This window comes from Acomys russatus, chromosome X (assembly GCF_903995435.1).
Source record: "Acomys russatus chromosome X, mAcoRus1.1, whole genome shotgun sequence".
In the NCBI taxonomy this organism is placed as follows: domain Eukaryota; kingdom Metazoa; phylum Chordata; class Mammalia; order Rodentia; family Muridae; genus Acomys; species Acomys russatus.
Genome location: NC_067169.1, coordinates 22,631,416 through 22,702,141, shown reverse-complemented (window position 1 = coordinate 22,702,141; position 70,726 = coordinate 22,631,416). Strand labels below are relative to the sequence as shown.

The window sequence follows — 70,726 nt, the reverse complement described above, 5'->3', positions numbered from 1 at the left end:
ATGGATGTAATCTGTCAGGACTGAAAGATGTGGAATCCTGCCCCCTAGTCAAAAGATGGGCACATGTCCCAAGCCAGCTCAATCTTTTTACATGTCCAAATTCTAGTGAGCATACAAACCACCTTGGAGTCTTATTATACCTTAGTTTCTGAGTCGGTGGGGCTTGAAAACCACATTCTTCAGTCTTTCCTTTCATTTTATAAACTCTATGATTGGGAGGAAAGGGAGGGGGCATTTTCTCTTTAAGGCGCATGCACGCACACGGGCCCGCGCGCGCGCGCGCACAAACACACACACACACACACACACACACACACACACTATGGGCATTTCCCCCTCCCTTTTCTCCCATACTCTCTCCTTACTTTGGTTTCAAGAAACATAAAACAATTCATCAGTTTTGATGAAAGATAATTCACTACTAGAATATAGGTGGCCAAGGGGCATAGCTCAGTGGCAAAGCTCTTGCCCATCATACCTGAGGTTCTGGGTTCAATGCCCAGTATGGTGTGTCTATGCATCTGTGCCCTTGAGTTCAGGCACTTGTGTGTCTGCCTATATCAAAATCAACACATAGCCAGGTTTAGTGGCTCACACCGGTACTCCAACTACATGGAAGGTGGCTGTAGAATTTCTGGGAGTTCAAGTCCTACTTGGTCTAGTAATCAGTTTCAAAACAGCCTGGGCTACAGAGAGAGACCCTGTCTCAAAAACAAAAACAAAAAAAACCCCAACCAAAAAAAAAAAAAGAAAAGAAAGAAAGAAAAAGAAAAGAAAAAGCAACAACAAAAGCCATGTGAGTAGTAGCACAGGACTGTAATTCCAGCACTCAGGAGGCAGAGGCAAGCAGATCTCTATGGGTTTGAGGCCAGCCTTGTCTACAAAGTGAGTCTAGAACATCCAGTGCCACACAGAGAAACCCTGTCTCAAACCCTCCACCCCTCAAAATGCAATGTAACTACCCCCTGGCAATGGACAAAGAGAAATTTTGTTGCTGTTGTTGTTCTTTTTTTTTTTTTTTTTTTTTTGCTTTTGTTTTGTTTTGTTTCCAAGACGTTTTCTCTGTGTATCCCTGGGCTTCATAGACTCCCGCTGGCAACCATACTACACAGCACAGATGAAGGATGTCACCCATGGGCCAGCCAGGTGCTCAGCTAGCCTGCTGTGGGAGTCACCCCAATATTCGAGTATGTGGTGGTCAGATGGGAGAGAAAGAGAAATGGAGCAGCTTCAGCGTTATGAAGAAAGAGGGAACTGGAAACTCTTATGGAGAGGAGTAGTCTGTTGGGAGTAGAGAGCCCCACAACCTGGGCCTGTGGTGAGGTCCTAGCCCAAGCTGTCACTGAGAGCCATGTCTGGATCCATGGCTACACAGTGGAGGGGATTGGTATCAATGTCCATGGCTCACAATACTACTGAAGAACATGGGGATGTCGCTGGTCTGGTCAGCGCAGCCACCAGAGACTGAGCGGATGCCCAGGGGCTGTGCGTAACTGGCCCTGCCCCTCACTAAATGCACCCAGGGGACGTGGTCAAATATGGGGCACCAGAGTTCGTGTGAAAGTTAGACCCCACTCTCCTTTGGTTTTTAATCAGAACTCTTTGTTTAGTGCTCACAGCAACCCTGTGATATTTGTGTGAATGTCGTAGAAAGGGAGAGATTGGTCCCTAGATATTGTTTAGCTGGGAAATGGCAGAGGTTTGCTTCATAGTGGTCATTTATATAGCACATACTGTCCTGGATGTTGTATATGGCTATATGGCTTATGCATAGCATAAGTGGGTCCAAGCCAGAGGCTATGTATGCTCTAGACTGAACCTAGGAAGCACTCAAAAGAGAAGTGCCCTGTTTTTTTTCTTTTTCGAGACAGGGTTTCTCTGTGTAGCCTTGGCTGTCCTAGAATTGTTTTGTAGATCAGGCTGGCCTCGAACTCACAAAGATCCACTTGCCTCTGCCTCCAAAGTGCTGGGATTAAAGGTGTGCACCACCACACCCTCAGCTTTGCTTTTTGAGATAGTGTCTCAATAAGTAACTCTTGCTGCTCTCGAGGTAAAGTGTGGTGGGAGCACCAGGTGGGCACTCAGATTATGAATTTTTATAGGGAAAAGAACGGTCTCGGAAAAAAAAATAAAGAAAGAAAGAAAGAAAAAGAAAAAAGAACTGTGATAAGTGAGGAGCATAGCCTTCACCTGGGAGTTTGCTCGGGCCTGTGTGTACTTTCTTCTAGACTCGGTTCAGGACTCAATCAGGAAAGACATGAAATCTGTGTCACCAAACCTTAGGATCTCCTTGAGGGCTCCCATTGAGAGTTTACAGGGCTCTGCTGGATGTTTAAGCCTTAGCTGTAGATGCCCCATTCACCATCTCACACTCTCAGACTCAGCTTCTTCATAGGCGAATTTATCTTCCAGCCAAGTCAACTTCTCACTGCTGTGATTGACTTCTAAGCCTTTGTTTTCAAACAAATGGACCATCTCCTCAAATGACAAGGCCACACTTCTTTGTCATTTCCTAGTCCTCTAGTTGACTTACTTGTCCTATTAAAAAAAATCTTGGCTGCAGAGACTGATGTACCAACCAAGGACCATGCATGAAGGGGACCTAAGACCTCCTGCTCAGATGTATCCCATATCCAGGTCAGTCTCCACATGGGTCCCCTAGTAAGGGGAGCAGGGGCTGTCCCTGCCATGGACTCTGTTGCCTGCTGTTTGATCACTTTTCCCTGGTGGTGTGCCTTACCAGGGCACAGAGGAAGAGGCAGGCAGTCCAGATGCAACTTGATAGGCTGGGGGTCACTTAGTGGGACAGGAGGGCTCCCCCTTTCTGAGGACTAGGGGAGGTAGAAAGGGAAGGAGGTGGGGGAAGAGAGGGAGGGTGAGATTAGGAGGAGATGAGGAGGGGCTATGATTGAGCTGTAAAGTGAGTAATTAAAAAAAATAAATTACACACACACAGACAGAGAGACAGAGACAGACAGAGAGAGAGAGACAGAGACAGACAGAGACAGCGAAAGAGAAATCTTGTTTAATTCACATGTCTTCCTGGAGAGGCTCACATGAAGGCTCCCAGACCGTGGGGTCATGGTGTTGGTGTTGGTGGTGACAGTGGCAATGCAAACCTTTAATCCAAGCATTTGGGAAGCAGAGTCAGGCAGATCTCTGAGTTCGAGGCCAGCCTGGTCTACTAGTGAGTTCAAGTTCAGGCTGGTGTACAGAGTGAGTTCCAGGACAGCCTGAGTTGCAAAGGGAAACCCTTCCCAGAAAAAGAAAAGACAGCTCCCAGGATGTGAGGGTGTTGTCGCCGCAACCACAAAGCACCAAACACTATTAACAATATGTGAGCTTGAAAAAGAACCAACATGCCAAACTGTACCCTGGGCCATATGTAAGAGTATAAAATCCTACACAGAGGACCTAGCTAACCTGTGCCTGAACTTGGTCATGCTGTTCAGATAGGAATTCATTGTGTAGACCAGACTGGCCTAAAAGCCAGGATTCTCATACCTCAGCTTCCAGTGCACTGGGGTTGCAGGGTTATGGCATCCTGCTGAGCATCATTACTTGTTTACTGGTTGGGTATTTGTGATGGTTAATATGACTGTCAACTTGATGAGATGTAGAATCTCCTAGGGGGCAAACCCTCTGGGGATGCCTGTGAGTGGGTTTCTAGATTTGGGTTACTTGAAGTAGGAAGACTCCGTTCTGTGGGCTGGAGTCCTAGACTGAATAAAAAGGAGAGGAAAGTGATACCAGCTCTCATATGCCTGTTTCCTAAGTGTGCATGCAGTATGACCAGCCACCTCCCACTCTTGTCACTGTGACTTCTTTGCCATGATGGATTATCCCTTCAAAATGTAGGCCAAAGGAGGAAAAAAAGGAAAGCTTTCCTCTTTGACGTTGTTTTTATTGAGCATTTTGTCATAGCAATGATAAAAGTAACCAATATGGAAACCTGGTACCAAGATGGGAACTATTGCTATGAGAAATTTGCCTGAGTTTGTTAACTTGTAGTCCACACGAAACAAACTAAAGTCAGCTGGGAACAGAGCCTCAGTTGAGAAAATACCTCCATCAGGTTGCTCAGCAGGCAATTTAAAATGACTTTTTCTTGACTAATTATTGATGTGGGAGGGCCCAGCTCACTGTGGACAATGCCACCCCTCGGCTAATGGCCCTGGATGCTATAAGAAATGAGCCTGAGCCACCACAAAAAGCAAGCCAGTAAAGCAGAGTTCCTCTATGGCAATGGTTTGCAATCTGTGGGTTGTGACCCCTTTGTGGATCAAATGACCCTTTCACACGGGTCACCTAAGACCATCTGCATATCAGATATTTACATGACGATTCATAACCATAGCAAAATCACAGTTGTGAAGCAGCCACAAAAATGCTTTTATGGTTGGGGCTCACCACAGCATGAACAACTATTAAGGGGTTGCAGCATTAGAAAAGTTGAGAACCATTGGTCTATGGCTTCTGCTTTAGTTTCTGCCTTGAGTTTCTGCCATGTCTTCTCTTCAAGATGGACTGGGACATGGAATCATAAGCCAAACAAATCCTTTCTCTCCTAAGTTGCCTTTGGTCATGGTCTTTATCATAGCAACAGAGAACACATGACTGTGGAGTTCTTAGACCTTTGGAACTGGTTTGTGAATGAGATATGAAAGAGTTTGGAATTTGGGCCTAGAAAAGCCCAGAGTGCTATGCGCAGAGTTCAATGGGACATTCTTATGGAAGTTTGAAGACAAGAATGCTGAGAAAAACTCAGTACAGGCCAAGCTCATGACGTTTCAAAGGGGAATAAGAATGCTCCCAGGGGCTGGGCATAGTAGGCACACCTTTAATCCCAGCACTCGGAGACAGAGGCAGGCGGATCGCTGGGAGTTCAAGGCCAGCCTGGTCTACAAAGCGAGTTCAGGACAGCCAAGGCTACACAGAGAAACCCTGTCTCACAAAACAAAACAAAAAAAGGGCTGGGCGGTGGTGGCTCACGCCTTTAATCCCAGCCCTCGGGAGGCAGAGACAGGCGAATCGCTGTGAGTTCGAGGCCAGCCTGGTCTACAAAGTTAGTCCAGGACTGCCAAGGCTACACAGGGAAACCCTATCTTGAAAACCAAACCAAACCAAACCAAAACAACAACAACAAAAACCAGGGGCCAGTCTTGTTTGAGCAAAGAATTTGGTTTCATCCTACATGTATCCTGAGAAATGGAGTGAAGCTGAGTTCCAAAGCAGTAGGCTTTTTTAGTGGAGGAGATCTGGACAGGAGTGTTTGAGCTGTGTCATTGTCACAGTCAGAGCAACAGGTGGAGCAAGAAGATAGAAAAATGTGATGTTTGGTGAGGAAAAGCGTAAGTTTAAAGGTGCAGACAGGATGGGCCCCGAGAAAGCATCTTGTAACTGCTAAAAAGATTAGCAAATGGTCAGCCTTGAAATTATGCACGCAAGTAATATTATATGGACTGAACAAGTTATATTTAGAAATACTTATGTACACACGCACACACAAATCTATGTACGCAATAACAACTAGTGAAGGAAAGAGGGCATGAATTTGAAGAAGACTGGAGAAGGGTATATGGGAGGGTTTCGTAGGAGAAAAGAGAAGGGATAAATATTGTAACTACACTATCATCTCAAAAATAAAAATTTAAGTTTAAAACAAAACAAAAATCTGAAGAAAAAAGAATGAGACCCCAAAGGGGTGGTAGACAAAAAGACAGACAGGACAAATATAGTTCTTCTGAAGTGTTGGAGTTCAGATCTCAGCACCCATGTCCCAGGTAGGTCAGAACCACTTGTCACTCAGACTGCATGGGATCTGACATACTCTTTTCTGTACTCCAGAGGCACCTGTACTCTTGTACCTGTGTGTGTGTGCCACACACACACACACACACACACACACACACACACACACACTCGCGCGCACGCGCACGCACACGGATGGAGAGGGAGGGAGAGAAAGAAAGAGAGAAACCTGCTTTGTCCTAGGATACTAAGAAAGATGCCCCGGAGCTCCATCTTGTGAAACTCTTGTGAAATTGAAATTGCAAATGCTGTCAAAGGGCTTCGCTGCTGGAAAACAAACACACAGGAACGTGTTGCCCAGGGTCAGCCTACAGGCTGCTGTAACTGTGGTCCAAGTGGGACAGGCTCTATCCCAAACTGGCAGCAGAACTTGGCACCTCCATCCATGTGGTACTTGTCGTTTTTATAGGCATGATATACACAAAGGTGAGGGAATATTGGAGGCTTGTTTCAAGGTTCCAGAAGACCACTGAGGCCAAGCAATGTAACTCAGAATTTCCTTCAAGGGGGCCCTGAGTGGCCACTGTATAAAGTGGCAAAGGTAAAGCCTAGGTTTCTATGGAGACTATGAAATATTGGAGATGCCAGGGCTGTGGAACATCTGTTGAGGAAACCCGCAGGCACGGAGTAGAGCTGGCTCAAAAGAAAGGCCACACATATGTGTGCTTCAGGCAGCAGGGCAGAACGTGCAGCGCTCCCAAAGCCCTTAGTAGACCAGATGCTTCCATCCCCAACATCAGATGCACACCAGATGCAGAGAAACTTGGTGTTTTCTCTGCTGGGTTTTGTCTTACTGTGGTTTGATATTTTCTTATTATACTCCCTTCCTATTTCTTCATTTTGGAAGGGGAAGTTTACTCTGTCATGAAAACACATGTTGAAAATATGTAACAGTGTGTACACCTGTGAATGCACATGTGTGTGTGTGTGTTTGTGTGCATGCTGGTACTCAGATGTCATCATTCAGTGTCCTTCCTTGGAAGCTACCTACTTTTCTTGAAACAAGGCTTCATACTGGTCTGAAACTCCCCAAGTAAAGTAGCCTAGCTACTTAGAGAGCCACCAAGGATCTGCCTCTCCAGAGCTGGGAGTACAAGCATAAACCACCACATTTGGGGTTTGGGTTTTCTTTTTCTTTTTTTACTTTTTGGTTTTTTGAGACAGGGTTTCTCTGTGTAGCCTGGGCTGTCCCGGACTCACTGGGATTAAAGGCCTGTGCTACTGCACCCGGCTTGTTTGTTTTTTTAGTGTGGGCTCTTGGGACCAAACCCAGGTCTTCTTGCTTGCAAGGCAAGCACTCTACTGTTAGGTTCCTCCTCTCTAGCCCATGCAAACTTTTTACTTTGTATGAGCTCACAATTAAGAGCCTGTCTGACTCTTAAAAGAGACCCTGTGCTTGCGCTTGTGAATACTCCCCAAACTGTTAAGGAATGGGGACTTCTGAAGTTGAATTGAATGCATTTTTGCATTAAGAGATGGCCATTGAGCATACAGGGAACAAAGAGTGGGAGGTCGTAGCCTAAAAACAATATGTTTGGAGCACTCGGGAGGCAGAGGCTTGAGGATCACGTGAGTTTGAGGCCAGCCTGGTCTACAAAGTGAGTCTGGGACAGCTAAGGCTACACAGAGAAACCCTGTTTTGAAACACCCTCCCCAATAATAAATGGATAAATGAAGCTGGGCAGTGTGTGAAGTGAGCCTAAGACAGGATGAAGCAGTAGCGAAAGGTGGGACCAAGTGAAGCTGCGGAGCACACTCCACACTTACACCACAGACAGACAAAATCCATCCCCTCCACCCACTTGTTTCCTCACAGGAGTCCAGCCTGTGTGTCAGAGCTTCCAATAGTTCAACAGTCTTATGTGGAATCCCCCAATTTTAAGAGTGAGCAGGCCATGCCGAGCAGGGGTGGCACACACCTTTAATCCCACCACTTGGGAGACAGAAGCAAGCAGATCTCTGTGAGTTCGAGGACAGCCTGGTCTACAAAGTGAGTCCAGGACAGCCAGGGTTACACAGAGAAAACATGTTTCAAGAAACCAAAATAATAATAATAATAATAAATAGAAAATAGGCACATTTAGGTAGGTATTATGACCCATGCCTATGAGCCCAGCACTTGCAAGGCCAAGGCAAGAGGAAAATGAGTTCCTACCATTCTGAGCAACATAGACCTTGTCTCAGACGAACAGGAACAAATAGACACATTCAGATAGGAATGTCGTTATCTCATCACTTAATCTATGATATTACTTCAAGGTAACTTCTTTTTTCTGTGACTTATCCCATAAAGAACTGTGCCACCTCATGTCAAAGACTACCCTCTCTGCTTCTGCATCCTTGAACTTCTGTCCCTCTCAAGTCTGCCTCTCAGGTGCAGGGATTACAGGGGTGTGCTGCTAGGCCAGGCTTCCATGTATCTCTCTCTCTTTCTTTCTTTCTTTCTTCTTCTTCTTCTTCTTCTTCTTCTTCTTCTTCTTCTTCTCTTCTATCTCGTCTTCTGCTTCGTCTTCTTTCTTCTTCTTCTTCCTTCTTCTCCTCTGCCTCCTTCTCTCCTTCTCCTCCTCCTTCTTCTCTTCTCCTTCTCCTTCTCCTCTCTTCTCCTTCTCCTTCTCCTTCTCCTTCTCCTTCTTCTTCTTCTTCTTCTTCTTCTTCTTCTTCTTCTTCTTCTTTATTTTGGTTTTTTGAGACAGGGTTTCTCTGTGTAGCCTTGGCTGTCCTGGACTCACTTTGTAGACCAGGCTGGCCTTGAACTCACAGCAATCCACCTGCCTCTGCCACCCGAGTGCTGGGATGTAAGGCATGCGCCACCACCACCTGGCTTCCATGTCTATTTCTTAATCTTTGAAGGATTTAGGTCCCTTAGTACTTTAGTGTCCTCTGCATCCCCAGTCTCTCCTTTTGGGCCCACCAGCACATGCTCTAGTGCTTCCCACAATTAAGACCCCAGCTGGTCATAGTGTAATCCCAGTCCTTGGAAGGTAGAGACAGGAAGATCAGGAGTTCAAAGTCATCCTCCACTACTTATCAACTTTGAGACCAGCCTGGGCAACATAAGACCATGTCTCGAGAAAAAAAAATTTAAAAGATGAAGAACCTCTCTGAATTGTGTGAATTCCTCTCACTACTGCCTGCTTTCATTCACAGCCAAAGTTCTCCAACTACAGGTTATGCCTTATTGCTTCTTCACCCTCCATTTCCTCTTTAACTGGCTCCAGTCTCATTTTGTATCACTCCACAGAAGCTGTTCTTGTCAAAGTCGCAAATGAATTCCTATCACCAAATATGACTGGCGCTCAGCTCTACTCGTGCTCTCAGTAGCAGGAGAAGATTGTAACTCAGCGCAGCCCTGGAGCCTGACCTCTTGCTCAGAGTTCTACTCAGAGCTGAAATCTGTGGTTTTAAAGGTTGTTTTATTTTATTTTATGTGTGTGAGTGTTTTGCTCACGTGTATGTATGTGCGCTGAGTAAGTGCCTGGTGCCAGTGGAGGCCAGAGGAGGGCACTGGACCCTCTGGAACTGGACTTACAGACAGCTGTGAGCTGCCATGTGGCTGCTGGGAACTGCTATCTACTGCTGGGTATGGGTTCGAGCCTGCCCTTAAAAGTGTGGTTTGTATACCCAGTGAGAAACCTAGTTTTTTTCCCTTTTGGAGCAGTTAACTGGAGATATCCTCTGGATTGGGGATGGGGCCTTGCATCTACTTCCCCTGTAAGCACTGGAACCCCATGTGGTTTAGACTCCTGCAGGCCCTGTGCATGCTGCCACGGTTTCTGTGATTTCATACGTGCATCGGTCCTACTGTGTTTAGAAGATCATTTCCTGTATGTCCCCCATCTCCTTTGGCTCTTACAATCTTTTCGCCTCCTCTTCTGCGGGGTTCTGGTGGGAGGTTCCATGAAGACTTCACATTTAAGACAATGTTGTGATGGCCTTGCTGGTGAATGCCTTAAGTCCCAACACTCTGGGAGGCAGATCGCTGTGAGTTCAAGGCCAGCCTGGTCTACAAAGCGAGTCCAGGACAGCCAAGGCTACACAGAGAAACCCTGCCTCGAAAAACAAATAAGCAAACAAACAAACAAAAAAAAAAACAAAACAAAACCTCCAAGTGATCCAATGACACTGTCCGCACACTGTCCAGTTGTGGGTCTCTGTGTTAGTTCCCACCTATTGTAAGAGGAAGCTTCTCCGATGACAGCTGAGAGAGGCACTGATCTCCCGGTATAGCAGAACGTCATTAAACCCATTTTACTGCTGTGTTCTTTTAGCAGGACAAACTCTTTCTTTCTTGAGTGTCCCTTTCTCTAAATGCTTTGCTTGTCATCCATCACAAGGATCATGTCATAACCATTGTGAAGCAACACGGGGTGCATCTCACAATGCTGGCTCATCCTGAAGCTCTTCCCTGCAGTGTGGACAGGGGTCTGCCTTTACCTGAGGTGGGACACAAGGCCTCAGGTTCCTGGAGGCAGTGCTGGGCTGTATTGCCCCGTGGGCTCTTTCTAACTACTTCCAGTTTGCACTTTTTTGTTTCATGGTAAAAATGTGGCCCCTAAGTACTTCAACTGCAACACATACGTCTTGGTAGGCTCTGTTTCTAGGATTCATTTCAGCGTGTTTTCCAATTTCCCTTTGCTTTTTGTTTGTTTTTTTCTTTGTCTGACCCATTCCTGCACAATGGAGTGTATACATTTACACAAATGTATGGATTTCACATGTTTCTTTCTCTTCCTAATTTTTAATTTTGCTTTGCATTCTTTCGATTTTTTTTTCTTTTCTTATCTGGGGAGCAAACTCCAGGATCTTAGCATGCTAGGCAAGGTAGATAGAACCTTGATCAGCCCTCAGTCCTATAAAACCTACTAAACTGGCCAGTGGCGGCGCACGAATTTAATCTCAGCTCTCAGGAGGCAGAGGTAGGTGGATCTCTGTGAGTTCGAGGCCAGCCTGGTGTAAAGAGTGAGTCCAGTACAGCCAGGGCTACACAGAGAAATCCTGTCTCAAAAACTATAAGAGATCCAGGTGTGGTGGCGCATGCCTTTAATCTTAGCAATCGGGAGGCAGAGGCAGGTGAATCCCTGTGAGTTCGAAGCCATCCTGGTCTACATAGTGAGTCCAGGGCAGCCAGGGATACACACAGAGAAACCCTGTCTTGAAAAACAAAAACAATAAACAAACAAGAAAACAATCACATGAAACAAAAAACCATACTAAACCCTGCAGTGTGGAGTACTATATGGTTTGTCTTGTGAACCTCAGGAAAATGTATATTCTCTGCTAAGTGTGGTGGTGCAAGTTTAGTCCTAAGCTTAGGAGGGTGAGAGAGATAGGAGTGTCAGCATGCCATACTGGTCACGACTACGCAGTGGAAAGTGAAGTGCCTAGAGAAAACAAAAGCTACATTTGTATGGAAGGTCCTACAAGGCCAAGACCGAACCTTGTGATTATGGAGAGTTAAATGTTACAAGTGAGACAAATCATCTTGACCTACTTTTAGTCCCTTTGAAAACCATTCCTGGGGGCTGGAGAGATGGCTCCATGGTTAATAGCACTGGCTGCTCTTCCAGAGGCCAGTGTTAAATCCCCAGCAACCACATGGATGATCGCAACTGTCTGAAACTCCAGTTTCAGAGAATCTGTCACCCTCACACATGCATGCAGTCAAAACACCAGTGTACATAAAATAAATTAATTTTTAATAAAAGAAAACCATTCCTTGTCTTCCCTGTGTCTGAACTAAAAGCCTTGTGACTACCAAAACCTTTAAAATACATACTCAGCAGTGAGCATCCACAAATTTAAAAGCTAAGAATGTCATCAGGTGTTTAAGAGCACTGGTTGCTCTTCCAGAGGTCCTGAGTTCAATTCCCAGCAACCACATGGTGGCTTACAAGCATCTATTATGAAATCTGGTGCCCTCTTCCTGCATGCAGGCACACACGCAGACAGAACACAGTATACATAATAAATAAATAAGTTTTTAAAAAAGATAGTATTTGAAACCTATGCAGGATTTTTCTCATCCCAATACCTGTGGTCCCTATCAATGATTTAGTAAATGCTTTTAAAAAACCTTTCTTTGTTCTATAACTACTAAAATATCATTTAATTGCCTCCACAAAGGAAAATATCTTTCTGGGCAACCTCAATCCTGTACATGGTCACTCATTTATGACTCAAGAATGACCTATCTCTTGTCTTTGATGTGGGAAAAGTGTTTTTGTGTCTACAATAGCAAGCTTTTGGAAGAAGGAAGAGGAGGAGAAGAGTGGAGGAAGAGGAGGAGGAGGAGGAGAAGGAGGAGGAAGAGGAGGAGGAGGAGGAGGAGGAGGAGGAGGAGGAGGTCAGTGGTGGCACACACCTTTAATCCCAGCACTTGGGAGGCAGAGGCAGGCAATTTTCTGAGGTTGAGGCCAGCCTGGTCTACAGAGTGAGTTTAAGGACAGCCAGGGCTATATAGAGAAACAATGTGTGTGTGTGAGAGAGATGGGGGGGAGGGAGGGAGAGGGAGAGGGAGAGGGAGAGGGAGAGGGAGAGGGAGAGGGAGAGGGAGAGGGAGAGAGAGAGAGAGAGAGAGAGAGAGAGAGAGAGAGAGAGAGAGAGAGAGAGAGAGAGAGACTGGCTCAGGGAGTAGAGCCAGCTGCCACAAGACTGAGAACCCACCTGGGTTCTATTGTGGGACCCATTTTTGTGAAAGGAGAGAACACATACACACACACACTATACTAGATAAATGAAAAACATGTCTATTTGTGTGTTCTCCTGTTAACATGTGCATTCTAGTTCTTTGACTGGGAGCTGGTCTCTTGCCTCAGCCCTTCCCCTCTGATAACATCTTCCTGCTCTAAGTTCATCTCCACCAGCTCTCCGGCGGTGGCGGGGAGCACATCTAAGCTACTGAACCCACTGCTATTTTCAGTGGCACTGAACTGACCAGAGTCGGTGACAAATGAGAACCTTGGCAGCTTGGCAGTCCCATATACCTTAACCTCATTTATCTGTAGCCAAAGCTTCCAGACCAGAGCCATTCAATGGCCTTTCATAAGGCAGCCAAGTCCAATGGGGGCTGAGCCATTGCCAGTTGGGGTGGCTGGCTCTGGTCAGGACACTTTGGGTCAGTGTTTGAGAACTTCATCATTGGTTGTGCTTTTCTGAAACAACAGCTGCTGTGTTAGTGTATGGGTCCTGATTGGGTTTGTTTTATCTGCCATTTAAAGAATTACAAAGCAGGGGTGGCTGAGGTGGTGCACGCCTATAATCCCAGCACTCTGGGAGGCAGAGGCAGGCAGATCTCTGTGAGTTCGAGGCCAGCCTGGTCTATAAATCGAGTCTAGGACAGCCAAGGCTACACAGAGAAACCCTGTCTCGAAAAACAAACAAACAAACAGAGCAGGAAAAAATCTCAAACTTAACAGGTAACAGTCAAGGAGTCCTCAGGTGCAGGAGACCAAACTAGCCTAGTGAAGACATTTTTTAGTAGGGGTGAGGAAACCCACATGACAGGAAGCACAGAGCAAACCAGATGTGGAAACTGAAGCCCAGCTTCTCCTTGATATCTTCTTCGTGTTGTTTAAGCCTCCCCCCTAACTTAGGGTTGGTCAGTTTGAAGAAAGACAGGATGGCTGATTGGCCCACCACTACTGTGCAGCATGTCCTGACCCTGTCACCAACTTGTTGAACCGGTCCATCAGCAGGGGACTTACTGGCAGGGGAAAAAAAAAAAAAAAAAAAAAAAAAAGCCCGCAAGGCCTTTAAGCGGTCAGGCTTTTGTCTCAGATCAGGAGAGTGAGGAGAAAGCCAGTCATGTTGGAAGGTGAAGAAGCAAGGTTCTGTCTTGGAAGTTCATCTTTAAAAAAATTAAAAAAAAAATGTACACTGGTGTTTGCTTGCATATTTATCTGTGTGAGGGTGTCAGACTCCCCGGCACTGGAGTTGTGAGCTGCCATGTGGGTGCTGGGAATTGAATCTGGGTCCTCTAGAAGAGCAGACAGTGAGTGCTCTTAATTGCTGAGCCATCTCCCCAGGCCTGGAAGCTCATCATCTTTATTACCGTGTATTAGAATCATTCTCTACCTGTCTGCCTATCAGGAAATTTGTCTAACTCCTAGTCACTCAGTTCTCTTTGTTCTGGGCTTTGCCTTCCCAGGAGCTATGGGACTCTTTTGCCCTTTGGTACCCTTTCTTGTTTTCTTTGCCTTGAAAAGTGAAAGAAGCCAAATCTTCTATTTCCTTGACCTTGTATGCCTCCTCTGACCTGTGTGCTCTCATGAACCAGCCTGTATCCATCTTAGGCTTAAAAGCCATCATATAGTAAAGACAAACTAGGTTCATTCTTGTTTCTGATGAAATCTCTGTATCTCAAGGATTGGGCTATGGCTTCACCTGTAACCTTAAATTAACTACAACCGGTTCTGTACTGTCTATTCCAGAAAACAACAACCATATCTTTGTTTCAAAAGTTGTTTATAGAGCCAGGCATGGGGGTGCACACCTTTAATCCTAGCACTTGGGAGGCAGAGGCAGGCAGATCGCTGGTTCGAGCTCAGCCTGGTCTACAGAGTGAGTTCCAGGACAGCCAAGGCTACACAGAGAAACCCTGTTTCAAAATACTCAGTTCTTCAGGCATGGTGGCAATTACCTTTATCTGCTAAGCGTCTCAAATGTAGGCCCTCAAATGTGGGGTCTCTCTCTCCCTCTCTGTCCCTCTTTCTTTTGGCCATGTTTCCTACGTTTCCAGGTTCTCCCTTAATTATTAGGATTTACTGCGGTAAGTGATTGCATCGATCACTGACAAAAATTTCGACTGTTCTGGTCTTGTTGCCAGGTCAGCAGAAAATGAGCCTGGGTTCTGAGAATCGGCTTTTGGCTAGTTTTGCCTGGCGAGGTCCACAGCGCGATTGGGCTTCCTGGGAGCCACGTGATTCAGACGGATGATGGCGGGCGCAGCTGAAGACGTGCGGGTGCTCTTCGGAGCTGGCGTCCGCGCGGCGCTGGAAGCTTGGCCTGCTTTACAGGTGAGTGAGGCCACGGCGGGGTTACAATTACATTTGGGACGAAATAGGAGCAGGCTAGGCGAGGCGCCAGGGCCATGGCTGGGCGGTGTAAGCGGCAGACCCCCAGGCTAGGGCAGCCACGCAACTCCGGTTTTCCATGCTGTCATGGTTGGCTTGGGCCTGTGTTCACAGATCGCAGTGGAGAATGGCTTTGGGGGCGTGCACAGCCAGGAGAAGGCCGAATGGCTCGGGGGTGCAGTGGAGGATTACTTCATCGCCAATGGTGAGTGAGTGGGAGATGAGGTTGTCTGTCGGGGTGTGGAGTGGCGGAGCCTTGTCCTAGAGAACCCGCGCTTTTCTCATGTGGAATGAATGGTGACTCTTTGGGACGAGAATCGTGCGTTTAGAGTGCTTTGCAGGCAATGATACTGAATAATGCCATAGTCCCGGAGAGCACATTTTGCCTTCCAGAGAGGCACTTTTCTTAGTTTCTAGAAGATTCGACTAACAGAACTCTGCAAGCCATATGTATCATGTGACTTAAAATTGCTGCATCAGGGGCTGGGGAGATGGCTCCGTGGGGGGAAAGGCCAACAGACATAACGATCCGAATTTGATAGCTGGGACCACATGGGAGGAGAGACCTGGCTCATTTAAGATGTCTTCTTGTTCCCCCTACACACGTAAACACAGTTTTAAAATCTGTTGGATGAGGGCTGTAGCCCAGTGGTAGAGCACTCCTGGCCGGCTCATGTTCCTAGACTCCAACCCTGGCACCACCCAACCTAAAAGCAGTGCCTCTGATGAAGTCAAAGGTAGCCAGGGCCTGTGATGCAGGACGTACTAGCAATAGCTCATGAAAGAACCAGAGGGCCTGGGAGGAGCATCGCATATGAGAACCAGAGGGCCTGGGAGGAGCATCGCATATGAGAACAAGAGGGCCAAGGAGGAGTTATCTCATGAAAGAACGAGAGGGCCTAGGAGGAGTTATCTCTTGAAAGAACAGAGGGCCTAGGAGGAGTTATCTCATGAAAGAACGAGAGGGCCTAGGAGGAGTTATCTCTTGAAAGAACAGAGGGCCTAGGAGGAGTACCGCATATGAGAACAAGAGGGCCTAGGAGGAGTTATCTCATGAAAGAACAGAAGGCCTAGGAGGAGTATCGCATAAGAGAACAAGAGGGCGTAGTAGCAGTCAGTATCTCATGCTGCTGTTTTTGTAAAATTCTCCATTGATATCCTAGTTTTGAGGATGGCATTAGACAGGGTCAAATCTCAGTATTTACAGCCCAGTGAGTGACTGCAGATAGGTAAATAAATAGTTAAAGTGATAAGTGCTATGATAAAGAGGTACTCAGAAATTCTTGTTATCTGAGCCTGAAGAGAAGCCTTTTTGGTTTTTTGAGACAGGGTTTCTCTGTGTGGCCTTGGCTGTTCTAGAACACCCCGCCCCCCTTTCTTGATTAGGTTGGCCTCAAACTCAGAGATCTGTCTCTGCCTCCCAAGTGCTGGGATTAAAGATGTGTGGCCCCACCACAGGCCAGCAAGGCACCTTCTTAAGAGTAGTGATTGGGGTGAGTCGCAAGGAATGAAAAAGGGGTGACCTAGGTAGAGATTATAAAGGACACACTCAAAGGAGTTGAGGAGATAAGTGTTATATTTTGAAAGGGTCCCTGCATTGTGGTAAGGGGATGGAAGAGTGATAGAAAATGCAGTGTGTGTGTGTGTGTGTGTGTGTGTGTGTGTGTGTGTGTGTGTACGTGTGTACACATGTACAGAGACACCGTGACGGAGCCACATTATCAGGCCTGGTGACTCATACCTGTAATCTTAGCACTGGGGAGGTAAAGGCAGGGGGTAGTCACCAGGAGGAATTCCAGGCTAGCCCTGTACTGCACAGTGAGTTTGATGCGAATGTATGAGGTGGTTGTTTTGATGTAGAAAATATGGTCTAACATAGGACAGTGCCAATGATCAGGTGAAAGAGAGTATTTGTCCGTAGAGGGGGTTTAGAAAAGAAACAGATTTATGTTGAGTGGCAGGGTAGATTAGGAGCCTTTCATTGGATAAAGGAAACTTGGAAGGATGAGCTGCTGGTTTGGGAGGCAGGATACGAGACCTGGCTTTGGATGTGGGGACTTGAGGCACATGTCTAACATCTGGATACATAATTAGCCTGAATGGAAGACAAATTTGGGGGCTATAAGATTTGAATGGCAGGTAAAGGTACAAGTGTGGAAGAGTTATGTCTGGGAAAAGGCATATAGGAAAAAGAAAGCTAGTCTTCCCCTCCCCCCCCACCCCCCAGAAGGGGTTTCTCTGTGTAGCCTTGGCTGTCCTGGACACACTTTGTAGACCAGGCTAGCCTCAAACTCACAATGATCTGCCTGCTCTGCCTCCTGAGTGCAGGGGATAAAGGCGTGCACCCCCCCCCCCCCCCCCCCCCCGGCGAAAGCTAGTCTTTCATTTAGAAAAGATAGCATGGGCCCATAAGATAACTGAGGTCCAGTGAACGGGGCTTAGCCAGAGCCGCAAAGTTTGAAGGTGGTATTAAGGTTATGTTTATTTCATTTTTAAAAGTAGTGCATCCAGGTGAGGGTGTGGCTCAGGGGCTATTTGCTTAGCATGTGCTAGACCCTGGGGTCCATCCCCAACACCAAAACAAACAAACAAACAAACAAACAAAAATCCCAATGAAGTTCCACATCTATTTCTTCTTACCCATTGCCCTTCTGTCTCTGGACTCCTGTGTTAGTGGATCCATAGTTGTGAAGGGGCTCTACTCTTCAATCCCTCAGCTTTGAAGTGTTGCAAATTAATCTTAGGGATTGCATCCCCCTTGTGCCAAGCATTGTGTTAAATAAGCCCTTCTAACAGACCCTCCTAGAAGCCTTGTTAGCCTCTCTCTAAATGAGAGATTGGAGGCTCTGAGAGCAGTAGCTTGTTCGAGGTCACTTTGAATTGAGGTTAGTTAGAATAGAGGGCGTTTTAGCAAATAGTCACTGGGCCTTTACTACCAACCAGATAGAGCAGGCAGGTTTTGGGAAATAGTGGACAAGGCAGATGAACTTGGTCTTTGGCTAAAGGCTCCTGTCCTTTCCTGTTTAGCTGACTTGGAGCTGGAAGAGGTGGAAGATTTCCTTGGGGAGCTGATGACCAATGAGTTTGATACAGTTGTGGAAGATGGAAGTCTGCCCCAGGTGAGCTCATGGGTACAGTGCCAGCCCCTGCCTGCTCTTTCTCCCTGCTGTCTGTCTGCCACGAGACTCTTGGTTGTGCCTGTTGTTTTCTTGAGGCATAGACAAGATTCCCTATTGCATTTTCAAACATTGCCTTTACTTCTCTTTTTAGATCATTCTCACCCAGGTATTTTCTCCACACCCCACAAGCTGGGCCACATCAAATCCCATCCCTATTCTGATTAATGTTCCTCACCTGGTGTGGTGAAGATTATCTTTCATTTGGATCTTCTGTCCCTTTTTTCTTTTCTTTCTTTCTTTCTTTCTTTTTTTTTTTTTTTTTTTTTTTGAGACAGTGTTTATTTTGTAGCCCAGGCAGCTTGAAATGTACTGTGTAGCCCAGGGTAGCCTCAAATTGATAGCAGCCTTCCGGCCTCAGCCTCCCAAGTAATGGGATTACAGGTCTGTACCACTCGGTCAATTCTAGTACCTTCTCTTCTAGGACGTCCTCATCCAAGGCTTTACACCCTCCCCCAAGCCCTTTGAATTGTGGTCACTTCCCTGAACTTTGTTGTTGCTTTATTTTTTGGTACAGGGTCTCGCTATGGTAGCTCTGGCTGGCCTGGAACTTGCTATGTAGGCCAAGCTGGCCTAGATCTCAGAGAGATCTGCTTGCCTCTGCCTCTTGAGTGCTAGGATTAAAGACATGCTCCACCACTCCCAGCTGTTGTTTGATTTTGACAATGTCTCACCAGGCTACCTCAAAGGCAAACTTCTTCCTCAGAGGTCTCCCCATCATATGCATCCACCCCTGTGCCCAGCTCCTCAGAACTTCTTAGGGAGAAAAGAGCACAGAAAATTCTACCCCCTTTCTACTCTGCTGTTTTTGTGGTAGATTTCTGAAAAGTGCAAGCTGGTTCGATGTTTCCTTGGTAGGTGAGCCAGCAGCTACGGACCATGTTCCAGCACTTCCAGAAGGGCAATGGGACTGCTCTGCAGGAGATGACAGCTCACATCAACCAAAAAAAGTGCAAAGTCACAGCTACCCCACTTAAGACCACCAAAGAGACCGTTGCGGATGATGTGGAGAGTGTGGAAGAAATGGAGGTGAAAGAGGTGCCTGTACATTGGGGTGGGGGGCTTCCCAAATATTAAGTTTCTGGAGAGTGGCTAGATTCTTGGGGAAGTGATGGTGCTTGTATGTGCTGGATGGTGGTGGTATTTTCAGGGAGGACAGCTCCCAAGGTCATGGGAAAGTTGGGAGCAGAGCCTGGGTAATGTACTTAGTTCTGTCTCTTATATTTTCCTTCCAGGTGACAGCTGCAAATGATGGGGCCACAATGGATGAGGTCTGCTCCCAGCCTCAACCCACTGGTCCAGACCCTCAGACTATTAAGGAAGAGGATATAGTCGAGGACGGTTGGACCATTGTCCGGAGAAAGAAATGAGCAGGGCAGTAAATGTTTTGGGCCCTTGTTAGGTGTTAAGAGAGACTTATATGGGCTGTTTTTTTTGGGGGGGGGCTGTACACCTCTGTCCTGGTAACCATATCCCTACCTTGTTCCCGTCCTTCCCTTCAGGGGAAGAAAAGCCCTAGAGTCTTTGGTTGTAGGGTTAATGGGACCCATTCCAACCCCTTGAATCTTCAGGTACCATATAAGAGATGAGAGCAGGTTTCCCAGCATAGTGCCTCCTAGTGCAGTGACTGTGAAGATGGCTGGTGAATGTGGATGTGCTTGTACTAGAAGCCAGACTTGTGGCAACTGGGCAGGTGGAAGGTTGGCTGGATTGGGAATAGTGAGATAAACATGCATTTGGAAGAGAATAGATAGCGGTGTGATGTGTCTCCCAGTGTCCCGCCGCAGCCCCCCACACAGCAACTCTTATCCTCCCCAGAGCTTGCATCCTCCTGGGAATGCTTCCCCTCTTGAGAGTTTGAAGGACTTAAGTAGTGAATTTGAGAATGTTGGGTTGTTCTAAGTCCAGGGATGAGGCTTAAGACCTTAATAACATAACACCTTCTCGTTTAATCCATGATTTAACCTTGGAATCAGGCTCTGAGAGCTGAGCTTCAGAGTTCGGCAAGAGAATAGTTTCTGCACCCTCCCATCTCCCTTAGTAGCCTGGGACTTTGGACAAGCAGACGGACGGACCATAGCAGTGCTCTGAAAGTTACTGTAAGCCTGAAATAAACTGTATTTTTCTTTAAAAAACAGTATCCATTGTCCTCCCCCCCTCCCATTCCCGTCCTGCCCAGTGGCCCTGCCATGGGTCTGGACGATAAAATACTGGATTGCTTTGGGGCTAGGTAGAAGCTATAAGCTGTGGGAAAGGCAAGAAGGGTCTAGTCACCACCCCATGTAAAGTCATACATGTGAAAACACTGGCTGAGGAGACAAGGGTGGGTTAGGGACCCAGGGTCACTAGCAGAGCTGGCACTTGAATCCAGGTCTCCTGCCTCTGGTGCTTTTGTAGGGAACTGGGTGGAAGTAGGATCTGTGGGATATTGGGAGGAAACAGCCTAATTCAAGTGAGTCTAGCAATTAGCTCCCCCCCTCCCTGGGGACAGGGATTTAAAAAATTAACACCAATGTAGGAATAGTTTTTTAAAAAGCCCACATTTTGTGAAAAGATGAATTAAAAAAACCCAAGACCCAGCATTCGGGATTGAAAGTGCCCTTGATGGGAATTCAAGTATTGACTGCATTGGGAGTGGGCTGGAGCCCCCAATTGAACATGGGCAGCTGGAGTGTGGGGCAGGAACTCCCAGTTCCCCCCAAACCCTCTAGGTCTTGTCTCGGGTGTGGGAGGCTTCAGGAGGTTCAGCAGTGGCTCCTGAGGCTGCCACTGGTGTCTCCTCTGTCTCCCTGTCCTCGGACAGTGTGGGCCCTGGGCAGAATGTGTCCCCACGGCCCGCCCTGCCGAGCACAGCCATCCAGCGCCGCTGGAGTTCTTCTGTCTCTGGGCTGAAGTACCAGCTTAGGTGGCTCTGTGTGATCTTGAAGACGTGCCTCCTGTCAGGCCGCTCCCCTGCCTCAGGAGGCCCCACCTCAAAGCCAATGAGGGGCAGGCTGCGCTGGGCTTTCACATCCTGGGGAAGAGGGACAGAGCTAATGTCATGTAGGGCTGGACAGTACCCTCTGCCCAGTCAAACAGCTTTGTTCTGTTGTTTCCTCTGCTTCACTGTAATGTTTCCTTGCCTTCACTGTAATGAACAGGAAGCTGTCTGAACTAGGATCAGAAGGCAGGCTGGTTTGCATCTGTCTCCTCCCATGCCCAAATCAACTGCCAGTCTTTACTGTTATAGATTCAGTTCTTTGGCGACTTCCTCTATCTGCACTGTCTTCTCTATTTAAAGTCAGACCTAGAGGTGCCTGTCTCCACTCCTGTTTTCTCCAGAAAGCCAGACTTCCCACCTCTTCCTCATTTCCCCCCCATACTGTGGCCTCTAAACTTGTCTCTACCTAGCCTGTCACATAAGGATGAGGGTTTTGATTTTCCCCTTTGATAGGCTCACCCTGTCCCCAAAGGACAAGGCATACACGGGAGGGGCAGCCTGGCTTTGTTAGATGGCTGGAAAAACCTGAAGGAGTGGGATGCACACCTGAGGGGCTCCATAGATGTACAGCACCAAGGGTTCATTCTCAGGAACCACAAACCATGCCTTGTGCCATCCTTTCCCACCCTTCTCCATGTAGTGCAGGAAGCTGCAGATGACGCTGTTCTCAGCAGCCACCGAGGCCTGTTTCTGTGATCAGAGACACAGGGTACATCAATGTTGAAGGAAGGCTTTGCTCTTTGCTCTTGGCTTAAACAGCCCCATAGTGTATGGATTACATTTCAAAGGTAGCAAAGCATGGGTAGCAGAAATGAGTTCGCCTTTGTCACTGAGGTAAGCAAAATTAGGCTCGATTGGTGCCTCTAACACCTACTGAAAGGAGTGCAGAGCTCAGTGGGGACAGTGGAATGCTGGCCAGGCATTCTTGAGTCTAAGTGGCATTCACAGCTCACCTTTTCATCTTTCATGATATGCTCATTGTCTGCTTTAAGAAAGCCCGTCTAACATTGTGATTAAGGGGATCAGTGGGTGGTTAACACCATCTGTCCCAGAACCCTAACAATAGATGAGAATGCAGGGCTTGGGAGAAGAGCACAGAGGGTATTTTTGAGACTTAAATTAGCATCAACAAGGCATTTAAAATAATTCCTGGTGCAAAGTAAGCTCCCTTACATTTGGGATACCTTGGTGTATTTAATCACCCCAAATGTGTGTATATTCATGGTCAGTATTAACAGTGGCAACCTCTGTGTAAAGGACTATGTCTTATTTTGTGTTGTTCTACTTATCCTATTTCTTAATTTGAAAGGGGGGGCGCACTTGGTTTGTTTAAAAACAAACAAAAATGAAAAACTCATATAGGCCAGCCTAGGCTATGCAGTGAGACCTTGTTTCAGATAAAACAAGACCTAGGCTGTGCAACCTAGCCAAATACTGTCTTTGGGTTTTAGTTTACTCATGTTAACTAAGGATAGGAGTATGGGTTGATTAGTTACTATGAGGGTTAAATGTATAAAGTTCTTTAATAAAAATGGCCCTTTTAATCTTTATACCTTGAGTCAAGCTTGGATCACCTGATTAGTGAGTGCACACAGCACCCTACTTTATTTTATTTTTTAATTTGGTTTTTCGAGACCAGGGTTTCTTTGTAGCCTTGGCTGTCTTCAAACTCACAGAGATCCACTTCCTGAGTGCTGGGATTAAAGACAGGTGCCGCTTTCTAATAGATGTGCAAACCTCAACCACACTGGGTCAGTAACTGGGGCACACTTCGGGGACTGCGGTTAGGAACCTAGCTCTTACCTCTAGGATGGATCTCCTGCGTTGGGGTGTATGCTGGCTACAGGCTGGACTGCTCCCAGGTGCTCCATGCAAGGCCACATAGCAATCAGTGCACACGCGGTTGGAACGGTTGTTGTCATAGATAAGGCGGGCCCGGAACTCAGAACATTTCCCACAAACCACCTGGGGCAACAAGTGGGCAAGAACAGCCTTCAGTGTATCGACTTCCATAGCCAACTTGAAGCCTCCTTCTTGGAGGATACCCCAACAGAAGTAGGCTGTCATCTGCCCCCCACCTTAGCTCTGCCCTTGCCTCCCAACACTCACATGCCCACAGGCCTTGCAGTGGTGCCTGCGTTTGGTGATGGAATTGAAGGGCTCCTGGCAGCGCATGCACATGGTGACTTCCTTTTCCCGGATAGGCGTAGGTGCCCTCTTCCCAAGATCCACGTTCTAGGGGGAGGGTTAGGTCCCAGGTCAGAGTCAGCTCAACCCAGTCCAGTCATCTCTCCTTGCCTCTGTTGTGAGGCTTGAATCACCATGGGGTTGCAGGGCACACATACAGAAAGTCTGGGGCTCTGCCCCTACCCCACTGTTATTGGAGGTAAGTCACTTCACTTTCCGGGGTACAGTCTCTGTAGCTGTACTAGCAGAAGTCTGCTTCTGAGGGCCTGTACTGCCTCTCTAATCCCTATTTTCTGGGAAAAGGGAAAGATCATACCAAGGGAATGTGGGGATGGAACTTCACGGGGACCGCAGTAGTAGGGCAGAGTAGGACTTACTGGAGAGTTAGGGGGAGTATCTTCATCATCCCTGTTTGCTGAGTTCAACAGTTTGAAAGTCTCCAGGGTCTGTTCATGCTTCAGGAGGGTGGAGTTAATGGCCTGGTGAATAGGTGAAAAAAACAAGAGGTCAGATCACTGCACAAAACACGTATCTCCACCCACACCACACCTTCCTATGCCTCAGCCTTCCTAGGCCCAACTCTGCCCCTGCTACGCATGACTGAGAAAATAACTCCCTAAACCCAGGTCTACAACTGGTAATTATAAATGTGGGAAGGGGAGTGGTGGCTGGAAAACCTCACAAGCTGGGTACAAGCTTTTATAAAGCTTGATTCCAAGGAGCTGGCTTTCTAAAAGAATGTTTCTTTCTGGCCTCGGGAGTTCATCTTGCTTATCTGTTGGGAGGCTGCTGTCCAGGCCCATTCTGTTTAGATAGTTTTGAGGGAAAGCATATCAGCCCCTAAGATACCTGTTAATACCCTTCCAGACCCCTACCACAAGGCATTGTGTGTTACCTGGACCCAGTCTTTCTTCTCCTCCTCAGTCCTTGTAGGAGAGAAAAGAAAGATGTTGGGTTAGGCAGGTCAACAAAAGGCAATTGGAATGGTACTTTAGAGTTACAGGACCTAGGTCTGACTCGGCTTCTTAAGATTATGTAACCTTGGACAAGTCATATAGCGGGTTTATCCAACAATGTCTTCCAGATCTCTGTACTAGGAACTTGGGCTTCAGAGAAGTCCCTGCCCTCAAGGAGCTCATGGTGTACTAGATGAGACAGACAGGAACAACCCAGGGGACTCAGTGCTGACTCTAGGTGAAACAAAGACGAGGGAGTCCAGAGAAGGAAGGGACCTGCCACAGCATGAGTCTGAGTGGGGCTTTTAAGAAAGGTTTCCAAAGGGAGGTGCTAGACCTCCGGCGAAGGGGTAAGGTGTAATGTATATGGAACATACATGAATCTATATGAGACTGCTTACATGTCAACTATGCAAGGAGAGGCAGTTTCTATTTTTCATTTCACGAAGGTGTTGCCTATCACTATGTTCTGAGCATCACTGAGCCCAGCATGATACCTGCTACAGTTCATGCTTTGACTTCCCTCTGCTCTGCTCTGCTCTGCTTCACAGCCTTGCATTCTCCAAGGTCTCTGCCCTGGTGCAACCTTGTCAACCACCCCCTAGGAATCAGACCCCTCACTCTCCGCTGTCTCCCATATGGACTCTTATTTTCTTTTTACATCTATATCTTAAACTTCAAGTAAATTTTCCTAATATGAAAATCCGACTGCATCATTAGTACCACGGTGTAAAAAAGAAGGGATGTGAAACAAGTTAGGATGTGAGTCACTATCTAGGGATGTGGGATGTAAGTTAGTAGCTGAGTGCTTACCTAGCATGCAAGGTCCTTTCTCTAGCACTGATGCGCGCGTGCGCACACACACGCACGCACACGCACACACACATACAAACACAAGTGTTCATTGGAATCAAAGGTCAAAAACTCACCTTTGGTACACTTAAAACCTATAAAGAATCTGCCAAAAAAAGAGTGTAGCACTGAAATAGGTACTAAACTCTAGTTAATGGGTTTCCATTAATGCCAGACTTTTGAAGGTAATGTATGGTAAGGCTTGCAACTTATTTTGAAATGTATTAAAAAGCCATTGAAAGGGCTCAGTGGCAAAGGGCATGTAATCTTGCAGGGTTCAGTTCCTAGCACCTACACTGAGTACCTCCTACCACCTGTATTTCCAATGCCTCTGATCTCTGTGGGAAACGGCTCTCACAAAACCAAACACAGACACACACTCATACACATAATTAAAAATAAATCTTTTTTAAAAAGTCATTGGATATTCTGTTTTCTCAGCACCATCTGCTGAAGAAGTCTTTTCTCCAATGTATGTTTTTAGCATCTATCAAAAATAAAGTGGCTAAGTAAAGCATGGAGGCACATCTGTAAAGCCAGCACTTAGGTGGAGACAGGATCAGGAGTTCAAGGCTGTCCACTGCTACATAAAACCCTGTCTCAAAAAGCCAAAGTGTAAATAAATTAATTGGATGTGGCTGTGTTTATTTCTAGGTCCTCTATTCCATCTATCTCCAAGTCTATTTTTGTGCCAGCATCATGTTACTTTATTATTATTGGCTCTGTAGTATAAGTTGAAATCAGGTATTATGATAACTTCAAATACTGACCCAGCTTCTAGGTATATAAATGAAAGACTAGTCAGCATACCACAAAGATTGCTTTGCCATCTGTTTGTTGCAGCACTTTTCACAATAGCCATTATGAAGTCAGTCCTGGGTTGTGTCAACTGACAATTAGATAAAGAAAAAAGTGTGTGTATGTGTGTGTGTTGGGGAGTTTTTATGAATTAAAAAAGAATAAAATCAGCTGGGCGTGGTGGTGCATGCCTTTAATCCCAGCACTCGAGAGGCAGGCAGATTGCTGTGAGTTTGAGTGCAGCCTGATCTAAGCTAGACCAGGACAGCCAAAGCTAATACAGAGAGACCCTGTCTCTCAAAACAAAACAAAACGAATAAAATTTCATTTGCCAGAAAATGAATGCAACTACAGATCATTAAGTGAAATAAGCCAGATGTAGAAAAACAAGTATCGTATTTTATCTCATTTGTCTAGATCTTACATATATACATAAAATTATTTTTATATATGACATCAAAGTAGAAGCAAGATTGTTGTATGGAAGGGAGGGGGAAAACAAAGGGAGGGTCTGGATGGAAAGTATGATCGAAGTACAGGATATACATACTTGTATGGAGAATGTCTTCCCAGGCATGGTGGCGCACCCCTTTAATCCCAGAACTCGGGAGGCGGAGGCAGAGGCAGGCGGATCTCTGAGTTCAAGGCTAGCCTGGTCTACAGATCAAGTCCAGGGCAGCCAGGGCTACACAGAGAAACCCTGTCTCAAAATCAAGCAAACAAACAAAAAAGTCTTTATGAAACCTATCACTATGTATAATGGACATATGCCCAAAACAAAAACAAACAAACAAAAAACAAAACAACAACAACAAAAAACCCTTAGCCATTGGATTGGTGGGTGGCTAAAAGGACAGATATGTAACAAACTAAATATAGCACCGTGTTAACCCATGAAGACTCTAAATGGTGAGTTTATTAGTGTTCTCTGTGACTCTTTTAACTTTTCTATATTTTGGAAAAGGTTCATAATAAAATGTGGTGGCAGGTATTGGGAAAATGGCCCAGTGGTTAAAGTGCTTGTTATGCAAGCATGAAGAGTTGAGTTCAAAAACCACTAGTATCCACAAAAAAGCTAGAAATTGTGGCAAACAGCTTTAAATCCAGTACTGAGAGTGGCTTATTCTGCCTATATTTATATAAAATGATTGCTTGTTTATTTTTTCAACGTGTAATTTCTTGGTAGTGAACAAGTGTGGTTTTGATTTTTAAGAATTACAGTAGACTTTGTGGCCATGTAAAGTGTATAGGGTGAAGTCCATATTTGTTAGGCCTATTTACTTGGGAGAGTAAGGTAAGAGGACCATTTGAACTCAGGAGTTCCAAGGATGGCCTGGGGGGAAAGTCCCCCCAAAAAACAAAAAAAGTTTTATCTAGTAAAATGTCTATGGCTATCCTGTGTGTAGAAGGGGAGAGATTCTGGCAATGGAAGCCAGTCCTTATGCATATTCAGCAAGGTCTGTGCTCCTATCCTCCACAGTTACTGGGTCTTAAATCAATGGTTCTAAGTCATGGTGCATATATCAAATCACCTGAGCTTTCTTGGGAATACATGGAGACCAATTAAATGGCAATCTTTGGGGATGGAACCCAGGCATTAGTTTTGTTTTTGTTCTTTTTGTTTGTTTGGTTGGTTTTTAGTTTTTCAAGATAGGGTTTCTCTGTGTAGCCTTGGTTGTCTTGAACTCACTTTGTAGACCAGGCTGGCCTTGAACTCACAGCAATCGCCTGCCTCTGCCTCCCGAGTGCTGGGATTAAAGGCATGCGCCACCACGCTTGGCTGGCATTAGTATTTTTTAAAAGATTTACTTGTGTATGTATATGAGTGTTCTGTCTTTTTGTACATCTGTATAACCGAAGAGAGCATCAGATCCTATTACAGATGGTTGTGAGCCACCATATAGTTGCTGGGAATTGAATTCAGGACCTCTAGAAGAGCAAGCCGTGGTCTTAACCACTGAGCAATCTCTTCAGCCCCTCATCAGCATTTAAAAAATTTTTTATTTATTCATTTATGTATGAGTGCTCTGCCTGCATGTGTGCCTGCATGCCAGAAGAGGGCACCAGATCACATTATAGATGGCTGTGAGCCACCATGTGGTTTCTGGGAGTTAGAACTCAGGACCTCTGGAAGAACAGACAGTGCTCTTAACCTCTGAGCCATCTCTCCAACCATTATCAGCATTTTTTAAGCTCTCAGATGATTCTACAAGTTGCCAAGATGAGAAACAGCTAAGCTATATTAAAGTATGGGTGCTTACTTTTTGAATATATATTTGAAATCAATCCCTTGCCCTCACTGTATTTTCCCAGACAAGGTCTCACATTGTATACTAATCTTGCCTTGAATTTCTGGCATTCCTCCACCTCAGCCTCTCAAATGGTGGGATTACAGGCAGAAGCCACCACACCAAGCTAAAATTTTTCATTAAAAATTTTTAGCTTGATCTAAAACGATCTTGTCCCCTAACCAGTTAAACTTGGTTATAAAACTATACTATCTCGTTTTATACATGTATAATAAAATAAAAGTATTTAAAAAAAGAAAATACATATGCATAATAAAATATCATACAACCTTAAAATTTTTTAAGCTGGGTGTGGTGGCACATGCCTTTAATCCCAGCACTTGGGAGGCAGAGGCAGGTGGATTGCTATGAGCCCAGGACAGCCAAGGCTACAGAGAAACTCTGTCTTGAAAAACAAAAACAATAAAAAACCAAAACCAAAAAATTTAAGTGGCTGGAGAGATATCTCAGCAGTTAAGAGCATTTGCTGTTCTTCTAGAGGAACCTGATTCAGTTCCCTGCACCCACCTGACAATCATATTTACCTCTAGTTCCAGGGTGTCTGACACCATCTTCCGGCCTCCTCAGGTACCTGACATGTACATATCACCAGACATATATGCAGGCTGAAGACCCATAAACAGTTAAACACTTTAAATAAATAATCAATTAATGAAAAACATAACTAATGGAGCTGGGTATGGTAGTGCACACTTTTAATCCTAGCACTGTGGAGGAAGAGGCAAGAGGATCTCTGTGAGTTTGAAGCCAGCCTATTCTGCATAAGCAAGTTCCAGGCCTGCCAAGTTTATGTAATAAGACCCTGCCTCAAGAAAAACAATGTACTTGGCTGGTGATGGCTCTTGAAAAGGATCCACATTCAGTTCCCAGCACCCATGTCCTGCAGTTCACAATTGCCTGTAACGTCAGCTCCAATGGACCTGGTGCTTCTTACACACTCCAAAGTCACCTGAACTCCTGAGCACATAGCCCTGCCCAGACACATGCATACACATAATTTAAAAATAATCAAAACAAACCTTTTAACAAGTTTTTAAAAAACCTGATAAAGTGGTTCACATCGGGAATCTGAGCACTAGGGAGACAAAGCCAGACGGATTATTTTGAGTTCAAGGCCAACCTGGGCTAATTAGAGGCAGTAAGTATGATTACAAAGTAATCTCACCATGTCATCCTATTGAGACTAGGAGGAAACCAAATACTGCTTGAGGGGCCCCTGTGTACCCAGCATTCTTCCAGTGCCCCTTACTCTACATAGATACAATGTCTCTGTGGCTTGTCTGTTTGCTAGATGGTCCTGTTTTCTGTCTTGCTGGGTGTGTTGCTCCTTTCTGCCTCAGGGGGGTTTTCTTGGTCTACTAGAACTTCAAGGCCCAACTTCTAGTTTTGTTTTTTTTTTTTTGTTTGTTTGTTTTGTTTTGTTTTGTTTTTTTCTGTAGCCCTGGCTGTTCTACAACTCACTTTGTAGACCAGGCTGTCCTTAAACTCAGAGACCCACCTGCTTCTGCCTCCCAAGTGTGAAGATTAAAGGTGTACACCACCACTGCTCGCCCCAACTACTAACTAGGTTCCTCTACCCTTCTCCCTTCTGCCTCCTCCGTGCAATCATTTATCAGTCACCTCTCATTTCCATGTAACCTATCAGAAAAGGGCCAGGGCCGGAACTGGCTCAGTGTATACGAGCATTGTCTGGTCTTCCAGAGGTCCTGAGTTCAATTCCCAGTAACCACATCTCATAACCATCTATACTGGAATCTGATGCCCTCTTCTGGCGCTCAGACACACATCAGATAGAACATTCATAAAATAAATAAAATCTTAAAAAGGGGGGGACACGTACTGATGTGCACTCACTTTCCAGCTCTGATCATGACCTTGTTACACACTTTCCCTTGGACTCACAGGAAGTAGTATGGTCCGTGGTTAGGAACCCAAGTGCCAAGCTGAGGAGGCCTAAGCTCCAATTTCAGCCCTGATCCCTGCTAGCTGGATCTAAAGGCGAAGTGCCTCAAGTTCTTCAGCTTTCAAATGGACTGATGGTGTACCCATGTGTGGTGATAGCCATTTGCAATGTTATTCATGATGGGGTTAAGTAATCTACTCTTCTCTGTATTCTGGAGCTTGTTCGTTCTCTAAAATGCTTTCCTGACCGAAGTACCACCTTTCCCCACACCATGCATCTGAATGTGTAGTCTTCACAATCACCCACATACACATAGCTGAGGATAGCTGAGAAGCAAGTCCACATCTTTTTTTTTTTTTTTTTTGAGACAGGATTTCTCTGTGTAGTAGCACTAACTGTTCCAGACTTGCTTTGTAGACTTGGCTGGCCTCGAACCCATAGAGATCCGCCTGCCTCTGCCTCTTGAGTGCTGGGATTAAAGGTGTGTGCCACCACTGCCTGACGCAAGTCCACATCTTTGGGGAAAGGTGTTCCCTCTTTCTCTGGAAAGATCTCTAGGCCTGGAATGCCTCAGCATATCTGAAAGTAAAAAATGAATTAGAGAGACGGCATAGGCAAGGACAGGTACCTGGCCTGGAGTTCCAGAGAGCGTTGCTTTCCCGACACCAGGAAGGTTCGAGGCATGTTGAGGTTGGAGCTCTCCTTTAGCTAAAAGGAGGAGGGAAGGATCATGGTGAGGCCTACAGAGCCCCACAGGGTCTTGCACATTTACACATACAGACTGGGATTAAAGTAAGCACATTCCTCCCAATACCAAGGCCCCACCCCACATTTCTGTTTCTCATTTTTATGGTGCTCACCTCCATGCCATCTACATCAATGCGTGCCCGCACGCTAAACTTCTGGCCAAGGAGCCGCAGCCTGGGCACGCAGTAAAGGAGGCGGTCGTTGAACTAGGAAGGAAAATATTTGGGATGCATGGGCAGGAGCTTGGTGTGCATGGTAAGTCACCCACATACAACTGCTAAGGCTCTAAGGCAATAAATGGAGGAAAGAGCTTTCATTGCTGGATGCAATGGTGGCGCACGCCTTTAATCTCAGCACTCGGGAGGCAGAGGCAGGCGGATCTCTGTGAGTTCGAGGCCAGCCTGGTCTACAAAGTGAGTCCAGGAGAGCCAGGGCTACACAGAGAAAGCCTGTCTCACACAAACATACAAAAGATATTTCAAGTTGGATACAACAATAATGAGGAAAAGAGCAAGGAAATGACAAGGAAATGTCATGGGAGTCACTTCCTAGTGGGTAACCTTGGCCAAGTCACACCTAAATTGTAGTTACATAATCTATAAAAGTGAAAAATATTTCTGGCTCACATAGTGAAAATACAATGAATGACTGGAGGAAAAGGCAGCTGGCTTGAGGTCTATTCTTGAATGGCTACCAAATCATCTATTAAGGCAGGGCGTGCCCACCCACAAGCCCACACCTGGCACTTACTAGTATGAGGTATCGATCTTGAGTGGTCCCATTCTTTGCTGACAGCTTAAGGATATGACCTTCTTTTATGAGCTCTTTGGTGGGACTGACAATGTCCTCCTCACCCCCTAGCAGCTCATAGACCTTCAGCAGCTTATGCATTCGTTCCTGGCAATGAGCAAAAGGTAAAGCCTGGAGTGGGCGGCAACACCTCCCCTTGACTGTCCTCATGTCACAAGCCTCCCCTCCCCCTCCCAGGATGGGCAGGGCTAGAAGGGCCACTTACCATTTTACGGATGGCAGCATTAGAGTGTTCTGCTGCTGTGGCTATCAGCTCCAAAGACTCTATGGCACAGAGGGGAAGTAAGATCAGGTAGGTGTTGAGTAGACAGGAAGCTCTGGGGACAGCTCTACTCCATGAATATCCCCTCCTGGTTTGCCTACACTGTCCCCTTCCTAGCAAACATCAGCCTCAAAAACTATTCATGGCCATATTGTTTTTAAACCAGAAGCCGTCTAGATTAACAACACAGAAATGTGGGATAGCTGGCAGCCAATAAAATGTAAGCTTGGCAAAATGATTGTGACCATTACGTACGTGGCAGGCAACACGGTCAGGTTTGGACAGTTGTTTCTGGCTACTGGGACTATGGATAGTTTTTGTTTTGTTTGCTTGTTTTTTGTTTGTTTGTTTTGAGACAGAATCTTGCTATATTCCCCTGGGTGATCTCAAACTTCTGGGCTCAAACCAATAGCAGAAGCAACAAAAGATTAAAAATAAAAAGGTCTGGGGATTCTGGAGAGATGGTTCAGTGGTTTATAACATGTATTATTCTAGCATAGGACTGGGGTTCAACTCCTAGTACCCACCCATACCAGGCAGCTTATAACTGTTTGTAACTCCAGCTCCAAGGGATACCCCTAACCTCAGGCACATGCACATACACAGACACATGTACATGTAAATAAATAATAATAAAAATTGAAAAGGTCTGGAGATGCAGCTCAGTTGGTGGAGTGTTTGCCTAGTGTGTGTAAGGTCCTGGGGTCCATCCCTAGCACCACATAAACTGGGCGTGGTGGTGCATGCCTATAATCCTAGCAGTCAGGAGCTAGAGATAGTAGGATCAGAAATTCAAGGTATGCAGCAAGTTTGAGGACAGGATAAGACACACCACACACACACACACACACACACACACACACACACACGAAAGACGACAATGATGATGATAAAGATAAGGTGGCTGCAGCAGCAACACAAAGAGGATTTCTGGGGAATGTGGCTTGGTGGTAAAGCACTTGCCTCGTATGCTAGAGGCCCTATGCTCAAGTCTAGTGCACCAGTAAGGGAATAAAGGAGGGGAGAAGGGAGAGATTCTATTGTTTGTCTTCCTAATTTCTGACTATAGCCACATGCTCTATGCACAAATACACATCCATTGCTGTAGTGTTTATTATAATATCAAACCTAAAACAACAATGGCCAACCACAAGAGCTCAGTTACATAATTAACGGTACACTCATATAATAGAATATTCAGTCTTTAACAATGATACCCATGTAGGGTTTTTAATAATGTGGGGAATGTTCAGGGTGTCTTAGGAAAAGGATACAAACTTAAACATACAAAATGATCTAATTCTTGCTAATATACCCATCTAAAAGGAATGTATGCCTAAACATTCGTCACGGGGCTCAGGTCACAGGTGGTTTCTTGGCCCCTTACTTCTGTCTTCTATTCTGTCGTTTCCACACTTCCTGCAGTGACCAGGTGTCATGATGGGAAAAAAATGAAGTGAATCTCCATAAGCCTCCACATCTTCAACAGCCCCTGCCTCTGCCTCCACTTCCAGTCTGGCTGCAGCTTCATGATCTTCACTCTACACCGTAGATACCCTACTCAGCATATATGCCTGTACTGGAGAAGCGCATGTCCACTCGGATGGCAAGTAAAGCCCTATTTCCTAAGATGTAAGTAAGCACACTTGGGTACTCAAGCAGATCTGTGGCCACTGCTCCAGCTCAGGTCTCCATATGCCTTTCAGGTGCTGGGCCTTTCTCCAACTCTTCTGCAACCCTGGCAGCCAGAAGGAGCTTTCTTGCACATGACTTACTATTTCCCTTCTGCTTAAATCTGTCAGTGTTTCACTCTATACCAGTACAGCAAAGACCCAGCCCTTTTGTCTAGCAGTCAAAGCCCTTGGTGACTGGCTTCAATTGACCGCTGTGGCTTCCTCCACATGCACCACCCTAAACATGTCCTGTCTTGTTTCATCTAGCCAGCAGCCATCCACTCTTCTGGATTCGGCTCACCACATCTTTCCTACGTTCCAAGGATGAGTTAGGACACTCACTGTCTTTGCTCTTTCTGTCTCACTAGTCATATTGTATGTCAACTACTCGCTGCATCTAAACCCCTCAGTATGCAAGAAGCTTCCTAGGACGGGCCCCCGTTTCCACCACCTTCCTTGGGGATTCAAAACAGATGATTACTATAATTTTTTTTTTTTTTTTTGGTTTTTTGAGACAAAACCAAACTAACTCAGAGAGGTGATTATCTACCTGAAAGGAGGCAGGTGCCATGAGAGCTGCTTTTTCTCCTATAGATACTACATCTTTCACACCCTGGTAGAGCCCAAAGGGACAAGAAGACTGGCAAGTTGGGGGCACATCAACTTAGGCCTGTATATAAGGCTGGGCTCAGACTGGAAGTTGTGTTTGCTGCCAGGGCCTGTCTAGTGATGTACTATGCAAGAAACAGATGGATACTTCTGGGAATCCCATGCATACAGGCTCTGTCTGAGAGTCTGCTGTGGGGATGGTGGTCTAAAGTTAGAAGCTTTAGCAGGGCCTGGGCTGTGCTTGGCAGCCTAGGATCTAGGACTGGACTTCAGTCTTGTGCTAAGTGTAGGTAAGCAGTCCCAAGAAGGCAGTTTGGGAACTGAGTCCAGGCTCTGGAGTTTAGTCTGGGAACTAAAAGCAGGTGAGTCAGTCAGCAGAACCAGAAGATGATTCAGTGGGGCTCAGCCTATAAATTTTACTTCGACACATAAAATATCGGGAGCTTGGCATAGCATCTTGGGCTGGGGAGCACAGTGGGCATATCTGTGCTGGCTCTCATTCAGAGGTCCTTAGTCAAAGCAGCTCAGAAAACCATCCTGCGAAGTTTATGTGGGTAGGGGTGGGGGTTCACCTCTGGAGTCAGTATAGAGAGTGCTTAGATGTGTTCTAGAGACTCAGAGAAGGAAACTGAAGTCAAGAAACTCAACCTGGTGGCTCATTCAGTATGGAAGACATTAGCCAAAGTCATCAAAAGCACCTAATGTTTATTGGGTCTTTGCCACATACCAGGTACTGAGCTCAAACTTTTCAGCCTCAAAACAATTCTCTGAGGTAGACACATTAGCATCCTAGTAAGCTTGTGAGAAAATGTAGCCTAAAGTTGGGCAGCTTTCTGGATAACACACAGTTTTATGATATATCGTTTGGTTTTGGGGGTTTAGGATTTTTTTTCTTATTATTTTGTTTTTTTCAAGACAAGGTTTCTCAGGCAGGCAGTGGTGGCGCACACCTTTAATTCCAGCACGCAGGAGGCAGAGGCAGGTGAATTGCTGTAAGTTCAAGGCCAGCCTGATCTACAAAGAGAGTCCAGGACAGCCAAGGCTACACAGAGAAACCCTGTCTTGAAAAACCAAAACCAAATCAAACCAAACCAAAAAACAAAACAAAACAAAAAACAGGGTTTCTCTCTGTAGCCCTGGCTACCCTAAAATTAACTATGTTGACCATGCTGGCCTCAAACTCAGAGATCTATCTACCTCTGCCTCCCAAGTGTTGGGACTAAAGGCATGTACCAGCACACCCCAGCTGGGTTTACGGATTTTTTTTTGAAGTACTGGAGATTTAACCTGGAACCTCCCACATGCTAGACAAGTGCTCTCCTGCTAAGTTACATGCCTGCCCCTACTTTTTTCCATATTAAGTTGCCCGGGTTGGCCTTGGATTTATCTTTTAGCCTAAGTAGTCGATCCTCCTGCCTTGGCCTCCAGAATAGCAAAGATTACAGACCTGTACCATCTGGTACCTAGGCTAGAAGGCACTTTCTTGAGGTTTAGGTTTTATGGCTTATTCTGGCACCTCAGGGGGCTCTTATTTCGAAGGAGAATGTGGTACTTAGTATGCAGCTCTCTGTTTGCAGAGCTTCATTACCAAACTTCCTAGAGGTCCAAACTGGGTAGCAAAGTGCCCTTATCTGGTGAGTTAAGAGTTTAGGAAGTGTGCCTAACACAGGACACAACTGTTTGCTTCCCATTCCTGTGACTTGCACACTTTCTGTTTTCGTCCTCCCTTTGGTCTGCTTTTTCATCTCTTTTGCTGATCCCACCTTCCTGAGCTTTTGCTGGGCCTCCTGCTTTTCCCTTCCATTTATATTCACTCCCTTTAGTAAATCTCACTTCCTCCACAGCTTTGAATATTAAACTGTGCATCAATGGCACTCAAATTCCTCCCTGGAATACTAGACTCACCTAAGTGTCTAAACTGGCAGCTCACTTTGAACAGCATATCTCAAGAGCTCTCATGATGTAGCCTAAATTGACCTCAAACTTACGATCCACCTGCCTCTGCCTCCCAGCTGCATCCCCACACTCAGTTTTTTGTTTTGTTATTTTAGGATTTTGTTTTGGGTTTTTTGAGACAGGGTTTCTCTGTGTAGCACTGGCTGTCCTAGACTCACCTAGGATTAAAGGTGTGCACCACCTCGCCCAGCTTAGGATTTATTTTTTTAATTGTGTGTGTGTAAGTGTCCATGGAGCCCAGAAGAGAGTTTCTGATTCCTCCAGAGCTAGAATTACAGGTAGTTGTGAGCTGCCTGGGTATGGGTGCTAAAAACTGAACTTGGATTCTCTGAAAAAGCAATATGTGCTATTAACCACAGATCAGATCTATCACTAGCACAAGAACTATTATTATTATTATTATTATTATTATGATGATGATGATGATGATGATGATGATGATGATGATGGTTTTTTGAGACAGGGTTTCTCTGTGTGGCCCTGGCTGTCTTGTACTCATTTTGGAGACCATGCTGGCCTCGAACTCACAGAGATCCACTTGCCTCTGCTTCCCAGAGTGCTGTGCTGGGATTTCAGGTGTGTGCCACCACACCCAGCTAAGAACCATCATTCTTGACTCTACCAATCTCCCCGTCCATGGAATCCTAGGCTTTTCGGTGCCGTATCCAAATAGAATACATCCTCATTGGAACCACTTCTCATCACTTCTACTGCTACTAGCCTCATCCACACAGATTTTTTTTTTTCACTTTATTGCATTACTGCAAAGCCCCCTTTTAAAGCTCTCCTGGCTGCCTCTCTTCCTTTTCAGCCAATCCTAACATGGCCTTCCCATGACTTTCCACTGCACTCCAAATGAACTGATCATCTCATCTTGGTCTCCAAAGCTTTGCTCCTCCAACCTCTTCTGTAACTAGCATTCTGCCTTCCCTTGTCCCACTGGCCCTCTTGTTGTCATAGAGATACACATACCTCTACCAGCTTGCCCGTCTCCCCCTGCTTTGGGGACTCTACTTTTGCTACTACAGCTGCCTGGAACATTCCCCTCCCATTGGCCCGTGGCAACTTTCTTGTTATTCAGGTTTTTGTCTAACCATCTTCCCTGCACAGTACTCATCCGTTGAAAGTAGACTGTCCAGTTGCTGTTACATCACTCTCTCTTACTTCTCCAAGTCACTCTTAGCATCCAGCAAATCCTTGCCTGTGGATTTGTCACATTAGTTTCCTGGCTCTCTAAAACTATAATACACACTCCCTGAGTCAGGGGCCTCATCGATCACTCAGCTCCCTATTCCTCCTAGTGCCTAGCACAATGCACATACACTTAACTTATATTAACAAGGAATAAATGAAAATGGGTTCAAGGATGAACAACTGGGCTAGACTCAAGAGCTCTACTGGGTCCTGACCCTGTACAGATGGGGTCAATAGGGAAGGAATCTAAACCAACTACTTTTCTAGTGAGTCAGTGAATGAAGATTCAGTCTGTGGAGGAGGTGTCTCAGCCTATAGATCCAAACCTGAGAGGCATAAAATGTGGGAACAAGTCTGAAACAATCTAGAAAAGCAACATGGGCTTTCTAACCACACTTGGAATTCTTTAAGGAGGTTTAATCGTGGGGATGGCCAGTGGGTCTGGAGTGGAGCTCTAAGTCTAGATGATGAAAACTTAGAAGTCTGACTATCGGGGGGGGGGGGCAGCTTTTACTGTGAACCCATAGAGAATCACTAACTGGGCTGGCCTGAAGGGTCCAAGCTAGGCGCTCAGCCTAGGGGCTCAGGCTCTGGAGATTTCAGCTCCCTTTCATTTTGCACTCCAATACAACTTTATCCAGACATGAATCTTGGGTTCAGCCTAAGAAAACATGGCCTCCTGAAGAGGACATACTAAGCATGCCCCTTAGACTGTAAAGTTCCAGCCAGAAGTTCCTAACTGGCAGAGTAATGAACTAGGAGGTTCATCCGGAAGTCTAACCACAGAGCCTCAATGCAGGCTCATTACTTTAGAGATCATATTCTGACATTTTAAGCACACAACGTTGGAAGACCAACCCTGTGAATGAAAGCTGGTGTCCTGCCACAGAAGTCGGATCTAGAGCTCCAAGTGTGGGGAAGTAGGGAGGGCCTAGGGGCACACACTCACTCTGGGCATCCTTGCTGTCCGGGGAGCCATGAGGCAGCTTTAACAGATAGTCCTTGAGAAGTAGCTCATAGCGGGGGATACGCTGCACGGGCTCCAGCATGTGGTGCTGCAAGGTCAGGTTGCCACAGGCTTCCTCCTTCTGTGACAGAAGCAGAAAAGCTCAGGTCTGGCTAGAGACCTCCCCCAGGTCCTTGGAGACCTTTCCTCCTGAAGCATGTCTCAACCAGCTTCAACTCTTACCTGCACCTCGTGGATGATGACTTTAAACTGGGTAGAGCGCTCTGTCCATGTGTTGACCAGCTCTACAGCCCGGTCGAAGTTTTTCACATACTCGCCATACATCTTGAGAAAGGGTGCCAGCTTCTGAAGGATGTCACCAATGCGTGGGTATCGGTCCCTAGAGTAGAAGCAGGGGCTGACATGGTCCTGCTGACCTTCCCACAAATCTCCAGCCTCAAGAAGAAAGCCAATTTTCAACTGGCTTCCTTCTTAGGAAACACTGCTTATATTACAGGCCGATTAGGCTGAGAGACTCAGTTTGAGCCCACAGCCCGTGAAACTCTTAGCCTAACTCTGTCCTGCCTAAGCACCAGAAACGTTATCATCCTGGGATACCCACTCTGTAAGGGCTACTCATACGCAGGTGATTGATTTGTGCCTAGCCTTGTGCTGGGTAGTGCCAGGGACACAGTGCTAAGCCCTACCCAGTCAAGGCCTGCGAACTTTACTGTCTTGTAGGGTAAGAAAAATAACCAGGTCTTGTTCATGTTTCACTGGCCATAGTGTGATGTGAGAGATGAAGCTGACTGAAGGTCACAGGATAGCAAGGAAGAAATGGAACCTCTGCAGTCACAGTGTAGGGAACATGGAGACTTTAAGCAGGTTATGCCATGGCCTGGTTGTTGTTTGGGAAGACTATTCTAGGCTACATTGGAAGAGGAGAACTTGAAGGCCAGAGTTAGCTCCTAAACCCAGCCCTTCTTCCTCACGCATTTGCCTCTTCTCAAATCATTCTTTTACTCCTAGAATAGGTTTCGTCCATTTGTCTGCATCCCCAGCCTTCCATTCTCACCTCTTCCATGACACAGATGAGAAAAGTAGCTCAGGCCAGACATGATAGTGCACACCTTTAATCTTAGCACTTGGGAGACAGAGGCAGGTAGATCTTCGTGAGATATAGGCCAGCCTGGTCTACAGAGTAGAGACTCAAAACAAAACAACAGCTCATAATCTTCAAATACTTATATGTAGAAACTGTTTTAAACTCTGAACATGTATTAACACATTTCATTCTTAGAATAGCAGTACAAGGTAGGCCCTTATTGTCCTCATTTTAATTTTTTTTGTTGTTGTTTTTTGAGACAGGGTTTCTCTGTGTAGCCTTGGGCTGTCCTGGACTCACTCTGTAGACCAGGCTGGCCTTGAACTCACAGCGATCCGCCTGCCTCTGCCTCCCGAGATTGTCCTCGTTTTAAATACGAGGACGGCTTGAGTACAGCTCAGTGGTAAAGCACTTGCCTAGCATGTGAGAACCTTAAGTTTAATCCTCAACACTGCAAAACAAACAAAACAAACAAACAGAAATACACACACGAATAAATATGTAAACAAAGCCAAGGTACAGCAACTTAAGAAACTTGCTTAAGCTGGTGCCTTTTTAATCCCAGTGTTAGCCTGGTCTAGAGAGTAAGTCCAGGACATCCGAGGCTACACAGAGAAACTCTGTATCAAACAAAACAAAACAAAAAAGAAAGAAAGAAAAGAAAGAAAGAAGCTTGCTTGCTTAAATTTAACAAGTAGCAGAGGCAGAATTTGAACCTAGTCATTTTAGCTCTTTTTGTTTCTTTGAGACAGGGTCCCTCTGTGTAGCCTTAGCTGTCTTGGAACTCACTTTGTAGACCAGGCTGGCCTTGAACTCAGAGATTTACCTGCCTCTGCCTCCCGAGTGCTGGGATTCATAGGCATGTACCACTACTGTCTGGCTTTTGTTTGTTTGTTTGTTTGTTGGCTTATTTGTTTGAGATAGAGCCTCACTTACGTAGCCTAGGCTAGCCTCAGATTCACGGACCTGACACAGACTCCCTAGTGCTGGGATTATAGGCATGTACCACTACTGTCTGGCTTTTGTTTGTTTGTTTGTTGGCTTATTTGTTTGAGATAGAGCCTCACTTACGTAGCCTAGGCTAGCCTCAGATTCACGGACCTGACACAGACTCCCTAGTGCTGGGATTATAGGCATTCAGCACCACAATAGCTAAATCTCAACATCCTTTTTTCTGTCTTAAATTTGATGGTGGTGGTGTGTGTGTGTGAGAGAGAGAGAGGCGGGGTGGGGGGAGGGAGAGAGGGAGAGAATGACAATGTGAGCACATATAGCAGGTGTGTGGATGTCAAAGGACAACTTCCTGGAGTCGTTTCTTTTTGTTTTGGTTTTTTGAGACAGGGTTTCTCTGTGTAGCCTTGGCTCTCCTGGAACTCACTTTGTAGACCAGGCTGGCCTTGAACTCACAGAGATCCACCTGCCTCTGTCTCCTGTGTGCTGGGATTAAAGGCGTGCACTACCACCACCCAGCTATGGCGTCATTTCTTTTCTTCCATCTTTCCATGGGTTCCAGGGATTGAACTCAGGTTGCCAGCAGCAAGCACGCCTACCAACTGAGCCATCTCATGAGCCTTCTCATACTCTCAAGGGCTCTGCTATTCTCTGTTGCATGCTAGGCCCTGGTCTGTGCTCCATATTAGATTAAGAGAGGTTGGGATTTTTTTTTTTTTTCAGAAGAGAAGAACGTAGGTAAAAATGAACTCATTTCTATGATGCTGGGGATGGAATCCAGGGCCTTGCATATTCTAGGCAAGAATTCTGCCACTGAGCTCCATCCCCAGCCCAGGAATGAAATCCTATGAATGAAATACATCAGAGCATAGCATGTACGTTGATGCTGGAATAAGCAGACTGCCTCTGAGGCCCCTCACCATTCCTCCATGCGCTTCTCTAGCTCAGGCAGCAGGAACTGCTGGTGGAAGCAATAGATGGAGCAGATGTTTGAGAAAATGCCATGGACCACATCGGCAGGGAAGGAACTACGGTTCCGAGCTTCTTCCAGCAGCCGTGCACAGAATACCTGTGGAGCAAAGCAGGGGTGATCAGCGCAACTGAAACTAGACCTTAGTTGGAGGGAGGGCAGCTGGCAGGTCAGGGTAGTAGGGTTTGTGGGCAGCCCCGCGGGTCTCTAATCTCAGTACTGCTCTTGAGAGTACGAGTGGCAATGGTGAGAACTGCAGGTCACCAAGATTAGGAGCTGGAGTTAGGAACTGGAACACGATGATGCCAAGTTAAGATCTCAAGCAAGGTCAGAAGCAGATTTGACCCAGAGAGAAGGTTGGAATTCGATTCCTTTATGTTAACAAATACTTACGAATGTCTATTGTATAAAGCACTGCCCTGGAGGGTAGGATGAAACAGTGACAAAAGATCCCCACCCTTAGCCAGGTGTGGTGGCACACACCTTTAATCCCAGCACTTGGGAGGCAGAGGCAGGCGGATCGCTGTGAGTTCGAGGCCAGCCTGGTCTACAGAGTGAGTCCAGGATGGCTAAGGATACACAGAGAAACCCTGTCTAGAAAAACCAAAGGAAAAAAAAAAAGAAGATCCCCACCCTTAGGGATTCTAGTGCATGGAGGGTCAAGCAGAAAGTCAAGAGTGAGAATGTGATCCATGAACAGGGGTAAATTCAAGATGAGGGGAAGAGTCATAAGTGTGGAAGTCTCAATCACGGATGGGGCTGGTACCCATCTGCTAGGAGATAGGAGTGAAGAGTACAGTGTGAACATCATCACAACTGGCTTCAAGGCCAGCCAGAGACCTTACCATTTCTCGATTCTAGTGCTAATGGTGGAGTTAGGCTCAGGCCCTATCATTTCCTCTGTGGAACCTACCTACCACGTCCTAGAGTCCTGGGACCCCAGAGCGGTCATTCACCTGATCCAGGAGATGAAGCCTGGAAACGTAGGCCTTCTCTGTTTGTAGGAGCTCGTTGGCAATATGGAACACCTTCTGCTGCACAGTCAACTGGAAAAGAGAAGTGACCATTGATACATCATCTCTACCCTAACTGCAACTCCTTCTATACTTTTCTTCCCTCCTTCCCTTCCCCCCTTCTCTCACTCACTTATCAGGTGTTCCTATGTCTCCCAGAGTGCCCTCAAACTCTTGGACTGAAGTGATCTTCCTGCATTGCTCTCCTCAATAGCTGCACATGATGCTCCAACCTTAGTTCCACCCTGAAATAGCCCTGATCTGCTTCCTGTAGCTGCATCCCTCATAAAGCCCCGTGATTCTGAAGATATGGACTCCCTCATGCAGACATTCATGTACCCCTTTGTCTGCTTTCTCTACTCATTGAGCATAGTTTGCTGGATAAACATGAGAACTAAGAAGTCCACCTTGCTGGATTCAAATCCTAGTCTATCATTCATTAGCATTCATGCGTTGTCTAATTACTTCCATATTTAAGTGCCCCCATTATAAAGACAGACAATAATAGGACTAATGTCCTATTTTTTACATTTTATACATTTTAATTTATTAATTTAATTTTTGTAATGTTGGGGATTAAACTTGGGGCTTAATGCATGCTAGGCAAGTGCTCTATACTTGCCTACACTCCCAACCCTAAAAGATTTCCTATAAATAAAAACAGAACAGACTGCACGTTACAGTCTCTAAATATCAGCTATTTATTCACTCATTCAGTTCACCATCAGCAAAGGCTTGCTGAGTGTGTGGGGTGTGAGAACGGCACAGGAGTATAAAAATGGCTATGGTTATGCCTGTCGGCTCGCTTTCTTGTTTGCAGGCTACTCGCTTGTTGAGTGTCGTTCTTCTCAGGACTCCATGGCCTCAGTCCCCACATTTGTGCTTGCTTCTGGCTGAGACCTTACTTGAGTGCAAGGATTCCTTCCTAACCACCTAGAGCCTCAGGTCCCTTTGGGGTCCTGGCTCTGTGTCCCCCTCCAGTTGCTGAGAAGTCTCTCTAGCATGTGAGAGAGTTTCTATCATACAAACAAGGAAATTGAGGCTTATAGTGAGGCGTGGAAAGGGAAGAGATGTCACCAGTGTCACACAGCTACAGGGTCATGGAAAAGCCCTGCCCAAGCATGGATGCAGGAAGAGTCGATAGCCACACTATGCCAAGACAGGGTAAGCAAGTCCTCAATAGTGTCTGCCTCACAAATATGTCTGTCAGATATATTGGTCCAGAAGGCTGAAGAAGATGCTCCAACATTATAGAGAGTTTGGGGTGACTGTTCAGGTAGCAAACTGTCTCTGTCATCTTCTCATTTGGAAAGCTACTAACGTGTACCCCCTGTATACTCAGGTAATCAAATTTAATCTTTCTCATCTCTGATGGGGTTGAAGATCAGATAGTTTAGTTTTACAGTTAAGTTTAGTTGTTTTGGGGTTAAGATATTTTAGGTCTAGATAGATGTTTTAAGCTGATAATGATGAGATATGATAGATATTGATTTACATTCAGAATTTTAGATGCACCAATATAGGAAAGATGTTTTCTTCAAGGCTGCCAAATACAAACAGCCAAAACACTAAGAATGTAACATTCATATAATTCCTGATTGTTTTGTGGTTCTTCCTGCTGTAGGTAGTTTAGTGTGTATGTGTGTACACATGTAATAATATAAATATATAATATAAATGTAATGTAAAAAAAGAATTAATTTTTTTAAATAGGAAAGAAGGCCCATTAGCAGTTGTCTGATGAAAGTGACACCACCTTCCTAATGGGCATTTAGAACAAGGCATGGTCATTTGGGTAATCACACTCATTTGGGAGAGGAACAGGGTTTTGCTACTGGTGCTACATACTAGGAAACCAGGGATTCTACGTAGACTAAATGGAAGCAAGCTGCGGGAAGAACCAAGTACAAAAGCCAGGTTCCTGCTATCTCTGCATGGTCCTGCCTCTTGGGTAGCATAGGTTGGTCAGTACCTCCACAGACTCCTGTCTCTCCAGCGGGGGGACTGGGATGTCTCTTTCCTTCTCCTCTTCTTCCTCCTCCTCGTCTTCTTCTTCCAGGTCACTGTCAACCTCCTGGGAGCCAGGCCGGTGGGGATCGGCCAAAGCAACTGGCATACTAGCCAGGGCAGGGGGCCCAGGACAGAGGCTGTGGCTGGGGGCCCCCTCATCACTGACGAAGCAGGTCTCTTCACTATTGGATGGCGAGCTGATGCTGTCAATGCCGCTGTCCCGGTTAGGCACCTTCTCACCATCCCGGGGCCCAGGAGCCAGCAGGAATAGGCAGCGAGAAGCCTCACCCTCAGGGAGCTGGGACACTGTTGGCTGTGGGGGTGGCTGTGGCAACATGGCTGGCTCTGGGGGAACTGGGCATGGGCCAGGGGCTGGCCTATCCGAAGCGACAATCACAGGCTCTCTGAGATAAGTGATGGACACACATGGATGCAGAGTATGAGCTTGACCAAGAGGCCTCTCCTACAACTCACCCTTCCTGTCCCACATCCACCCTTACCTCACAGGGTCTGAGAGGGACCAGACTCACCTTTCAAACTTCTCAATCAATGATGACACTGCTGCAGAACTGGTGCTGGCCTCAGCTCTGGGGGCAAGACCCTTGGCCACTCTAGGGTCTGCAGGCAGAGGGCGTGATGGTGGTGGAGGAATAGGCTCAGGGGGAGGAAGCATCCGGGACATCTGCAGGTAGCTGGGCTTTGGGGGAACTAGAGTGGTGGATGGCAAAGAGAGGAGAGCTATCATTGCACTGGGTTTGGAGGTAGTTATCATGGCCAGGCTATATCTAAGTTCACAAACCCCAGAATTGACTTTTGTGTTACAGATCAAATATACAACACTGTATATGCCAGACAAACACTTTTCCATTAAGCTGCATCCTTTTCAGTTTTGTTTTGGTTGATTGGTGTTTTAAGACAGTACTATGCCAACAGGACTGTATAACAAGATTAATGGTACTAATAATGTAGCCCTGACTGACTTTAAATATACAACAATCATCCTGTCTCAACCTCCTGACTGCTTGGAAGCATTGGCATGTACTGCCATGCTTTGCTTTGGGGGGGGCGGGCTGAGGTAGGCACAGAGCAGGACTGAGGTGAAATCCAAGTAGGATATATTGGCCCCAGGCAACCCCTTTCTGCCCATTAGATAGGCATCATTCACTGTCCCTTGCGACAAGGGCACTTCCCTATTCTTCTGCCACCCATTAATTTCTCCTTTTCTTTTGAATACCTCTCTGGTCCATCTCTCTGCTCTTATGGAAGCACTTACTTACCCTGTGGCTTTGGGCCTGGCGCCCGCTTCAGTGGTGAAGGACGTGGGCCGGGGGTTTCAGTGGGAGGGCCTGGATCTGAACGAAGCCGTTGGGGGCCTTCTGGATGAGGCTCAAGGCTCTGGCCAGGGTCAAGGGACAAACTTTTAACCAGGATCCGGTTTCCCTGGTGCAGCCCTGTAGAAAGGCAGAAACTGGACCTTAAGTGACTGATTTTACCCCAAGGGAGAATAGGAAGTAGCATATCTTAGCAGGTATCTAGGACTAGGCTCCTCTGAGCCCTGTACTGGCCACATTGTTTTGCCAGGAAGCCTTTCTCCCAGGCCTTGACAGAGAACCTGGCCCAAGGTGGAGACTGGCTGCTTCCATAAAGAAGTAGTAGTTCTCTGTGATTAGCATAGTGATTCCATGCATGTCAGTAGATAGTTAAGGTCTTAAAGCAAACTCTGGAGTTGAACCAGGTTGAAGGTAGAAGTAAGTACCCGAAAGTTTGTGTATATACCTGTAGGTCTCTCTATACAGCCATCCTTCATTCTATCAATTATTTTATTTTTGTTTTTGAGACAAGGACTTGCTATTTAGCCCTGGCTAGACTCAAACGCATGACAATTTTGCTTCAGCCTCCCAAGTGCTAGGATTATAGGCATAAATTACCATTCCTGTCTTCTTTATCTTCCTTCCTTCCTTCCTTCCTTCCTTCCTTTTTTTGCTTTTTTTTTTCTTCCAAGACAGGGTTTCTCTGTATAGCTCTGGCTGTCCTGGACTCTCTTTGTAGGCCAGATTGGCCTCGAACTCACAGAGATGAACCTGTCTCTGCCTCCCCGAGCTCTGGAACCACAGGCATGCACCACCATGCCTGGCTTCTTTATCACATTTCTTTTTTTCTTTTTCTTTTCTTTTATCTTTCTTTTCTTTTTCCTTTTTTTTTTCTTTTGATTTTCTTTTTTTTTTTTTTAATTTGTTTTTTTAATGTATACAGTGTTCTGCCTGCATGTACACTTGCAGACCAGAAGTGGGCATCAGATCACATTATAGATGGTTGTCAGCCACCATGTGGTTGCTGGGAATTGAACTCAGGACCTCTGGAAGAACAGTCAGTGCTCTTAACCTCTGAGCCATCTCTCCAGCCCTTTCTTTTGATTTTCAAAACAGAGTTTCTCTGTGTAACCTTGGCTGTGCTGGACTCGCTTTGTAGACCAGGTTGGCCTTGAACTCACAGCAATCTGCCCACCTCTGCCTCCCGAGTGCTGGGATTAAAGGTGTGCACCACTACTGCCTGGCTTTATCCAATTTCTTCAAGCCCTGAGAATATGTGTACTTTCTTGTGTACAGTTTTGTCCATATAAGTGTCTGAAAGGATGAAACTGGGAAGTAGAGTTAGCTCAGTGATGGAGCGCTTGTTTAGTCTTTGCAAGGCCTAGGTTCCAGTCCCACCCATCACATACACACACTGGTGAAACTATATTTCATAAGCAAACAGTTTTTTTCTTAAAACCCCAGTGTCAGCTGGGCATGGTAGCACACGCATTTAATACCCGTACTCGGGAAGCAGAAGCAGATGGATTTCTGTGAGTTTGAGGCTAGCCTGGTCTACAGAGTGAGTCCAGGACAGCCAAGGCTACACAGAGAAACCCTATCATAAAAAACAAAAACAAATAAACAACAAAAAAATCCCACCATCTTACCAATTTGTTTTACTTTTCTCTACTTTCACATCCACCCTACCCCACCCCCAGTATCCAGGATGCAGGTACAAGAACATCTTTAAAGCAGCAAATCCAGAAAAGTGGAATCCTTTTCATACTTCCTTCTTCCTTATCATAGGACCCCTAAGCCCATTTGTTTGAGGCTCTAGAGGATATCATGGTCATAGTTACAAGAAAAGATTTAGCCTGGGGGAGCAATGATTGACCCCCACCCAACACACAATCAAAATGTCTCAAGTGAAAGTGTGCAGGATTCGTGTGGTTGTGGCTGGAGGGGGGCAGAGGGGAGTGAGAAAGTCTTGGATGCCACTTTTCTGTGGTGAAGGGGGCCATGAGAAACACTCTGTAGGGAGAGGGTGTGAGCACAAGGGACTGGGCACTAGTCATGAACTCCTAGAGCACCAGGCACAACAGCACATGCCTATGAGCCCAGGACTTGGGAAGCTAAAGCAGAAGGATGGTGAGTTCGAGGCCAGCCTGGGCTATGTACTGATAACCCAACTGAACACAAACAAACAAACAAGGTGTCCCACAGCTACAAGTAACATATAGTGTAAGTTACACTGAGCCATGAGTTACACTGTGCCATGGCCATGTGGCACCTCATCTCAAGGCTTTTAGCCTATGTCCCAGTCTCATATGTGGATAGTCACAAATAGGTCCACAAAGTCACAAAAATACATGGAAATTTACAGTGCTTCACACAACTGCCAGGGCACATGAAGTCAAACATCCAAGCACATGCCCCCACACTCCTGAAAGCCTGGGCACACACAAGTTCACAGACCAGCAGCTATAATTTCACATATGATCATAGAGCATTGGAACCATGGTGTTAGCCCCATGGAGGCAGAGGCAGGCGGATCACTGTGAGTTCAAAGCCAGCTTGGTCGACAAAGTGAGTTCCAGGACAGCCAGGACTACACAGAGAGACCCTGTCTTGAAAAACCAAACCAAACAAGCAAAACAACAACAACAACAACAACAACAACAACAACAACAACAACAAATAAGATCAAGCACAGGCACAAAGACATACAACCAAGACAAATGGCAGTTCTATGTCTCACACAAAATCACTTACCTACATGCCATCATATAACTTTATATATCACGATATATTACTCAAGTGCAGTTTCACCAAGTTACAAAGGTACTGTGCTGTTTACATTACAGGACGACGGAACTTCATATATGTCACCAACATGCCTCTAAATGCCTACAAGCATAGTTACAAACAGAGATCACAGCCACATAGGATCCATTATACAATGTCAGAAAAAATTCACACAACAGCAAAACAGCATAACAGCATAGGCCACCACATACTCAGAAACATGGATACAAGTCAGACACATTTCATAATTTACTATGTCACATTCTTGAAACAAACATGTCCATGCTATCTGAGGGTCTTAGCTCAGGGATATACACAAACACAGACACAGAACACAGGACTTTCTTCCTGCTGTTTCCACACAGAGACATCCGTGCCCTTGCTTACAAGATGACACAGGCAGAAAGAGTTGCAGGGGATTATAGATCCCCAGGGGTTCTATAGCAGCTTCCCAGAACTTCTGACCTTATCCTGGCTACAGACTGGCCAGGTAGTTAAGGCCCCTTCCCAGCCTAAGGGTGCTTTCGATTGATCCTGGTCCCAGTGGCTTTCTTCCACTCTGTACCTGGCTTTGGATGAAGTTTCCTCCAGTGCCTTCCTACCTGAGCAGGCAGGGCCCAGCCTGGACAGCAAGGGTGCTCTTCTCCTCACCTCTGGCCCAGTAGAACTGCTTATCCTGCCCAGCTCAGCACATCGTGGCAGGCCCTGCCCTGTCCTCTCTGGGAATAGGGTTGAGGAGGGTGAATCACCTGGAGGGTGGCACAGGTGTAGACATAGTTGCAAAGACACACGGTCAGGGAAAGTGATGGTGATGGCCAGAGAGCTGGCGAACTAAGCCAAACACAATGCTATCCAGCCCTCCATAGACATACACAGGTCCTAGGGTCCCAGGTGCTCTCCATCTGCTTCCCAGCTCTTAACACCTCAAAGCAGGTGAGCTGCCCTGGGCAAATCCTCCTCACCAGGCCAGCAGCTAGGTAGCAGGGCTCTTGTGGGGCTTCTGCCTTTAAAGTCCCCTGCTGCTTCTCACAGTGAGGTGGCCTACCATTCTCCACGGCCCTACCCTGGCCCACTCTCCCCTATCCTTACTCACGTGACCCTCACATGAGAGCTGCACAGGCTGCCTGCCCATACTCTGCCTCCTTGCAAGCAGTCCTATAGAATAGACTAGCTGCATGAAATTCAGACTTGGGGATACCTTGGAGACCCGAGGAGGGACGAAGGGATTCTCTATCCAGTTTCTTGTGCAGAGATGAAGACAAGAAAGACTTGGTGAGTAGCCCACGGTCACAAGACAAGGTGATGCCTGACTGGGGTAGACTGCTTCTGGCCTGGGTTCTTTTCCTAACCCTGTTCTTCAGGGGGAAGCCACAAGGGACAGGGAAGGAGCCTGGTATTATAGGAAAACCCTCAATCCTGTCCACAGGACAGCAGGGTTTCAGTTCAGAAGTCTGGATCTGGCCAAGGTGAGGTCCCACTGAGGGGAAAGAGAGTCAAGGGCCCTGCCTCCCACTTCTGTAGACCCCCTTCCTGCCAGTGTCGCCTGTTTTGCTTCAGTGACTCCTTTGCCCCAGGGCTTGCTCTTTCTTGGTGCATCTTCTTATAGACAGATCACAACCTACTGGCAGAAGAATGTTCCTTTCTACCCATGAGAAAATGTAAACATCTTCCCTGGATCTCTGTGGCCCTTTATGGCCCTGCTGAACTCTTGAGCTTCCCTCAGTTCAGCTAAGTAAGCTAAGGGTATTTCACAGCTGCTAGACTCTGTGCAGACACCGAGAAAATCTCATTCCTGCCCTCAGGGGAGCTACTAGTAGGGCCCACTTCCTTCTTTCTAAAAACCGCAGTGCTTCCTACTTCCCCATCCATCCCACCCACCTAGATCCTAAATTGGTTTTCTCTTGGCTATCTTTCTATTGCTTGATAATGAATTTAAAACATTTGCTGACACTCATATGGCCACCCCCTCCAACCCCATGAAGCTTCTCTACCAACACTGCTCCTTCCACCTCTGGGTCTACCAGAGCCCCACTGTTTCCCACACACAGGAACTCATCATAAATCTTCTAACACCCCATACCACATGCCAACTGTACACAGCTGGGAGAGAACGGCAGAGCTGTCCCATGCATCCTATCAGTATGCAGTGTGCTTAGCACAGTATGTACAGTGAAACCACTACTGTATTCCCACATCTCTTAGCAATGACAGCAAGCATATCCTGAGCATCCTAGGAGTGCCCAAATACTCCCAAGCTCAGCTCTCAAAGTGGGGTATCCACTCTCTTTATCTTTACAACCTCTAAGCCCTCAGCTGGCCATAAGGGCTATGTTGTGTGTGTGTGTGTGTGTGTGTGTGTGTGTGTGTGTGTGTGTGTGTGTGTGAGAGAGAGAGAGAGAGAGAGAGAGAGAGAGAGAGAGAGAGAGAGAGAGAGAGAGAGAGATAGTGCTGTAACTCAGCACACATTAGGCAAAAACTTTACCATTGAGCTCCAGCTCAAGAAATAGCAATATTAAACGGGGCATGCCTGTAATCCCAGCACTCGAGGCGGCAGAGGCAGGCGGATCACTGTGAGTTCGAGGCCAGCCTGGTCTACAAAGTGAGTCCAGGACAGCCAAGGCTACACAGAGAAAAAAAGGAAAATAAATAGCAATATTGACTCTTACCCTTCAGGTTGTAGTATAAAAGTACAGTAATAAAAAGTGTGGTACTGGTATAAAAATAGACACATTAATAATTGGAATAGAACTGAGAACCTACATATAAACCCACACTCCTACAGCTACCTGAATTTTTGATTAAGGGACCAACAACCCTGGAGAAAAGATAGTATAGTCAAAATGGATAGATTCATATAAAAGAATAAAACTGGATCCTTATCTGCTGGCATAGATGTGGGGAATGGGAACACTTATTCACTGATGGTGGGAGAGCAAACTGGTGATTTCAATATGAAGATCAGTGTGGCAGTTCCTCAAAAACCTAGAAACAGATCATCACACGATCCAGCTATATCTCAGACAGATACCCAAAGGATTCTATACCTTACTATAGAAGTACCCGCTTGTCCATGCTCATTGCTGCTCTAGTCCCCATACCAGGAAGCGGAAGCAGCCTAGATGTCCATCAACTGATGGATGGCTAAAGAAAATGTAGTACATTTACACAGTGGAGTATTATTCAGCTGTTAAGAAAAATGAAATTGGTGGCTGGGCAGTGGTGGCGCACACCTTTAATCCCAGCACTTCAGAGGCAGAGGCAGGCAGATCTCTGTGAGTTCGAGGCCAGCCTGGTCTACAAAGTGAGTCTGGGACAGCCAAGGCTACACAGAGAAACCCTGTCTTGAAAAAAGAAAAAAAGAACAATGAAATTATGAAGTGTATAGGTAAATGAATGGAGCTAGAAACAATCATTCTGAGTGAGATAGCACAGACCCAGAGAAACAAACACTAAATGCCTTCTCTCACTTCTGAGTGTTAGTGCTGAATCTTCAGGTATGTGTGTTCCATTTGGAACACCCATTGTGGTCAGGAAATTCACTGAGGCTATGGCAGGGGGCTTTCAATGGGAGACAGAACCCAGTGATACAGAGGGTTAATAGGGAATAATGGAAGATGGAAGGTTAAACTGGGATTGGGGATGAAACAGCAGGGCATAGGACAGAATAATCTGACATGGTATTCAACTAACTCCTAATGCCTTGTGGATGTATCCAGATTACTGCACCTATTGGCCCTCATCAGAGAAGTGACAAGATTTTAGTAGATGGTAACTGACACAGAGACCCACACACTGGTCAGGGTGCAGAGAATAAGAGAGTGTGGAATGCTCAGCCCTGAATGGAAAGGAGAAAGGAAGGGATGAATGGATGTGATGCATCCATATCACAGCCCTCCCTCCCAAGGCTCAGGAATCAATTGTAACAGAGGGGGCAGAAATATTTTCAGAGCCACAGGTAGTTAGCAGTGATAAGAAGACACTGCCTGAACGCAGAAAGAAAGGTAGACATTTGTACTCACAGTAGTTGTGACAACATGCACAAGATCAAGTCAGACAAAAATCCCATCCGTGGGGAGGAGAGGCAAGCACAAAGCCCCAAGTCACCCCCAGATGAATAGCTATTGGCAATTCTTAGCTTCTGGGAGATGGAGAGTCAGTTTTGTCTTAGAGTGCAGGCACTGGGGCATCAAGCATGCACGAGTGAACAACCACATAGTCAAGAATACATGGGCAGCACAAAGTGGACTTGATGGGGTTAAAAATAAAGACACAGAGGTGGGTGGGTAGGGAAGGGGGGTGGATCTGGGAGAAGTCAGAAGAGAGAGGTGAAAACAATCAAAATACATTGTATGAAATTTACACAGGACAGAAAAAAATAGCCAAATCATTCAAAAATATTGTTTGGGTATGTGCCTGTTTGGCAGGTGCTCTCAGGACATGTTTCTGGGTTTCTATGGCAGAGCAAGTTTAGCTTCTAGCTGAATTTGAGGACAAAGACTCCTCCTCTGGCCCATTCTCACTGGAACCTGACCCTGCTTCTCCTGCATCTCTTTCTGGAAAGTTCAGCTGCCAGTGCTCCCTCCTTCCCTGGCCAGCAGCATCCTGTCTCCCTTCTCCCAGCTGTAGCCTTGGCTTAATCTCAAGACAACTATTAGAGCTGCACACTGGGCCTTGGCTGTTAACTCTCTGATTCCCTGGGACAAACAGCTTCTGGTCTCTGGACTCATTCTTCCCATTTGCAAACTGGGGACAACACGGGGTGGGTGGGTGGGGGGCTGTTCTTTGTGAGAACTAGGGAAAACAAAACATAGCCCCAGCAGTCAGGTGTCCTCAAGGATAACGGAAACTTCTCTCAGCAGCTCCCCAAAGTTTGTCTTTCCCAGCTAAGAGGGTACTGCCTGGGGACAGCTGAAATTTCTCAGGTGGCAACAGAGAAGAGAGGGAGTGGAGAAGAAGGAACAGTGAAATGGAAAGTGTTCTTTGGGAAACCAGGTCTGAAGAGGAAGGAGGAGAGTTTCTCAGATGGGGCACAGCTGCCCGCCCCCATCTCCCCACCTGCCTCCTGAACATGAGTGAGCATCAGCTCCACTGTCTCTGTCGCCTTCTGGGTAACCCTGCATCCAGACCTTGCTTGGTCTAGCAGAAGTCCCTTCTGAATCCATGCGCAGAGCCCTATGGAATGTGTTCTTTTGCTCCTTCTCTGAAGTCTACCAGTCTTCTGACTAGAAGGGTTCTGCAAAAAATATGGGGTCATTTCAGCAGTGCAAAGACACTTTTAGAAAGTGGGAGCCATCTGGCAAGCAAGGAGCTTCCTAAAGCTGTGTCCTCGTGCAAAACAGGTTGTTGTAAAAGGTTTATTTGGTGTTTATTTTTAGTTTGTTTTTATAAGACAAGGTCTCATTATATAGCCCAGGATGGTTTGGAACTCAGTCTAGCCCAGGCTGAGTTTAAACTCATGGGAATTCCCCTGCCTCAGCCTCCCAAACACAAGGTTTAGAGATGTGTACTATAGCCCTCCTCCAACCTCTTGTTTATTTCTTTGGGTTTTTTGTTTGTTTGTTTTTAAACACAGTCTCAGTAGCCTAGACTGGCCTCAAACTTAGCCGAGAAGAAACTTGAACTCCTGATCTTCCTGCTTCCACCTCCTTGGGTTTTGTTTGTTTGTTTGTTTTTGTTTTTTATGGTTCCTCTGTAAAAGGAAGAAATTCTGTAAAATAGAAGGGATTTCTTCAAAGCAAAGGGATATCCTGTGAGGAGAGTTCACAGAAACCCACTGTAAAGCAGATGGCTGCCAGTAAATACAGGACTAATAAAGGAGAAATCTTGTCCATAAAACAGAGGAACTGTTTCCTTGTAAGGGGGTGGACCTTTCTGTAAAGTGTGTACCCTGTGTGAAGTGAGCCTAAGACAGGATGAAGCAGTAGTGAAAGGTGGGACCAAGTGAAGCTGCGGAGCACACTCCACACTTACACCACAGAGAGACAAAATCCATCCCCTCCACCCACTTGTTCCCTCACAGGAGTCCAGCCTGTGTGTCAGAGCTTCCAATAGTTCAACAGTCTTATGTGGAATCCCCCAATTTTAAGAGTGAGCAGGCCATGCCAAGCAGGGGTGGCACACACCTTTAATCTCACCACTTGGGAGGCAGAAGCAGGGGCATCTCTCTGAGTTCGAGGCCAGCCTGGCCTACAAAGCGAGTCCAGGACAGCCAGGGTTACACAGAGAAACCTTGTCTTAAAAAAATTTGAAACAAAAAAATTGAGAGGCCAGCTTTGTAGACTCTCATGTTAAGTAGTTATTTAGGCCTCTTATAGCCTTGCTGTTTACCTTTTACAATTTGTTAATTTATCATTTATTACATTTTAATTTATTATTTTTATTATTAATTATTAATATAGGAGGACAAACAGAGTCAGAGACCAGGGGACGGGGCTCAGAGAGCAACTCTGTGAGTCAGAAGTCAGTTCTCTCCTTCCACTTTACATGGGTTCTGGGGACTGAAATCAGGCCCACAGGCTTTTGTGACAAATATATTTACCTACTAAAACACCTTGCCAGTCCTGCTACTCACCCTATACTGATAATGTTCTGGCCCTTGGGCAGCAGCCTTGTAGGCCCCTTGTCCCAAACTTGAAACGACCCTGCCTCTTCTGGATCTAGTATGTCAAGGAAGCTATTTAATATAATATTTGTCAGACAGTCCCTGAATGGAAATCTGCCTTTGAAATCTGAAGAATAGATAGAATTCTCTAGAACTTAAGTTGTTATTAAAAAAAAAAAAAAAAAAGACAGGTATCTAGCCTAGGCTGATTTAAAACTCCCTATGTAGTCTAGGATGACCCTGAACTTATGATCTCTCTGTGTCCATCTACAGAGTATATGCCTGGCCTGGAAGCAGCCTCCTCCTCCTGTTCTTCTAGCTAGCCTAGGCTACCCTGGAACTCACTATGTAGTCCAGGCTGGTCTTAGAATCATAGTGATTCTTTTGCCTCCGCCTCCGGAATGCTGGGGTTACAGATAGGCACCAATGCATATGGTGGGGGGTGGGATCCAACCCAGGGCTTTGTGCATGCTAATCAAGCATACTAAGTAAACATACTACACCCCCAACACACTATGCTGTTACTTTTTAATAGATGATATGAGGTATGGAAATTCAACTGCATATTAAATATCTATTCTAGATCAGTCACTGTGTTGACACTTTACTGTGACATGCTCCTAATACCTCTCTGAGCTATTAGTGCTACTTGATACATAAAGAAACAAGTACAGGTGTGGTGACACACAGCTTTAATCCCAGCACTTAGAGAGGCAGAGGCATAGAGATCTCTGTGAATGGAAGGACAGCCTGGTCTATATAACTAGTTCCAGGCCAGCCAGGGCTACACAGTGAGACCATATTTCAATAAAAAAAAAATAAATAAAAGGAAGGAAGAATGGAGGGAAGGAAGAAAGGAAGGATATGAAAGTGAGGTATAAAACAGCAAAATAACCGACATGAGGCTATGCAGCCAGAACGACCGAGCAGCGGCTGGATCCTAGGTGTGTCTATGTGTAGTCACAGAGCACATTTCTTGTGAATTTGCTGAGTTGGGGGAAGAAATCATATTTGGAAGGAGGAATAAGGCAACATTCTAAAGGAAGTGGTTTTCAGTTGAGTTGTCCAGAATACGGTGTGTTTTTATTTCATACATAGATGGACTCAGGATGGTCCTACAAACAAAGAAAAGTGGACAAAAGTATGTGTCCCTGGGAAGGTGTGTAAGATGAAGCATGTTATTAAAGGACAAAGCATGCCGAGTTTGCAAGAAAGTTCCAGAGTAGCAAGAGCTGATAAGAAAAGCCAAAAGATGTATAGGTAGGCACCCTATCCGGTACCCCCGCCACCACTATTAGAACACTGACTTATGGGGAACATAGTGACAGACACAGAATCAGAAAGCAGGCAGATGCACAGAGAGAAGCAGCTAGAAAGTTCCAGGGCTAAGACTGAGCCAAATCACATAATCTACAGTATACAACACACAGTGATGCAAAGACATGCATTGATATATACAGACACACAGGCAAATTTATACATATGCACACAGAAAGACTAGTAAGACACAAGACAATTCATGGGGACAAAGACTGGGGTGCGCGCGCGCGCGCACACACACACACACACACACACACACACACACACACACACACACACACACACGACTGCCACCTAAGAGCACAAGCGGCTCATCCCTCTTCCATCTGCTTGATTGCTATGAAGGCCTAGCCTCCTCTGGTCTTCCCTGGACCAGTGGCCAGAAAAGGACAGGGGTGGTAGCTCCACCCCTGGGAGGAGCTGGGGACTTCAGAGGACAGGAAGGGAAGGGAGTGGAGCTGCAGCTGGGAGCACTGGGGACAGTAATTACCCAGTGCTAGGGCTGCCACGCTGGCTAGAATTACCCTCTCAATGAGGACAAAGCCACTAGAGGGATGATCCCTCTGACCCCTGTCTTGACCCCAGGGTTGTCTGCCCCAAACCCATGCATCTCCCCTCCTACCCACTAGAAGCCTGGTCGAATCTGAGAACTACATACACAGAGGTATTATGAGAGGAGAAGACCTTCTATAGAAAGCTAGACATGGCGGTACATGGCAGTAATCTTAGCACTGGGGAAACAGAGGCAGAAGGACCAGGGGTTCAAGGCCAGCCTCAGCTACATAGTGAGTTTAAGGCCAGCCTGGACTACATGAAACCCCATCTCAGAAAACAATATCCTCTTTAAAAAAAAAGATTCTGGGACAAAGACAAGGAATCAGAAGGCAGGAAACTTGCAGAAATGTAGATAAATATAAAAGAAAAACAGAAAATGGTACAAGTCTGAATGGAGATGGAGACAAGGTGCTTGGCATGAGGCATGGAAGTCACTGAGGGATGCAGGCCACAAGGCAAAATGGCAGGATAGGGCCATCTTTTGAGCATGGCTACAATGGGCCTGGGACATTTCATCCTTTCACTAACCCTAAGAGGTGGGAATTACACGGTATTTTCTAGATAAGAAAACTGAGGCACAGAGTAGCAAGACCACATGAACTGCTTCAAGGAGGCAGACATGGGTCTGGGGGAGGGGAACCCCTCATTGCCAGGGACACGGCTGAAAGATCACTGAAGGGATTTTCCAGAGAGAGAGAAACAGTCCCAGAGACTGGGAAACTCACCCTAAAAGACGCACAGCAAAAGAGACTTCCACCTTCCCTCACCCCCTCCCCTGCTGCCCTGCAGTGTGAGAGGGGCTGCACCTCCACCTGGAATGGATTAGGTAGGGGGGCCAGGACTAGGGGAGCCAGGAAGAAGCTGGAGGGGGAGCAGGGACGGTGAAGGCAAAGCAAAGGAGGCAGCGTGGGCGGCCGTGCTGGCCTTACTGGCTAGCGGAAGGGCTCCTATGCCAGCTGCAGCTCCCAGGGGCCAGCTTTGCCAGTCCCGCCTTTCCCACTTTCCAGAGAAGACTTTTGCTCACTGACTTAACCCTTTCCCTCTCAGGGCCACTGTAAAGCATAACACAGGAAGTGGAGCAGACAACTGAAAGGGAAAAGGCAGCAGGAGAGCACACTGTGGCCTGTCAGCTCCCACCACACACCTGTGACCTCACCATCCTGTCCTTACTCTGGGGCCCAGGAAAGCACAGCTGGTGTCTGGTACACACTGCGCTACATGTCTTATGTTGGGGCTCTTCAGACACAGTGGATCCTAAAAATAACAAACATCCCTACCCCAGCCTCTAGTTAGCTCCTCCTCTTGCCTTCCCTGCCCCAGGGACAACAAGGACCTCCAATCACCCAAACCGGCCAAGTCTGGCCTTTCTCCACCACTCCTCTGGACCGTAACTCATACAACCAACAAACTTGCAAGTCCTGTAGATACAGATTCCATACAATATCCACTTCCAGTCTCTAACTGCTTTCCTTCATCTTTAAGACCCCCTCGAAGGCCCAGCCAGGCTTACCCTAGCCTTGGGGTGAACTCTAAACTCCAGAGACTAGGAACAAGAAAGCCCTAAGCTCATGAACACTGCCCCACACCCATCCTTGGGCCACAATGGCCTCTTGTCTATTCCTCGAAAGTGCTTTCTTCCGCCTGGGGCTTTGGCACATGTCTTCCCTGCAGCCTGAACTGCTTTTCTACATCCCCTCACCTCTGGACATCTATTTATCCTTCAGGTCTGAGCATCCATGTCTGATCTGCCTCCTCTCCATGTGCCCCGGCAACATCTGTGCTGGGAATGACTTGCGGTGTATCTTTCCTGCTAGATGTGAGCTGCTTGAAGACAGGGGCATATTTCAGCATATACTGCAGAGCTAAGCACCCTGTAGGCCCTCAATAGATAGACTATCAAAACAGCCTCCTTTCCTCTTACAGGGTCACAAAGTAGTTATGGTTGCCATAATATATGCCAGGCCAATGGGATAAGCAATATTAAAAATGGGGAAATTAAAGCTCTTAGATGGGAATGAGGCCTGGGGCGGGGGGAGGGGGGAGCGGAATGAACCAATGACAGACCCAGGAGCACTGAGGGTCCTTCACTGGATGCCCTATAACCCTGTCTCCAAGTGTTCTGGAAGTATAATGCCTTCCAGGTTCAAGGAAGCAGACACTAGAGCCCCAAAGGGTTGGAGCTGTGAATCGAAGGGTGTCTGTTCTCTCTGCATTAAGGAACTTAAATTCAAGTGGCTAGCCAATGACAGGCTATGCTTCCTGCCCTCGGTCCAGACAGGTCCTAGCCCCACCCAGCCAGTGTCTGGCCAGCACCACATCTGCCTAAGGCATTTAGCTAACTGGCTGCAGAGCTCCACTGCTTATGTCTGTGTAGGGTACTGTTAGCTGTCACTCACTCCTGAGGGAGGAGGAAGCCCTAGCTGGGCTGTCCTTGGACAGGACATTTGAAAGGGCTGAGTGGAGGTGCCAAGCATCTACATCTGAAACTTTTGATTCCTTTAACCTAGACAAGCCCCTGTGCCCACCTACCCAGCCTTTACTTTGTGTCATGTTTGAAAGGCTCCAGCTGACTAGGAACTGAGTCTGAGAGGTTTCCCAAACGTACCAGGCTTGCCAAAAATCCTGCAAGCCTCACCACCTAGCTCACCGCTATTCCTAGCCTGAGACCCCTCTGTTTTTCTATGGAGGAAAAACCCTCTGGGGCCTCTCAAATACCCTCACCATGGAAAACAAGAAAAGGGGCCACACAAATATTTGTTTGGTAATATGTGATTTGCCTTTTAGGAGTTCTTTGCAAAAGCCAGCTCTCCTCAGTGTGTATGAAATAAGCCTCAGTCCCATGCATTGCTCAAAACTGCCACACACAAAGAGACTTATCAGAAGGTGGCTGTGCTGACCTTAGCATCTGTCTTCAAGGATGCGACTGTTCCTCAGAAGCACACATACTCTGCACAGAGCCACCTTGTGGTCTATAGTCTATGCTAGTTGTGAACACTCCCAAGCATCTCTCACATAGAAATCTTGCTGGAGGATGATAATCCTAAACCCAAATGTCTGGTAACCATCACTACCATGACATCTTCCTGGGCATTTCCAACTTAGTGAGTCTCAAACAGAGCTCATCTCTTTCCCCTAAAGAAACAGTCTCGCTGGGTGTGGTAACACTTGGGAGGCAGAGGCAGGTGGATCACTGCAAGTTCGAGGCCAGCCTGGTCTACAGAGCAAGTCCAGGACAGCCAAGATAACACAGAGAAACCCTGTCTCGAAAAACAAAACAAAACAAAAAAACAAAAAACAAAGAAACAGGTCTAAGCTGGGTGTGATGGCACACGCCTTTAATCCCAGCACTCGAGAGGCAGAGGCAGGTGGATCTCCATGAGTTCGAGGCCAGCCTGCTCTACAAAGCAAGTCCAGCACAACCAGGGCTACATAGAGATACTCTGTCTCAAAAAAACAAAAACAAAAACAAAAAACAAAAAACAAAAAACAGAAGAAGGGGGGAGGAGGAAGCAGCAGCAGCAGTAGCAGCAGCAGCAGCAGCAGCAGCAGCAGGTCTCCTTCTCTTGTGTAGATGGCTCCACTATCACCCACCAGGTCACTAAAGTTGGTTTCAGAAAACTACCCAGAAGTATCCTGGATTTTTCCCTCCTTCCTTGGCTTGTACAGCCATTAAGGCTTGTCCATGTTGGCACTTAAATGTTCTTCCAACCCACCTACAACAACTTCAACCTGAGCTACCATTTCCTCTCAGAAAATATATGACCCCCATGTGTTTGTCCCCTCCACTCCCTTCTGCTCTTTAACCCCTTCCATGCATTCTCCATGGGCACCTATGAGAGCTCTGGGATACAAGCACCCAAGCACATCATTTCCCTGTGAATAAGCCAGTCCTTGATGGTTCCTATTTGCCCTCAGGACAAAGTCTTTTTGCTAGCCTTATTTCTCCACTCTTCACAGTACCAGCCCCCCCATTCCCCCCCAAATCAATGTTTGCATGTTTAGCTGAACTGACCTCTGTGTTCTCTAGGTCTATAAGCCTTAGTTGAGTCCCTTCCCTTGAGACAGGATGGGGCCTTGCATTGGGCACAGCTGATACCAGATTTCCTATGCCTAGAGTTCTGGAAATGCAACTGCCTTCCAACTTAAATCAGTCAAATGGTAGCCATTCACAAAAGCAGAGGAGAAAGGTAAACTGAGGCACCCAGTGTTCGTGCAAGGGCAGTGGGGTGGGGGAGGCAAGGGATTCATGCATTCTCTTACACGCCACGCTTCTGGCTGGGAGTAAACAGAGGGAGATTCCTATAAAGCCTTCAGAGAGGGAGACCAGTACTCACGATAGGAACCCAGCTGGCTCCTGTCCTAGGCTATTCATCTTTGCTGTTGTCCTTGTTCTTGTTGTTAAGAAAAGGTCTCACATCCTCCCGCCTCTGCCTGAGATTAAAGGTGTGCCCCACTATACCTGTCCCTTGTCTGGGAATCTTTTTTGTAAGCAGATTCCTGGATTGTAACTCCAAGACTCTGGTGGCTGGCTCTCTGAGGTAGAGTCTGAGAGTGACATTTATTCTTCAAGGTCAATGAAGGATTCTGATGCTCACTGAGGTTAGAAAAAGCCAGGAGCAGACAGAATCTGGGGACTTTTGCAACTTAAGCTTAACTCTTGCAGTCTCTGAAGATATAACTAAATTAGAAAAAAAAAACAAAAACTAGCCCCTTCTGCTACTTCCATTGGCTGTTTCTCTCATTCCCTACAAAATGGCTCTAACATCAAGTCCAACTCCTTTGGCTGAGCTAGGGGTCAGGCCCCAAGCTCTCTCCAACCCCCTAGCTGTGGGAATACATTCTCGGCTTCAGCCTTGAGGACTACAGTAGGATCCTACCAAATTCTTATGCATAGGGCCACACATAAAAGCCCCTTGCTAGCTTTTTCCAAGTCCTCTCTGGTATCTCACTGGGTTACCCCAGTAACCCAAGGAAGCCTTGGACTTTACCAGCCTAGCAAAGGAGTGAGTATAACATTTCCCACTGGGAACTAGACAGAATAACGAAAAAAGCAAGGGCCTGGAGGTAATTCAGAGCTCTTCACATGGATAAGATATAATTATTATTTTCACACCACCCACCCCCTGCTTCTCTGGGATGTACCACTGGGACCTAAGGCTGGTGATTCAATAAAAGTCTCAGTAGCCTGATGAAGGAAGCCAGCAGGTGCATACATGAACATCTTAGCAGGCTGCTAACCCTTTACCTGAAGTTCAAGCCTCTGTGTATCTCTGTGCATGTCTCTCTGTCACCCTCTTTCCTGCTCTCCCTCCAACCACCAACCCTGCCCATTTGGAGCCAATTATAGGCAAGTCCTGTAGAGAGAGAAGCAAGTCACTTGTGCCTACCCCTGAGAAGGCTGTGCAGAGGGGGAGGTGGGCCTCTCACAACCCATGCTACTGTGAATCACATGGCCCAGTGCCTGCCTTGTCATGACTTGAGAAATCCCTCCGCCTCTTCCTCAGAAGGGTTTTCTCTCTTCATATTTTATTTTTTTTTTTTAAGTCCTTGGCTGCTGAGGGCTTTGCAAAGAAGACTCTTACAGATTCCTAGATATCATTTTCTCAATGAGGGCAACTGAGGCACAGAGAACAGAAGCCATTCATCCAGGGTCACACAGTGAGTAAGTTATGAATGGCCAGTTGGGAGACCAAGTCTTTCCCTGACACCCCTTTTTGTTCCTAATCTTTTCTTTTGGTTAAAATAAAAGACTCTCACTGGGGCAGAGGTGGTACATGCCTTTAATCCCAGCACTCAGGAGGTAGAGGTAGGCAGGTAGGTCTCTTAGTTCCAGGACCACCAGGGCTACCCAGAGAAACCTTTTTTTTGAAAAAAACAAAAAGGTGTAAAATAAGACACCCATCATGCCATTACATAGCAAGGACTTAACTGGGAAAAAGGATGCCGAAAATACTGTATTGATTCGGGGAGAAGAGAGGATGGTTTAGGAAGGGCACTCTGCTTTGGAATTTGGGAGAACTGGAGTCGAAAAGCATGCTCAGTTATCAACCCTGTGTTGACTAGAGAGGGCAGAGACCAAGGGTCAAGCCCTTCCTAGCTCTGACTCCCAGATCAAGAGTATTTGCTGGGTGGGCACCCAGTGTCCTCTTAGGCAATAGTTACAGAGGGCCTACTGTGTGTTCCCTTACCATCATCTATTCAGACATTTGTTGAACAGGGCTTCATTGAGTACCTGCCATGTGTTAGGCACTGCCCTAGTCCCTTAGGTTTACAATATAGAATGAAACAGACACAAGCCCCTTGCCCTCAAGGAGCTCCCATTCTGGCAGCATAAGAGCAGCAATCAACAAGTGGATGCATACAAGAGGGTACTTTCAGACTGTATTAAATGTAAGGATAGACACACACTGACAGCTGTGATGGAGACTCGCAAGAGGCCCTTACTTAAAAGTGGTCGGGGAAGGTCTCTCAGAGGAGACATTTGAGCTGAGACCAGAAAGATGAGGAGCAAGCCAGGTGGAGGGCTGAGGGAAGAGCTAGCAGGGCAGAAGGCTAAGCAAATGCAAAAGCTCTGCCGCAGGAGAGTTGTAGCTGTCTGGAGATCTGAAGGGAGGAGCTAAAATGAAGTAAGTATGTATGCGTAGCCCCCTCTACACAGCATGTGTCCAGGGGAGTTTGGGAAGCCAGCAGAAGCAACAAGCAGGGCTGGGCACTTAAAGGGTTGTCAGCTGTCTAGCTCCAGTTCACAAGGAGGGTGTGTGTGTGTGTGTGTATGTGTGTCTGTGTGTGTGTGTGTGTGTGTGTGTGTGTGTGTGTGTCTGTGAGAGAGAGAGAAAGAGAGAGAGAGAGAGAGACACTAACTGGTACTAGTACCTGCTACTAGTACTGAGCCACAGTCGTCGTGATCTGTGGAAGGTGAGACATGACCCCTGGAAGTGGCTAGAAGCTCACCACCTCTTTCAGTCCCAGAGAAGATAGGGCAGATAGGCACTGTTCTTCCTCCAAAGCTCCTCCTAGACTAGGGCCCACCTGAGAATATCCTAGACTCTCCGCTAGGCAGCTCAGATACTCAGGGCTATGCCCACCCAGTCTGTGCCCACCCCCCATCCTCCGGCCTGACCTAGGGTTGTTCCACCATTGCAAAGCCAAACAAGCATCCTGGTTATCTTTCCCAACAACCTGCTGGTCCTCCTGCAGCTCTCCTTTCTGACCTTTCTGCTCTCTTCCTACCATCCAGCCCCTTCAGCCCTATCCACCAGGCTCCCCTCTACTGTTCGCTCTCATCAGTACCTCCTAGTTCTTCCTTCCCTTGTACTGTGGCCACACACACCCAGCAGAAACACAATTTACGATCAGTCACCATCTCCCTCTCTCTTCTGCTCACACTCAGGGCTACTGAATAGTATAGGGGGAAATCACATAAGTAGAAAGCGTGGCATGACCCTCCAGCTTCGGTTTGGGGAAGGGGAAAGACCACAGATTTAGGACTCTGATCTAGTTTTGAATCCAGGCACCATAATGACAGAGTGACCTTGGACAAGTTACTTCTCAGAGCCCCAGTCTGTACCCCTAAAAATGTGGTTACTGAGATCCACTTCACAGATGGCCCCTGAAGCTGAAACAAGAATCTTTGTAAAAGTACTCAGTTCAGTGCCATGCACAAATGTAGGCACTTGGCTAATGGGAGACTTCTTTTCTCCTATTCCCCCAACCACATCCCCATTGCTGCCTTGAAATCCTGCCCCCTTTTCTTGGAGTGCTTCCTCTCCTGTTAGCCTCAGCAGTTAGAAGAGAAAGGAGTCTAAAAGATTGAGGGTGCAAGGGACAGAGAAGAGCAAGGAGCAAAGGCTGAAAGGACTGGACAGAAGGCTGCGGGAGGGGGAGGAATAGGGTTTGAGGGGACCCAAGGGGTTAGGGTGAGTATGTCGGCCCGAGCCCTAAAACAAGAACCCGTTCCCAGTACCAGGCCCCGTGGCCCAGGTTCCCATGCTGTCTGGATCACTCACCAGGCCGAGGCTGCGAGCCCTCCAGGTGGTAGGAGAAGCGCAGGGCCCGGTGGTGCTGTGGACTAGGGCCGCAGGGCAAGACCCTGGAGCTTGGAGGAGCTCCCAGACTGGCGTCTGAGGGTCCAACAAACTGAGGATCCAAAGGCCCTCCAAGAGCTGAGCCTGAGCCCCTTCGAACCGGCAGTCCGGGTTCCAAGGCTCCAGGGTCCGAGTCGGCACAGGCCAGCGGAGCGGCTCCAGGGGTATTCGCCGCTGAGCGTTCGGGATCCGAAGGCCCAGAGCCCCCCGGGACTCGGTGGCCATGCATGGTCCGGGCCTGGGCGCGGGGCCCGGGCTCCCCGCTTGGCTCCAGTTCCTGGGGCGGAGGCGCGGGCGGAGAAGGCCCGGCGCCCGGCGGAGCAGCGGCCTCAGGCTCGGGGGGCGGGGCTGCGGGCTCAGCCCCACTGCAGAGACTCGAGCCCCCGACCCGGGCTCCAGCCAGCAGCCGTGGCGGCAGCAGCAGTAGCCGCGGCCACCGCCGTTGCCGCGCCAGGCATCGCCGGCCCTAGCCCCAAGCGGGGAGTGGGCTCGGCGGGGCCGGGGGCCCGCTGGGGAGCGCTGTCTATGCGGCAGCGGCTGGGCGAGGGTCGGGGGGCTGCGCTAGGTGCGGGCAGTCCTGAGGGACCGCCAATCACTTCCGTGGCCGAGGGCTAGCGGCCAGACGGATCCCAGCGTGTGGGGTCTCTCCTTTCTCGCGCAATGAGAATCGACCTCGGTTCTCTGGGCTGGTCGGGAAGGGTTCTTCCTCCCGCCGCAGCGGAGGCTGGGGGCGGAGGAGAGGGGAGGGGAGAGGGGAGAGGAAGGAGGGAAAGAGAGGACGGCCGCGGCCGGGAGGCGCGCGTGTGCGCGGCGCTCTCAGGCTGCGAGGCTTGCCTTCGGGCAGTCCTTTAGGACGATGCTCCAGCGGCGCAGACAGAGGAACGGGCTGGACCGGGCTTCTCCGCCTTTGGCCTGGGTCTCCACCGCGGCAGGCGGGAAGAGGTCTGGGAACTGGGGGGGATGGGGAGGCGCGAGCCGTTGCTGAGACAGCCGCAGCCACCGCGGCGCTGGGACCCAGTTACTGGAGTCCCGCCCCCTCGTCGGGATTTGAGCTTGGCCACGCCCCCTCGCTAGGGCCAGTTTCACCTCTAGCTGCTAGGAGCTTAGGGCCCTCCTTCTGAGGGCCCCGAACTTCCCTTCGGTTTTCCTTCCCATCCTTCCCTGTTCCCACAGAGGCAAGTCTCGGGGCTCAAATTCCTAAATCGACCTTTCCGTCGCATCGCACGTCTTCTTCCGCTCTCCCATCACTCTCTTTCCCAGAAGCCTTTCCACATATTCCAGAGTTAAGCTAGGCTTAGCTCATAGTCATCCTTTGCCAGTCATTTTCTCAGACCAGATTTCATGGCCCTTTACATTTCCACTCTTTAAGCCTCAGTTCCCTGTTTTGTCCGTTATCCGGCTGGCCACAACCCAATCGACAATCAGTCCAACTGGTTGCCTTTTTCCCCTATGCTTGTGCCCAAGCAGCTGAACACTACTAGATAATAGTACAATTTTCCAGATGTGTGTCATGATAATCCCTCATTTCCCCGCTTCTACAAGTCCCCCAGAACTGACCCATCGTCCTACGATTAGTTAATTTTCCCATTTGCCCCCATTTCTTAATTAACTCTCACACACGGTGGCCATATCAAATCTAGTCTCCGCAGCATCTAATTTGACCCCTAGTTCTTAGCAGATAAACCCCACCTCTTAATACATGGAGTTAACAGAAGAGAAAGTATCAGAGAAGAGGCTCTGAGTTCTTACCTCCAGGTCTCTCTCTCTCGGTGTGTTCTGTGTTCCTCCTCTTTTGCCTTTAAATGTACTCTGGTATCTTCTCCCATCTAAAAAAACTATCACCAAAAGTTATCTGTCATTTCTTTCTACAAATGACTCAAGCTTTGCTCACAGTCAACTGTCCCATTTCCTACCTCCCACTTATCTTTAACCCTGCTCCAAGTCACCTCTATTGCGTCTTCCAAACTGTTTTCTTATCAAGGTCTGCTGTAGCTTATGTTACTAAGTCCAAAAGAATCTTTTTAAAGGTCATCCTACTTGGTTTTGGGGTAGCGCTTGGGGAGCACCAGTGACCTCTCCCTCCTGCTGAAATTACTTCCTAGTGACCTAGCACTATGCTTATTTTTGTTCTTTTTCCGTTCTGGGTTCCTCCTTGTCCTAGTAGTGCTCTGGGGAAACTTTGCTCTGAACACTCTTGTCTTCCCTTGCTTCCATGGCTTTACTTTACTGATTTTTTGATGGTTACTCTAAATGTTTCAAATCCAGACATTTCTCCCGACCCACCCATTCAGCTGGTTGGTTATAAGACAGCATCGCTTGAATATCCCAGAGACATTCAAGCAAGTCTCAGTTCTTTCCTAGCTCAAGACATCCTCCTCTCAATGAGTTTGTGCTTTTTGTGCCCTACCTAAGTGAGGGATCTAGGTCAAAGCAGAAACCCAAGCTCTACCTTGGATCTCCCTGCTCCCCATCTCTCTCCTATGCCCGCTCCATGCAATTACCAAGTCCTGTCCTTCACAGGAATAGTTATAGTCTACTTACAGTCTCTTCATTTCCATAGCCATTGCTGTGGTTTAGGCCAGCACAATTTCTAATCTGCAATACCTTAACGGTGTTCCTGTTTCAGTCTTGTTTGCTGCAATCTATTCTTAATTATTTTTTCATTGCCGGGTATCAAACCCAGTGTCTCAGGCAAGCTAGGTAAATGCTCATTGAGTCCTGGGATCTATTCTCTAGACTGTAGACAGTCTGTAACTGTCCCCTTCCCCCATTTTGAGACAAGCTCTCTCTATGTAACCCAGGCAGGCCTTGAACTCATGATCCTTGTGCAGCTGCCTCCTGAATGCTGAGATTAAAGGCCTGTGCCACCACATCTGGCCAATCTATATCTTTTAAAATCAAATCACATCATCTACATGTTTAGACTCTTTCAAGTCCCCTCCTCATGGGTTCAAAAGAAAATTTGCCTTCCTCAACATTGAAGGTTCATCAGGGCTCTGTGATCTGGTGAGATCTCTGGCAGCCTTTCTCAGCCCCAGTGCTTGAGTCAAAGTTGAAAAAAATTCTAGGGCTGTTCCTTAATCTGTCTAGCTGCTGAAGGCTTTTTTATTTGTTTTTTTTGGGGGGGGTTGTTGTTGTTTTGTTTTGTGTTTTTACTTTAGTTTTTAAAGTTTGTTGACAATTTCATACATGTATATAACCTCTGCAGGTTTTTTGATTGTTGTTTTGCCTTGCTTCTCTGGGTCTTGGAGACAGACAGAGCCTCTTACTCTGTAGTCCAGGCTGACCTTGGATTTGCATCAGCTTCTTGCTTCAGGCTCCGGAGGACTGAGGCTGTGTTTTTGCACGTTCTGTTGCCTTTGCATGAAGCCCTCTTCACTTTTCCCTCATTCCATTTCATTTGTCTAAGTTTCAGCTGACTCCAAGAATGTAGTTCAGGCTCCATGTAAGGTACTAGCCAGGCAACAGGAAGAATCAGAGACAAGAGCTCACTGAGCAAACTCCACTCTCACAATGACCAGTCCAGCCCTGGAGCTGGTGTGACGTGAACACACACAAGATTACAACACATAAACACGCACAATTATAAATTACAATAAGGCTTTAACTGAACAGAACGGAGTGACAGGGGAACAAAAGAATTTGGGGATTGAGAGAATGTAGCTTTAGGGGTCTGGCAAAGCAGGAAAGACTGGGATCCAGCAAATGAAGAACGGAGATGAATGGTTCCCAGGGAAAGGGTTCAGTAAGTAGAAGGACCCCGTGGAGAACTGGCACTCACTGATTCAATTCAATCAAAAAGTCAAAAAGACTTGGAAAAAGGCTGGGCGGCGTGGTGGCACATGGCTTTAATCCTAGCACTGCAAAGTCAGATGCAAGCAGATCTCTGAGTTCGAGGCCAGCCTGGTCTACAGAGTCAGTTCCTAGACAAGCAGAGCAACACAGAGAAACTGCCCCCTCTCAAAAAACAAACAAACAAACACCTATACTGAATATGCACAGATTTTTTTCTTGTCATCATTCCCTAAACAATACACAATAACAAGTATTTGCAGAGCATCACATTGTTTTGGTATCCTAAGTCCTCTAGAGATGAAAAAAACATACAGGATGATGTATGTAGTTAGGCTACAGATGTTATGACATTTCTGCTTTTTGGAGGCACAAGCAATGCCATTTTCTATAAGGGACTTGAGTATCTTCAGAGTTTGCTATTCATTGGGTGGGTGTCCAGTAACCACTTTCCCAAGGATTTCAATGGACAACTTTAGTTCGGGGCTGTGGGAAGGCTGTAGCATAGTGAGTCAAATGGAGAGTACTGGGGTATGAGATCAAAGTAGACACAAGTGAATTACACAGGGCTTTTTAGACCATGCTAAAGACAATGGCTTCTATTCTAAAAACAATGGAAATCTGTTAAGGTAGTAATCTTATTTTTAATTAATTTTAATAGTAGTAATATTATCTCTCTCTCTCTCTCCCCCCGCCGCCCCCCTCTGTATGTGTGTGGGGGTGTGCGCGCACGTGTGAATGGGTGCAGGCTTCATGGAACATATATGGAGGTGAGAGATGACTTGTGAGAGTTGGGCTGCTTCCATCTTTATGAGAGTTCCAGGGATCAAACCGAATTCATCATCGGCCTGTGTGGCATGTAATTTTACCAAGTAGTAATTGTAGATGTGGCTCAAACTTGGGAAAACACTAAAGCCAATTTGAGAAATGAGTAGAAAATGTCATGGTGGAGCTAGGCACGATGGCAACAGGCCTCTTATCTCCACGTCTCAGGAAGCTGAGGCAGAAGGACCACAAGTTCCGGGCCTGCTTGGATTATGTTCAGTTCAAGGCCAGCTTGTGCCACTTAGTAGAATCTTGTCTCAAAATTTAAAAAGGTAAAATTGGGAGTAGTCCCTGTCTTGAACATCCAAGGCCCTGAGTTCAACCCTCAGTACCAAGAATTAAACAAAAATCCAAAGAAAAGAAAGTTATATACCATAGTTTTTCATTGAAAATTAAGTTTTGCTATTTACTTGCATTTATTACTTTGTCTTGTTGAGACGAAGTCTAACTATTTAGCCCTGGCTGGCCTAGAACTCACCATGTAGACCAGGCTGGCCTTGAACTCAAATAGATCCACCTTGCCTCTGCTTCCCTGGTGCTAGGATTAAACTCACATGCCACCATACCAAGCAGGTTGGTGTGGTTGTTGTTGTTATAATTGTTACTCAGTCTTTGAAATAAACTAGAAAGAGGAAAGGTTTTCAAAGGGAGATCAATAGTTCAGTTGTGGGAAAACCAGGTGTGGTTGCTCATCCCTGTAATCCCAGAATTTGGGAGACTAAGGCAGGAGGATTGCCTCAAGTTTGAGGAGCACCGAGTAAGACCCTGTCACTGAAAAAGTTTAATTTTATGTTAAGCCTTGGGTAGCTAAGTGGAGAAGTCACAGAGGTGGTAGATGGCTCTAATCCAAGAGGTCTAGGTTGCAGGTGTAAATGGCATTCATCAGCATACAGGTGCATTACAAGTCCTGAGAATAGGGCTGGATGTGGGGGTGCATACATTTAATTCCAGCACCTGGGAGGCAGAGATAGGCGGAACTCAAACTATCTGAGTTTGAGATCAGACAGAGCTTCATAGTGAAAACCTGTCTCCATGGGGAAAAAGAAGTCCTGAGAGTAGAAGAGACTAGCCTGAGAAAAAGTAATGAAAGAGAACCAGGCAGTGGTGACACATCCCTTTAATCCCAATCTCTGTGAGTTCGAGACCTTCCTGGTCTACAGAGC

At 46.7% G+C, this 70,726-nt stretch overlaps 2 protein-coding genes across 2 annotated transcripts; one reads left to right on the top strand and one right to left on the bottom strand.

Annotated features, from left to right (window-relative positions):
* Positions 1 to 14,707: 14,707 nt before the first annotated feature.
* On the top strand, positions 14,708 to 19,778 carry Tsr2 (TSR2 ribosome maturation factor). The gene is made up of 5 exons (XM_051142016.1): positions 14,708 to 14,825; positions 14,997 to 15,087; positions 17,910 to 18,001; positions 18,917 to 19,096; positions 19,294 to 19,778. The coding sequence occupies exons 1-5, from the start codon at positions 14,742 to 14,744 to the stop codon at positions 19,426 to 19,428; spliced, it is 582 nt and encodes a 193-aa protein (XP_050997973.1). The 5' UTR covers positions 14,708 to 14,741; the 3' UTR covers positions 19,429 to 19,778.
* A 132-nt stretch (positions 19,779 to 19,910) lies between these two features.
* Fgd1 (FYVE, RhoGEF and PH domain containing 1) lies at positions 19,911 to 65,302 on the bottom strand. Its single transcript, XM_051141348.1, has 18 exons — positions 64,869 to 65,302; positions 45,567 to 45,740; positions 44,820 to 44,997; positions 44,252 to 44,693; positions 42,223 to 42,312; positions 41,217 to 41,365; positions 38,484 to 38,640; positions 38,244 to 38,382; positions 31,806 to 31,864; positions 31,541 to 31,687; positions 30,904 to 30,996; positions 30,672 to 30,751; positions 24,121 to 24,151; positions 23,603 to 23,704; positions 23,148 to 23,273; positions 22,842 to 23,003; positions 21,585 to 21,728; positions 19,911 to 21,071 (listed from the first exon to the last, which is right to left on the bottom strand). Exons 1-18 carry the CDS (start codon positions 65,173 to 65,175, stop codon positions 20,766 to 20,768), a joined length of 2,886 nt encoding a protein of 961 aa, XP_050997305.1. The 5' UTR covers positions 65,176 to 65,302; the 3' UTR covers positions 19,911 to 20,765.
* Positions 65,303 to 70,726: the final 5,424 nt, after the last annotated feature.

Excerpts from the sequence above, each read along its gene's own strand:
- Tsr2 (XM_051142016.1), top strand. The coding sequence starts at position 14,742 with ATGATGGCGGGCGCAGCTGAAGACGTGCGGGTGCTCTTCGGAGCTGGC. Across the intron at positions 14,826-14,996 it reads AAGCTTGGCCTGCTTTACAG|ATCGCAGTGGAGAATGGCTT; the intron begins GTGAGTGAGGCC and ends CTGTGTTCACAG. Across the intron at positions 18,002-18,916 it reads AAGATGGAAGTCTGCCCCAG|GTGAGCCAGCAGCTACGGAC; the intron begins GTGAGCTCATGG and ends TTTCCTTGGTAG.
- Fgd1 (XM_051141348.1), bottom strand. The coding sequence starts at position 65,175 with ATGCATGGCCACCGAGTCCCGGGGGGCTCTGGGCCTTCGGATCCCGAA. Across the intron at positions 44,998-45,566 it reads GCCAGGCCCAAAGCCACAGG|TTCCCCCAAAGCCCAGCTAC; the intron begins GTAAGTAAGTGC and ends CCACCACTCTAG. Across the intron at positions 30,752-30,903 it reads TTGATGTAGATGGCATGGAG|CTAAAGGAGAGCTCCAACCT; the intron begins GTGAGCACCATA and ends TCCTCCTTTTAG.